Source organism: Melospiza melodia, chromosome Z, assembly GCF_035770615.1.
Source record: "Melospiza melodia melodia isolate bMelMel2 chromosome Z, bMelMel2.pri, whole genome shotgun sequence".
Classification (NCBI taxonomy): Eukaryota; Metazoa; Chordata; class Aves; order Passeriformes; family Passerellidae; genus Melospiza; species Melospiza melodia.
The window spans coordinates 43,323,186-43,393,875 of NC_086226.1; the positions used below are offsets into that span (position 1 = coordinate 43,323,186).

Below are 70,690 nucleotides of genomic sequence, written 5' to 3' on the forward strand. Positions count from 1 at the left end.
CAAAGATATACACGATGCAATAAAAAGCCTACAAAATGAACATTTTTCGTGCTTTCCAAGAATGGGTGATACATTTATGAAATGTTTATCTCCCACTTTATTCTTCAATGGGTTGCAATCTGTCTTGCAATTGCAAAGTGCTTCAAATCTTATCCTTCAGTGACATTGTGTTGATGTGAAAATGAGATGCACCAGAGACTGAAGACTTTTCACTTTGTAGGTTATAGAAGCAAATTATTGTTGTTAACACACAGGTGAGCTTCGTGACTATCTCTCCATGTACCTGGTTCAGTGACAGCTGTTGGCAAGGAAGATAAAAAGGAAATCTGTGTTTCAAGCAGACATGGGAGAAGTAAAAGAAAAGAAAAGGAAAAGATCTTCATAATCTGTGAGTTGTTTTTAAAAAATTATTGCATTAAAGAAGTTTTAGGACACAGACAGCTTCTTCAGAAATATTTAGGAATCCGGCAACACAGTTGCATGCGCAGCAACTTCTCCGTAGGGATATTCTGGTGGTATGCTCATACAGAAGGATCACAAGCAGAGTTGTATCAGGGTATGCTTATGGTGTATGAACCAAAGCAAGCAGCCCTGATGGACCAAAGGTGAATGCAGAGCTAAAAAAATCCTAGTAACAAGACTTCTAGTGTAGTCTGAGTTTTTTCCTGTAAGTGGGTTTTTTTCCTGTGCTTTAAATCTTAACCAAATGCTTTTTTGCACAACAATAGCAGTCTTAGCAAAAGTGTTTTGTTAAAATAAAAGGAGTACAGTCTGAAAACTAAACCCATTTCAGCTTTTGGAAGAAAAGAGGAAATCTAACAAAACTAAGAGGTCTGCTTTTCTTTCCTCCGAATTATTATTTGCTACATATCATAACACTCAGTTTTTATTTATTGATAACAGCTTTGAAGTAAGTTCATGTGTCAATCCACATGCTGTATCACATTCAATTAGTTTACATTGTGACTACCAACTGTAGTCTTTAATACATGTATGTGGGCTAACATAATTATCTCCAGTTATGGAGAAGTCTTAAAGAGGTCAATAAGAGTATCAAATGAATAAGCACTTCAGGAGTGTTTGCTCTGCTGAGTATTTCAAAGAAAATAATCCTCAAAATACAAGAAAATCCAAACCCAAAATAATGAAACAAACAACCCCAAACGCAGTTCCTCCCTCCCTCCCTCCTCCCTCCCTCCCTCCCTCCCTCCCACACTCAGGCTATAAGGAAGCCTTGGAGACAAAATTTAGCACCACTCACACTGGTATGGAACACACATTTCCCTACAGTATTTTGTCTCCACTGTCTAGAGGTGCAACACTAGGTAGCACTTCTTCATTCTGCTCTCAGAAAGGGCCTTTGTAAAGTGCCCACAGAACTTCAGCTGTAGCACAATCACTGGATACTTTGGGAAAAGTGTCAGAAACTAAAGGACAAAAAGTATACAGCAGCTGGACACTGATTGAAAAAAAAAAAAAAGATAAATTCATGCTCTTTTCAAATTAATCTTGAGATAGAGTATCAGGTTTCCAGAAGAAGTAGTTCTATTATTAGACCTAAGAAGGTAAGAAAAAATCACAATACAAGGAAGAATACGCAAAAATGCCTTTTCTTCATATTTTGTAGAGAGTCACTCATTTTATCACTTCACCTCTAAATATATTAAGTATTTTCATGTAAACATATTAAGTAATTTCAGTACTACAGTACATTAATCAGACATCAGAGTCCATGAGCATACTTAACTGGGCAAGATAACCAAGAAAGACCAGAACAAATGCTGGATTTATTTTCCCATTTAAGTAGAGGTAAAACTGCAGGTAAAACTGCTGTCAAGTGGCCATTTTGAGAAACCACCAAAAAACTTGCTGGATATTTTGTCCATTTCCACATGTCACAGATCTTCATTGTGACACCAAATTCAAACATAGTGCTCAAAGGCAAGTTCTTGTCCACCTCTGACTGAATAAGGCTCACAGTCCTGCTCTCCTAACTTGATGCATGTTAGAAGATAAAAACACATCCTCTTAATCAGATCACCAAATTTTAAAATAGCTTTTGATCGCATTGTTTTAGTAAAGGTAGTTGTGATGATTGCATACAGAGTACAGGAAAAGCATGTCTTTAAAAGACTGCAGGCAATGTAATTTACCAGAAATTATCTTGGCCCAGGATAAGTTTTAAAGGCCACTTTAAATTATAGTGAGATATTTATTGCCAGGAACACTGCTCTCTTTGATACAAATTTCTCCAAAACAACTCACACATAGTGGTTGGTCCAGAGGTTAGAGTCTGCAAATGCTAACTGTTCTTTAAAGTGGCAATTGGGTGTTACCTATCTCTCAAAAGTAAGGAATACATGGATAAAACAGTAGTAAATTTGGCTGTGCAACATACACATACTCATGAGAATACTCTGGTCATACTATAATAATGAAAGATAGGCAGTAGCATAAAACCTTTGGAATATCTCCTAGCATTCTAATATATTATAAACTGAGAAACTAAATGAAATACATGCCAGTGTATGCATGTTTATTTTGTCACAATACAATAACTTGCAAAACATTACATAATATTTGTAACTAGAATTATGTGCTCCACATGGTGGAACACAGGAGTTCTTTAGACACAGCCTGTACCTGCTCCCATTAGCCTTCTGCCAGATTGTTCCTGAACAATCTTTGTTGAACATGCAATGCAGAAAATAGACCAGGAAAGCACATAAGAGAGGGATTTATGCAAAACAATTACGTGTCCTTCAGTACTTTTGTCTCTGAATGAGAACTGTATTATTTTTACTTGGCTAAAACGCCACAGGTATGCTGCAGATCAGAAGGAAGACATTAATCTTATTTTTTCACAGGCAGTTCATATATATATGATTATTGTCCTAAAGCAACGAAGAAAGCCAGTAAATTTGTCTAGGCTTTGCCTCTGGTTTGATTTCCTCGGGATGAAGTGGGATATTATTACTGGTGCAGTTACCTCTGCATTGTCTCCTATTATACTGGATAGAGGCTGAATTTGTTTATTCTATTCTTATTTTGAACATATAGGAAAGTATCCCTGCTGTATTCCTTATTTGAAAGAGACTGTGAAACAGAATTTATTCCTCAATGAAGCAAAAAAGAAAAAAAAAAAAGGGCCTTAACTTCATATATGCTAATCAAAGGTCTAGTCTAATAATACAGACTGGTACTAGTGGAATCTTCTTGATCTTTAGAATTTACTTTGACCATGAACAACACAATACTGGCTTTTTTTTTCATGACCACTCCTTCCAGGACATTATGCACTGGACCCAGGAAGTTTTTACACTCAACAATGCTCATCTAACTGCATTGAGGCTGACACTGTATCTCTCTGAATCTCTGTATCAGGACCTTCATTTCGATAACAGCAGACTGAGAAAAGGTTAAAAAAAACCAACAGAAAAACAGGCAAATATTTCTTCAAGAAATGTTCCGAAAGCCACACCAACTCGTCCCTTAAAACTTGGGTAAATATTATGCCTTTTTACTGGATTTGCATGACACTTGATACTAATGATTTTGTACGTGCTTGTTTTTTCCTCCACTGTCAGTAATTGCACATTGACCTGACATGCAAAAGACATGCATTGGAAAATACATGATCTTGAAAGGTATTTTTATGGCATGAAAATCACAGTTTTAGTGCCTTTTCCTCATTGGTTGTGATTTTCTGTCAGCAGTTGGGAGAAACTGGCACAAGTAAGAACAGGTCAAGTACTTCAGTGGCTGCATGCTGGGACTTGGCTGGGGCAACTAAGTAAGTTCTGACCTCTTGGAAAGGTGTAAGGGCTGCTGACAATGGAACATGAGGTAGAATTAAGTGAAGGAAGACCTTACATCTCCTGCTGTCCTTGCGGAAGTACGGGTCTCTCACAGTTCCCTTTAATCAGAATTGCAAAGTACCTGTTGAAGGTACTTCATAGATATTTTTCTCCAGCTCCTTGGCTTTGCAGTCCTCAAGAAAGGACTCTTTGAAGAAGTATAGGATAGCTGTGACAATTAATTACTTCACAGAGGACTACACAGACTATCACATATGCTCAAAGACTTACTTAAGAATGATCCTAACTTAATCAGTATAGGTTTTCAAATATGCTTCTGCATTGTGTTCCCAATTAAGAGAAAGAAAAATGCTACATAATGACAGCATACAGGGTCTCATTAGCTTGTTGTGCCTGAAAAATTAACAAATTAAACTATCTAGAATAGATTGGAAGCTGCTACTATCCTGAAGACAAATAAAAACAATTTTGAAATAAAATTACAGGTTTTGTGCTATTAGGCTGACCCTGCAGGACAATACATTACTTTGGTGGCTTTCCATGCCCCTTTACTTTCCATGTGCTCAGTATGCAGAGGATATCTCTTTGATTAGGACCTCCATTCCCAAGGAAGAGCAAAGGACTTCACTTGCAATATATAATATGCATTGCATATTTTTGCTTTTATGTGGTTCAATGCAATATATAATATGTATTGCATATTTTTGCTTTTATATGGTTTTGCCCATTTCAGAAAACCCTGGAGGTATTGGAAGACCACTCATAGCACCTGCCATGCTTTGTCAAATGCTGATGTCCACTATCAAAGATTTCATTTTCTGAATATTAAGATAAAAGTGTCTCCAACCAAATAATCTCTAGATAGCTTCAGGAAATAGCACCAGGAATCACATGAAAGAACATAGGTGCTGAAGAACTACTTCCTATGTTGGTTTAAAGGTCATAAATTCTCATTATTGTACAATAAATGAAACAGTAATCTCTATGGAATAACATACTAACTTGTTCTTCCACTAAAAGTGGATTTACAGCAGTAATCTAAATTATTTCAGCAGCATTGATCTAGATATTGCTACCAGAGCAAAGACTGGATATAGAGTATGTAGGAGAGGGCCTTTTGAAAGGGCTTTTTTAAAAGCCTTTCACAAAAATCAAGCTGAATTGCAGCTCCATATTCACTACTGTGTAACCAGACAAACTAAAGACACAGCTCCATGATAGTGTGAAGGTATTTACTGGCAAGTGTGTTAGAATGAAAAAAAATTAATGGGAAAGAGAAGGGAGCATCTAATCACTCTAAGTGACCTTTGGATGATAAAGTTGGGGGGAAAGATACAAGCAAACAAAAACACAGTGGAGCACAATGGGCTAAACTTATCCCAAGTATAACTCCTGCCAGCTGGCCAGTATCTGGTTGTCAAAATATGTTTAATGGGGAAAGAATGAAAGAAACAAATGAAAGTATAAAATCTGTTCTAGAACATAGTACATTGGTTCTGTTTGGTTAAATCAGTATGCCTTCTATAATGCCATTCTTTGAGATCAATTACTCATTATTGCACTGACAGTATCAAGCTATGATCCTTGCCTTTTTTCTGACCCCTTTCATCACCCTTCTTTTTCCCCCATAATGTTCTATAAATAGCCCATGTGCTATTTTCTTGTGATCACTCTAAACAGGGATTTTAGGCATTTTTTTACCTATATCACCATGGAAACAAGATCTGTGTATACATCTATGATTAGTCTTTCTCTAGAGTAAAAGCCTTCATTATCCATGCAAGCTTAAAGCTAATTGTTCTGCATAAGATATGGGTGTCTTATTCCTACCTACTACTTCGGAAATTCATTTCATGTAGTTGCACATAACAAGCTGTAAAGAAGGTTTTATGAAGCCAATAATGCAGATATAATACTTGAGGAATTCCTTTTGGATTGGATATATTTATTTTTCCAAACATTTTGTTTGAGAGAAAACGAGATTGCTATCTGCTGTTTCCTTATTTTTTTGCAGGAAAGCAAAGGGTTGTTGACTTCCTCTCCCCTCCCTTCCTTCCTTCTTTCTGAAGGTACTGTACTCATCTGAAAAAAAAAAAGAGAACGAAATGATTGTTCCTGTTCTCCTTCTTAAGTCATTTGAAACATTGTCACTGCTAGTTTTCTAAGTTTACTGCAATCTCTGCATGGGGAGGGGTGGGTAGGGAGACAGCGGGAGAGAGAGACAGATATTACAAACATCAGAGCAGGTAGTGTTTAGGGCAAGACTCCTTCCACCTTCAACAACTGGTAAGTTAAGTAAAATGCTTTTATGGTTAACTCTTTAAAAGTTATATATATATATATATCTGTGTTAGTATTAAGAAAAGGCATTAATTAGATACACATTTAACAGATAAAATAATAATAACCATATGCATTAATAAGCAGTCTATTTACGCTAGCGATACCTATAGTATGGTTTTTAGATACTGGTGCTATTAACATATGGTTTAGTCTATGCAGATAGGAAAGTATTTTCCAAAGAGGCTGGTAATATTCATAATATAATCTCCTGTGGATTTTGCGTATATAAGTCCTGCTGCGAGAATCTTGTTACAGGCTTCACTAACTTTATCCCAACAGTTTCAGCAAGATTCACTGGGCCGTTGCTAAAATATAGAGAGGAGCTGTGTCATATGGGGATCAATGTATTTCATTTATCATCTGCCAGTACTGAAGTCTGCTCCAACACACCAACCTGTGCTATACTGAGAGAAGAATTACTGGGGCTGTTTTTGCTCCCTTCAAACTGCATTGTGTTTAGGACTACACATGTTTATCTCTACTTATCTGTGTATATGATCAGTCTAGGAACAATGACATTTCGGAGGTGGTAAGATGGTTCCTGGATCTCACTTGGAAAAAAACAAAACAAAAGTTCATGTTGTGCAGTACATAACAGCACTGAGGCAGAACACCAACATCAGTAATAGGGTGGACTCAATTGTATATCCGTTTGCAACTTTTTAGACATCAATTATGTTTTTCATATTGATCATAAATGTATCAGAATCATTAGAATTTCCATGTGAAATGAGTGACTGAATGCAAGAGTATGTTTCAAATAGTGTGTGAGAAAAATCCCCCCCTGAACACTTTCATATTAGCAGAATGCAGAGGTGGGGCAAGAAATAGGAGAGGTGTCCATTTCTTTGCAAAAGGACAATTTGCTCATCTTATGATTGTTTCTTCAAGCTGCTGCTCTCTGAAGTGCAGGGTCCTCTGAAGTGCAGAATGCCCAGAGCCCAGACAGGGAGGCTACAAACAGTGGGCAGATATTGCAGAGAGCTGTCAGGCAGCTCCAGCTGCCCTGCTCCAAATTCTGTTCCTGCCAGGGTACCTGGGCTGCGCTTCCACCCTGGGACAGCCTCCTGCTCCCAGCCCTCCCTGAAAAAACTAGTGGAAAGGACTTTCTGCCTCCCTCTATCTGGCGTCCTTCTCCAGGTTTTTCCATAAGGAGGAATGATCTACCAGCAATTCAGCCCAGTTTCTGGGTAAGTTGTAGATTTCTTTCGCTTTGGGAGCAGCCAAAGGGGGCTTTGCCAAAGGATATGGAAATAACTTCTTTCTTGAACTCCTTAGCTTAATGCTGCCACTCAGACTAGTTAGGTACGAGTTAATTGTTTATTTGGTTATACTTAAGTCACAAAAAATTTGTTATCTGCTAATAACAAATGTGTGCCAGGTCTTGACATGAAAACCATCTGCCACATCTTCCCCTTGAGATATCTGGGTTTATTTTTATGTGAATATATACTGGTTCAAATTAAAGGCATGATTTGGACAGCTATTTTGACATGTCAAACACCTGGAATCCCAGTTTTTACATCAAGTGAGGAGTCTTCCAAACACACACAGAAAATTACATAAGCTCTATGTTTGTGGCAGTATTTTGTTCAAACTGCAGGTTATTAGTCCGGATTGCAATCACTTTTAAATTTTTGGTCTGGTTGGTTCAAAAGTTAATTTTGCCATGTAAGTAAAAGTAAGCTGCACTCTTTAGGTCCAGGTTTTATTGCTAAAGATGATAAACATTTGTGTTTTCTTGATTTAGATCATATATACAATAAATCCTTTCTCTGAGACATCATTTGAAATACATAAATATGAACAAATTTGTTCAAATCATAGTAGGTGAACAAAAGGAGTACCTACTGTTTTAAAACCCAGTCCCAAATAATAAGCACAGAGAAACCTTTTTAAAGGGAATGCTTAGTAATTTGACAGTAAAAAACAGACTTGAATTTTGAATTTCATTCTTATATTTTACCTATTAGGTTTATTTTCCTCTTAAAAGTACATTTTTGCAATCCTTTGGAGTTTATTTATTTTCAGGTTGCATGATTTATTGCTAGAACCTCTGTCACATGATTTAGTACAACAGTCTAATATCTTTCCTAAGCTGTCAGAAAGGTGATTTTTTGGCTGACATGTTATTCCTACGTCACTGAGATATGTACAGCAGAGAAAGGTAGAGTCTCTGAGTCTGTATTGGGTACAGATTTGCTACTAGTTTATGGCACAAATTAAATATTTGTGTAATGAATTTTCGGTTATTCACCCCAATGTTTGTAAGAGATGGGACTGTTAATGGTTAATAAATCAACTCTTAAAATTATAAGCCAATAATAAAAAGAGACAATTTGTGTTTATTTTGCTTAAAAGTCTTACTGCTTCTACTCATAATAGCCATATTTATGTATGTAACATAAGTAAATGATAAGTCAGTGTATGTATATTTCCTCAGAGAATTATTTCAAGCTATTATTTCGATTTGATGTGTTCTCAATCATAATGAAATAAAATTCAGAAGATTATTGCTTTTGTTTGGAAATAGAAAAATAAACCTATACCAGTAACGGCCGAGAGGCTACAGAAACAATTTGTAGCCTGTGGAAATCCCAAGTTAACAGGTCAGGTTCAAAATGCATAGAAGCTAAGAGATGTCTTTCTGTAAATATCATTGGCTTTTTATATTTAATACCAGCTTCTTTAATGGTGTAAACTATTGAGACTTTTTGGATGCAGAATAGCAGCACTGAGTTACATTCCTAGTAAATTTTGACATGTCTAATGTACATTTTTGGCCAGGAGATAATTTGAAGCTTTGAATCTCAAGGAGGTTTTCTGTTTGTTTGTTTGTTTGTTTTGGTTTTTTGTTGTTTTGTTTTGTTTTTTAAATTGTTTTTCATTCTTAGAAAAAAACACACCAACAAGAGCCTTGTTTTAGGACTATCTGGGTGCCAAGGAGAAAGTGATGGTTTGAAAGACACGATGTGCATCTCACAGAGAAACGTAGTGTCATGTCTTTAAGGCGCTGTTCCTAGTAGTGCCAGAGGCCAGAGAGATACACAGGATTTAGAACATGATAAGCATGAGGCGATGAATCATGGAAGCAACTCAATTCAACCCCCATACACGGAGACAGAAGAGTATGGATTTCAGACAGAATTTATATTGTTTTCAATCTTTGAAATGCAAAGACTCAGTGGTGCAGAAAAGTTTCTGAGTGGACTGCTCCACTCTTCTGGACATGTTAGCAGAATTTCATCATAAGAAACAAAAGCAGTGAAGGCTGCATAAGGTAATGGGGATTTTCTGTGGCTGTGCTGAAAGGACACAAATCAATGGTGTGTAAGGCAACATCTTTTATTAGCTGATAAGAAATGATCCATGGTTTTTGAGCACCAATGCATGTTCTTTGTTACCAATGATCCAATCAAACAGCTCCTCAAACAGACCTTGTAAGTGCTGTGAGACTCCTACAGATTATTGTAAAGTTATTCATTTGCTTGATGGATTAATTTTATAACCCAGCAAATTTTTAAAAATAAACCACCTATTAAAACAAAATAGTTACTTTCTTCTTATGACCAGTAATTTTCCATGATCTAGCTTACGATCTCAGAAGATCACTAAAAAGAAAGGAATGTCATCTTGGAGAAGAAAGAATTATAGAGGCACAAATAATGCAAGCTTTTGAAAAGAAAGAAACAAATCCGGGGAAAAAAAAGAGATGGGCTTATTTTTGCTGAAAATTTGCCATTCTGAAATTGAGACTGCAGCTTTCCATTGCTGTAAAAACGCAGTGCCATTTTATAAATGACATTCAGATTTTTATCCAGTGAAGAGGCCTAAGTTACTCCTCAGCAATTATTTAAAACATGCATTGAGTTGCATGCTGGGTGTGTATTTTTTGTTTGTATCTACCTGACAGGGACCAATCCTTCTTGCTTGACTTCTTAAATAATAACGATCCAGTGAAAAATATTACTTAATGTTTGGTATAGATCCTTCCAGGTGTCAAAACGCTTTTGCTTGTTTCTGTAAAACTTTTTATACTTATTACTGTTCTCTTGATAAGTCAAACACAATATTTTCTTTCTCAACCAACAATTCTTAATGCACTGTAAAAGCTGTAATGTCACTGGTAGTAATTAAGCTAAGTAATCATGTAGTAAAAGAAAATATTTTTGTGCTCTGGATGTTATGAGAAGAAATTATGTGAATAATTGGGTTTTTTTTCTTTTTACTTTCATTTCTAATTTCCTGCTTTTGAAGTTAGAAAAAAACTGTTATTAATTATTTAAATGTAGGATGAAAATACCACCCTATTTTTAATTTCTCTTCCCTCTTCTACCATGAAAGCTAAAACCCTAACAGATTTTCCTTCTACTTTGTGGATATGCAGTAATTAATTTGATTAATTTGAAAGGAAAAGTCTTGAGTAAGAAGTGTATTTCCCAAAAACCTATTTTTCCCTTGTCAATTTTCAAAAAAGTAAATCTGGAAACACCCAGCTTTCACCTTCATACCACTAGAACCACTAGAATTCAGAGAACGCTGAAAAATACAGAGTTGATGATTGGTTTAATTACTAAAAGTGATAGGTTAAAATGAGTCTCCTACACTGATAACATCACATTTTGCTGAAACAGGTAAAACTGATTTAAAATTGAAAGCAAGGCTGTGAGAAGGAGCACACATTTTTAGCTGTTCTTTTTGGATGATGCTGTAGTAGAAGTGATGTTAATGCACAGCAAGACCCACACAGTCCTCTGTCTGTAGGTCTGATGAAGAATAGACATCACCTAATTTCCCTGCATGGAAGAATCTTGGTCTTTCCACAACAGAGGACCAGATGTGGTGATTCTGGGAGAGAACCATGTGGCTTTGCCCCTTCCTGTTCTGACAGCCCCTCTGATAAGGCAAAGGGTGTTGGCTGGGAAGGATAAGATGATTTCTAGTCATTCTTTAAATTTGTTTGCTGCTATTGCTGGTTGTGAAAGAGCCACTTATACTTCAGTCTTCCCTTTTTACGGTTGCAATGTAACTGTTAGACCCTCTTTGCAGTGATGAAAGACTTCCTGTTTCATGGTGGGCTCTGTGCTGGATATGCCACTTAAAACTTTTTAAATTGGAAAGAGTAAGAGGTAGACTTGCTCTTAACAACATGAAATACATGGGATCTAGAACAAATCAAAAGGTATCCCAGATGGATATGTTGGAATGTAGCGAGTATTTCAGGTTTAGTTGTTTCTCTGAGCTGCTTTCTAGAGCATATAGTGTTTCAGCTTTGGTCTTTCAGCTCCAGATAAAAATTATTTGAGAGCATTATTTGAAAAGGCAGCATATGTCCTACTTCCAGTTAGCATAATATTTTTCTACTAGTCTGCTTTTGCTGGAAAGTATTTAGAATACATGTGTAATGAAAACAATACCAGGAGGTGGAAAGGGAAGGAATGACCTGCTTTTAGAGCATTTGTCAGCTTCTAAGAACCAGCAGAAGTTGTTTGAGGCATCTGGTAGGCACAAGCCCACACTGGGTCAGTTCCTTAGTGCGGATTTCTGAAGCTGTGAAGACCATCCTGTATTTGTCCAAAACCATGCCCTGTGATAGGGATTCCAGAAAACTGTAGAAAACCTCCTGGAATAGCCACCTGGTAACAATTTGTTCATAGGTTCACCAGAAATTAAGCCCATCCATTTATAAATGAGAAGGAAAATATTTTTTTCTATAGAACTACTCAGCAAGGAATCACAGCAGTATGAATGCTATATCAAACAGTTTTCCTGCACAATGCTGCACTCACAATATGACGTCATCCAGATTTCTGGAAGAATTTTGTGTCTGTAGGCAACATTTTGTCAGGATGTCACAGAAAGAGTCACATATATCAGAGGAATGGTGCTCACCAACTCCTCTTTCCTCTGCCAGAAAAATGGAAGTACCAGTCTTTAATTTCAAACATATTAATTAATTTTTTCACATCCCACAGAAAATGAATCTCACTTAAACTTCAGACATGGGTAAGGAATGCAGTTGAATGACTATCGCTGGATTCTGCAGAAATCATTAGTGATCAGGACTCAGAGTTTACCCTAATGACTTGCTGCAAGAATTCTGACTAGTTTGTTTCCTGCTAAAAAACAATGAACAGGCTCCCACTGGAAGGCAATGAATCTGGTTAGGAGAGTGAGTTGTGACAGAATTCACTGGGTAATGTTCCCATGCTCCGACCAGAGCTTTACCTGCTATTTCTCCTAAAAGACTGCAATAATTCCTATTAATTTTTACATGTTTTCATATGTGATGTTTGTTTTTTCTGGGGAAAAGGTCCTGGATAGAATGACTCAGGATGGGGTTGTGGAGGTATGGGCAGGGATTGGTACAGACATTTTGATTAATACATAAGGTGATTTCTCACACACAAAGCTTCATTTTATGATGCTAGTCAGCCATTCTTAGTCATGCTGTAGAGTCACAGTGGTTCGATGGATTTTTGGTTTTCCTTTTTCTTGTGATGAAAATCTGAACTGAGTTAGTATCCAGAGCATCACTCATGGTGAAGGAAGGATTAGTACTAGAGTGGTTTGGGAAATGTTCAGAATTTAAGGTTTCAAACTATGCTTATTTTCTTTTTACTTTTTTTTTTTTTTTGGCAAAAAAGAATTGCTTATTTATTTGTGATTCTAGTCTCCGTTTCAGTATCTGCTGGTGATACTTGGCTAAGTCTGAGATGTCTTTCCCACTCAATATGCTACTTTATTGAATTCAGTAAAACTAGCACTTTAAATCTGTTTCAGTTTAAAATAATTAAACTCAAGAATTTTTCCCCATATTGACCAAAGGAATTTGTTTTCTAATTGATGAAAATTGTAGAAGCAAGATAGAATTTGTTTTGAATTTCAGATTTTCTGTAGTTTTGGCAACAAACTAGTGCTTGTTTTTAAAACTTTCTACAGTTAACAGAATCATTAAGAGCAAGACGCAGGATGTGTTTTGGGGATCAGTGAGGGAAAGAATTTCTGTTGTTCAGTCAAGGACAAGATTCAAGTTTGGCAACACAAGTGAAGGGGAAAGGCATAGAGGAAGGTATCTTAAACTACTTCTTGCAGGTACTTCATATCATCCGTCAAGAATGCCATTCTGTGCTGGAACTGAAGAAGTAAACACATTTCTCTTCAAAGTAAATAATTTTTTGAAAAAAGAACGCTCATTGAATGGAATTGTGAGATGTATGTGCAAGCAATAATTTTTCTGGACAATAAATACATATTCAGTGCAGTTTCAAAGCTTTAACAGAAGTTTTATGCTCTGACAGTTTGGAAAGCAGAGCTCCCTAATCACAATGCAGATATATCAAAAGAAGTTCCTTCCAATGGTGCAGCAATTTGCCTTAGGAGTCTTTTAAAATGCTTTCTTATTGATATGATTCCTATTTTTTTCTTGTTGGGTCTCAACAAAATACACACAGCGGTGTCCTAGGAACAGCACTGATATGTCTAATTCCTTTACTGTGTTTTCTGTTGTACTTAGGTTCAGAGGGAAATATCTAAGTCATTACTAAGCCAGCTTAATTACAAGTGAGTAGTAGAGGCTAATAAGGATTAATCAGTCTTTACAGCCAAGCAGCTTTTCCAGCAAGAAATCTGCTCAGTCTTCAGCTGAAATAAAATTTATTCATCTTTCCTAAATGAATAGGAAAGCATTATCTGATGATTACCTTCAATAACTGGACACTGATAAGTGTTTGGTAGCAGATATGTTTTTATAAATCACACACACACACACACACACACACACAAATATATACTCACTTCTGTCACTCTGTGGATGAAATCCTCTTCTTTCAGTTCTTGTATGGTAGAACATGTCTTACTGAAACACATGGTACCTACCACTTTAGCAACCTTCAGTTTCACTATGAGTTTTGAATTGTGTGAAACAAGGAATTGAGCACAAGATAAATACAAAAAAGCAATGGTTCTGCTGAGGACTAATTATACTCTTCCACGTTTTAAAAAACCTAACCTTTACTTAAAACTTAATCTGTTTCGGAAACTTTTTCCAAAATCTCTTCCATACAATCCTCTAATCCCTTGGCCCTTTTCCAATCATGTGTACACATTTTATCTGGTCCTTTCTTTTTTGAGGTACATGTGCCACTCATAAAGTGCCATTAACTGCTGATGAGGGAGCCAGCTGACTGGCTTGAAGAACCAAGCTGAAGGGGGCCCTTAGCTACCCTTTAAGACAACAAAGAGATGGGAGGAGAACAGACCATCTCTCTGGCCTCCATATAGGTGATAAGGACACTGGGATTACAGTAGGAAGGAAAGCTCAGTCTATTTCCTTTTTAAAGGTCATGAGTGCCAGTGAAAGGTTTGCCTTCAAAATAAAAGCTCAAATAGGACAGCATGAGGGTTATGGAAGGGCATGCTTTTTTGATCATTCTAATTTTGGATGTTCTTCATAGCTCTGTTATTTTTCTTAAAATAACAGCCCAAACCCTCTCTGTTCTGTTTATAGTGTTTAATGATTGTGCATTGTAGGTGGAAAGATTGTATCCAAAGTGTTTTTTAAGGACTCCACACTCTGTCAAACATTACTATTTTACTACAAAACCCTTCCTAATATTCATATTATTCATTTGTTCTTTTTGTTCACCCTGTCTCTTTTGATAGCTGTATGGAGAGAAAAACATCCTAAAGCTACATGGACATGATTTGGTGATTTTCCAGAGGAAAAAGTATTTAACACATAGGATTTCCACAATGCCAAAAATGCATCATTTTAATTTGCATTGGCAGATATGGGATAGACAGGAAACAGGGATGGAGCGATAGGACTTCTATAAACAGTGATTAAAGTGACTCCACATACTTTATAAAGGCAGGGACATATCCATGGTTACAGCCTACATCATGAAATCGCCTTACCCACTTAAGAAAAGGAAGAAATTTGTCTAATTGTCATCACCTCACAGCAGTCTAATCCCAAATCTTGTTCTCAGCTACACCCCAGATATTCCATAATTATTTCAGTGTAACACAGATGATGTCAGAGAGAGAATTAAGAAGGCTGCGTAGGATGAGAGTTGTTTAATTGAGTAATTAATTGAGCTGGCCAATCCATCATTAACTCCAATGCCTAGCGAGGGCAGGATCAAATTGCATTTCCACCCCGTCTTCTGGCACCAATTACACTTTGCACGTTTGAAACTCTTCTACTACTACATGTGCTGCAAATATCACCATTATGGCAAACCTGATCTTGTCAGCCCTGAGCTTTGAGCAGGGTCTGAAAACTCAGGATACCCATGCCCAAATACTCTCAGGAACCAAGTCCTGTAAGAATACTTACATGTAACTGAATACACACTGACAACAAAATTTAGGGAAAAATACAACAGCCACAAGACAGCAGACTGATTAATTTCCCTCCCAAGGTGTTTGGACCCACATCTCTAACCTCTTAGGGGAGTGCCCTGCCTAAAGCCTGTGTTGGTGTCTCTGGTCTCCTTCGGCTGGAGCTGGGCCTTTAGGCTAATAAAAGTGCAAGTGCCAAGGGGCAGAGAGCAGAGGGAAGGGAATCAGATGTGATTGTTAGGGGCTGCAGACTGCTACCCTCTGGAGTCTAGACTCCTCCCGGGTGTAACCTCAGGTTACAATCTGTTTGCAGGAAGTTTTTAAACATGCCTGAAGATCAGGCTGGAAAGTTGACATAATATGCCTTCCTGTTTCTTGTATTCTTCCCAAGACCAGTGTCCTGGGCTAGCTACACGGCTGCAATGCCTGGTTTTACATCGCCCTATGCCTCACCAGAAGCTGTTTCCCCTAAGCTAGGCTTAGCCAGTTTTTGCGGAGGAGGCGCGAAAGGCGAGCGGCCGGGCCGGAGCGCGCCGCGCTGAGGGCAGCCGGAGGGGCGGGCCTGCGCTGCGGGCCCGCGGCCAGGCCGCGAGCCGCTGCTCCCGCTGCCCTGCGCTCCAGGGCAGCTTCGAATTCCATGGCAGTACCAGCAAATCAGGCAGACGCAGGTGCTCAGCTGAGGACGTCAAATATCTTGGTCCGTTTACACACTTTAAGACCATATAATTTGCTGTGCCTTGCAGGCTCCCATCCTGTGTGGCTGTGGTTTGGGGTGACTTTGTGTAAACAGGTAATACTTCAGAGTCTGTTGACTTAACATTTATTTCATTATGCAGGTTGCTTCTGTGTTGCTGATCATGCAACATGTGTTTCATTATGCAGGTTGCCTCTGCGTTCTATTTTAGCAAACAGAATAGAGAAATAGAGAGGGAGTGAACAACAGGTGGAATACAGAAATGAGGAGGGAGGAGAAGGACTAAGAAAACTCATGAAGAGGAAGAAAAGAAAAAAAAAAAAAAAAAAGAAAGATAAGAAAAAGAAAAATAAAGCTCCAAACCAGCACTCTAGACTATACTCAAAAATTACTTTGTTAATGACCTGAAATGACTAGAGAGGTCCACAGGTCTAAGTAGTGCTAGAGGCATTGCCTGTAAGCCCCTGGGGTGGATGGTCTGTGGGTGACCCAGACATACTGCTCTATCACCCTCACCCACTCCCTTGTTAGGTGGCAGAAGGGTAGAGAAAATGGTAACAAAGGTGTCTCTAGAAGAAGGACAGAGCACACATAAAAGCAGCAAGAGGGATAGCAAACCATTTTGCTAAACTGACAACTAAGCACTCATACTGGAGAGAAGAAATAAATCTGGAGCTACCTCACTACAGCATCTGTCAACTTATTTTTGTTTTAAATTGAATCAATGCAATCATGGAACACAAATTATGCCATAAAACAGTACCCCAGCTTTGGCAGGCTGTGTGGTGGGACTGCTCCAGACTTTCAGCAGAGGAAATCGGAAGATCTTGTTTCATACTTTCAGTAATTATTAAAGTAAAAAATCTCTGTAAGTTATGAAAAAGTGAATGTGTATAATTTTGATATTGTTTTAAGGCATTTCCTTTATTATAATGAATACCAAAGTAACTAACTATACTTCCTTGAAAGTGCTCATAGTGTCTTGCTCACTGAAAATGAATGCAAACAATGAAATAAATGAATACAAGTTACACACAAATCCACGATGATTTCAAAGACAGTGCAGTCAAATGGGTATGTTCAACTTCTGCATTTCCCAGCTAATATACAAAAAATTATGCAAGTTAAAATATTAAAATTTGGGAGAAGCAAAGACAATGCAGGGAGACTTTCTACTGCACAGTTTCCTGTGAGAAGACCCATTTCTTTGTATTGGTGGCACCTCCCAGACAATATTAATGGAGCTATGCTGGATAGGAAGCCCTTAGACCAGAAGGCATATCTAAAATGACCTAACTTCAAACTAGAAGCTAGGATGATACCAAAATAGCAAATGAAGGAAAAAAAATTAATAAATAAGATGTCCTTGACAGTTCATTTCTTGTTGTATCTGTTTACTGTGTCATGTCAAGCTGTCAGATTTTTAATCAACTAACATCCTTTGATTTTCATTAAGCTTGTCTGCAGTGGCTGCCACCTGCTGACATATGTTCTGAAGACATAAGTATTTTTTTCATTTGTTTGAGGAATAGATGGGTTCCTATTTCAGAACACATAACAAATAATAAGACAAACTATGAGAAGTACTTTCTGATGCCCTTGGAAGTCTTCCCATAGGCCTTAGTGAAATTTGATTATGTCCCATGATGAATGACAGAGGTTATCACTTTTATTTTACAAAGCATTCACTGAGAAAAAAACCCTCACATTTGCTGATGGAAAGAAGAAGTTTTATCCTGAAGCCTACTACCAGCAGATGAAGGTAATTTCCCAGGGAGAAGTGAAAAGAGTAATAATCTTCTTAGTACTATCATACTAATGTAGGAAAAAAAGACCTGATGTGGTCCACTTCTCATTTTCAGTCATTCCAGATCATTTTCATGAACAATAGCTTACTTATTTCTAGTTCTATTAGTGGTGATAATCCAAAAAGGGAAGAGAAATATATATGGCAGTGTCTTTATCTTGATAGCACTCTCCATTTAAGCAGACATATCCCTTGTAAAAGGCATGGGACAAGAAACCTTATCTCCATAGATAATTAAGTTAATGGTCAAATCATGGACTTCATTTGACATCTCACTGCAATGCATGTGAGACTGAGAAAACAAGTGTTTGTAGAAGTGGTATTGAAAAGGATTTGACTAAACTCCATGACTATTATTCCCAGCTCAGATTTGTTTTTCTAAAAACTTCTACTATATTTGTGTCTCCTCATCAACATCTGTACTCATTGATTTTGGATACTTTCCACAAATCCATATTTTTTTTTACAAGGTAGTCAAAATTTCACCAGGTAGTCCAAATTTTTGTCTTCTCCCAGCTCCAAACTATGACAGAAAAAGTGCTCTTTTCAGTTAAAACATAAATAATCTTTTAAGTTAGCTTCAAATATTGTAGCTAGAAAATTGAAGGCTGATTTGTGTGTATTAATACATACTTAGTTCTGCATGCACATATTATGCACAGAGTTTATATACTCACATTGAATTTATTAGCATACACTCCATATGTGTTAATGGAGTCCATTTTTCAAAATGTTCTGCTTGAAATGTGGATATTTATGCCTGGAGAGCAGGGATAGAGACTACACCACGCACTGGCTTCTCTAAAGAATAGGTTGGTAGGTTTGATGCTGATTTTAGAGAAATTCTGATATGGGCATGAACATGTTTTATTACTTTCTGCCTAGAAGGATTCATGCTTTCATTGAAGGAAAATAGCAGGGAAAATTGTAAGGAGGGATCAGATATGTACCACCTGAAAATACTTGGTTACCAGTAATGGGCATTTTCACCTTAGTACAGGTGTTCTTGGCATTTTCCAAGTCTGACAAATAAGTTAAAGCTGTTTAGATTGAGTAGGGAGTGCTTCACTACTGAAATGAAATTACTTCAGAATAAAATAATAAAATAATAATAAAATCCCTCACTCAGATCATGAGCCAGATGCAAGTTTTGCATAAATAGCAGATGAGAGAAAACTGTGTAAATAATTTGCTGCTTAGTTCAACAGCTGTATAACTGAATAGTACATTTAAAACCAAAACATATTTGGAAGAGCAGGCTGAGAGCTCATTAAACCTATTAAGATAATGATAATTATCGCCATAATAACAGTTGACAAGAATCAGTGATTGAAAAAAACCCCAGCTGGTTGTTCAATAAAGCTGAAGCTCACCAACTGCTCAACTTCAGCTAAAGAAATATAATAGTGTTAAATCTGTCGGGAATCCTCACCACATCCAACAGAACGAGCTGTTAGTTTTAATTCTTTGCTTATAGACACCCATATTTCAGGCCTCAAAAGGAGAGCAGAATTGCACTCTTACAGGGCATGGTTTCTACAGTCCTACATGTTCAATTAACCATGGAATTTCTCTTCCAGAGAAGAGAAGTTGTTTGGCCAATTTGGCCCCCTTTTGACCTACTCCACTTTGTGTGTTTCATCTTATTCTGAAAGAGCGAACATAAGGGCAAATGTCCTAATAAAGTAACCCATTAACCTTTGTCATATCTTTCACTCATCTTAGCCTTATTTCTGGCTTTATGATTGTGTTGCCCAGGAGAACAATCAGAACTGTTGTAGTCAGGGTTTAAATTGGAGAAGCTTCATAACCTCACATTTTTATGGCAGGACAAGTTATTTGTCTATAGACAGAAAGTTCTTTTGTCCAGGAAGCAGAATTCTGATTTTACTGAATTCTTAGGAAAATTTGCTGTTGACTCCAGTACTGGATATTAACTGGAAACTGTAACAACGTATTTGCTTGTAGCGTGAATAGCATCATTTACGTACTTTCTCTAATCCTTTGTCTTAGAAATGAGTGGACATGAGAAAATAAATGGTGATTTATATTCTGCATTAACTCTCTTCCTTTTCATGGAAGTTAACAAGAATATTAGCTGCTGCATAGATTTCTATTTCAGAAATTCCTCAACAACTATTTCAACTCACTCTAACTTTTATTTTCTTGTTTTGAAAGGGCAGGAAGAGTTAATTTGTAGTTCTATTCTTCAAAATACTGTATTTCCATTTACATAAAGAAATAAAATTTGAGGATGCTTGCCTCTTCTACAGAAACTGACTTTAGGTCTGGAGACCTCAGTTTAGTGGGCTGTCTTAGGTGTAAGGACCAGTACACGATGGAAATCCCTGTCTCAGTGAGCTTCCAAACCAGCTTTTCAAACCTAGTAACTTGTCTATTATGGATAAAAGCTAGGATTTTCTATGACCATACAATGTTTGGAATCACACTACATAGCACTACATTTTAAATAATAAGTTCTACAGAAAGAAAGAAGTTCAAAGTTCTTATATAGGAAATGCAAAAGGTACCTAGGTGATATTTGAATATAAAAATATGTAAACAAAAATAAATATTAAAATAACGCAAAAAAATTTTAATTCAAACTCCTTGGTGTTGAGCATTAAAATGGCGTCTGCTACTCCAGGGCCAGGTAGAAAAAGAGTTCTGTGGACCTGTACTAAAACTTTAAAGTTCTCTGCTGAAGTTATTTAAAGAACAAAGGACTGTTCCCTAAGTATATTTTGCGTTGGGGTCAAAACTGTTGTCTCTTCTATGGTTTTGTCAGAACTCATGTTTTTGTGGAATTAAGTTCTGGACCTAGTTAAGATCATGCCTCCATTCAAATTAGCAAGGCTTCGTCCCCAGAATGAAAGAAGAAATAATTTATACATTATCATGGTGGTTTCGGGGGTAGAAAAAACAGCAAGGTGATCCATATATAGACTTCTACTTTCTTTTAAAGTACTCTTGTGTTGAATTATACACCATATCTCTGATTGTGCTGGTTGCTGACTAGAAACACTTTCCCTTGTAGGATTGGTCCTGTGATGCTTGTAGCTGTAGCCAGTGGAATGAGCCCATATGCTCAGTGAAAGCAGTCAAAGATTAGTAGTGCAAGGAAAATGTTTCTTTCTAGTAATTTCAAGGGGCTCTACAGCTCTATGTTCCAGAAAGAGTGAAACTTCATACAAAACTGTGTATGTGGAAGAGGGGATTAACTGGCAGCCAAGAAACAAGAAAGCAATTAGAAACAACTCACTGTCATTTCTGTGTACTTTTGGCAGCATTTCAATAATCCAACAAAAGCAGTAAATAACATAGCTGGGTCCTCAATTACTATGCACTATCTAAAGAATTTTGTACCTTTATTGCTGGGGAAAAATGAGACAAAGTTGGAAGATGTTTGAAGCACATACTTTATAGGGAAAGTTTTGATCTATAAGTGTTGTGTTCAAATTGTGCGAGTTTACTCTGCTAAAAAGGATTTTTAAAAGCCTTTTTTTTCTTTTGGAGAGAAGTTGAGGATTTTTCAATATTTGGGGGATTCCTTACCCCTTTCCCCTTCTTAATAAGCCAAACCTTTACACCCAAAGGGTTTTCAAGATCTAACTGTTCCTTATTTTGACTAGGGAGTTAGGGTGACAAGGAAACATTAGGATAAAAAGCCAGTAGAAATTCTATCTGATGAAACATGCGTACATATATTACATATATATGTATGCACACACGCAAACATCATAATCTGCAGTTTTGGGTACCACGTTATATGAAAGACATAAATGAAGATGGTGAAGGGCCTTGAGGGGATGCCATATGAAGAGCAGTTGAGGTCATTTGTCTTTTTCAGCCTGGAGAAAAGACTGAGGGAAGACCTCATTGCAGTCTACAACTTCCTCATGAGGGGAAGAGGCAGGGCAGGTAACAATCCCTTCACTCTGGTGACCAGTGAGAGGAATTGAGGAAATAGCCTGATGCAGAGTCAGGGGACATTTGGTTTGAATATCAAGAGTAGATGTTTCATACAGATGGTGGTTCAGCCCTGGAAGAGGCTCCCAAGGGAAATGGTCACAGCACCAAACCTGATAGGGAGTTCAAGAAGCATTTGGACTACTCAGGTGTATGGAGTAATGCTTGAGGGTGTCCTGTGCAGGGCTGGGAGTTGGACTTTGATGATCCTTGTGGGTCCCTTGCAAATCAGGATATTCCATGATTACTTGAATTGATATTGTGTATATATATGTGCACTATTTCCAGTCAGTGCACTAACAACTGAAAGTAATATTGTGGTATAATTATGAGTTACTTGTCCAAGTTGTAAGCAATTATTTTATCTTTTCCCTCTATCTAGTGTGGGTGTTGAGTTGTAAGTTTAGATATCCTTCAATTTTTCCTTTAGTTAGTCCTCCTTCTTTGTGAGTTTTTTGATCCTTTTTTCTAAACTTTCCGTCTTAGAGTTTTGTCACTGAGCCTTTAGTTTCACACTTTTATCTCAAATATAATTACTGAGTCTACAGTCTTAGAAGGAAACAGTCTGTTTGCCGAAAGGTTTTTAAGATGCCTTCTCTTGCCCATGGCTTAACTAGGTCACAGAGATGTGCTTTCATCTATCTTTGGAAGAAGGCTTATCCAGCATGGAGCTTCCTGAAATAGAAATAGGAGTGTATTTAGTGCTCCACTCACCTTCATGCTCTCCACCCAGCATTTCCAAGAATGATGTTATAAATAGAATCAGCATGTCACAGATGATAGAGGGAAAATGTGTCTAGTTTTCCAACCTAACCTTTGCCTGGTTGGTTAGATACTTGCACGCAAACACACACATTCATGTAAGCGCATCCCTCAGGAGGCCTGCAGAGAAAACTGGTGAGGCCAAAGCCTAGCTTGAACTTAATCCAGCTACTCCCACAAAAAATAGTCCAAAATGTTTCCATATATACATGCACATAAAATAGAGGGCCAAGGAGAGTTTTCATTCTTTCGTGGATGTGGGGTGAAACTTAGTGTCGAATGATGAAGAAAAGGCTGTGGTACTTTGTGCCTTCTTTGCTTCAATCTTACATAGGCAGACCAGTTGTTCTCAGGATGCTCAAGCATCTGAGCTGGAAAACAGAGACAAGGAACCAAATAAATGAATCCACCATACTCCAAGGGGAAATAGTCAGCAACCTGCCACAACAATTAGACCTGCAAAAGTCTGTGGGACTGATGGGATCCATCCAAGGGTACCAAGGGAGCTGGTGAAAGTGCTCACTGAGCTACTTTCCATAATTTACTAGCACTACTGGATGTCTGAGGAGGCCCCAGTTAACTGGAGGTGGGAAAATATGGCTCCCACCTACAAGAAGGGTTGGAAGGAGGGTTGTGGGTCAGCTCATCCTGAGTGCCATCACACAGACTGTATAGAACAGTTCAGCAGGGGATCAGGCTCAGCCAGCATGGGTTTGTGGAAGGCAAGTTCTACTCCCCCAACAGGAACTTGTTTTATGACTCACTTAGTGGAAGAGGGAAAAGCTATGTATTCTGTCCTCCTGGACTTTAGCAAAGCTTCTCGCACCATTTTCCCACAGCATTCTCCTGGAGAAACAGACAGCTCATGGCTTCATGAGTGCACTGTTTCCTATATAAAAAAATGCCAGGATGCCCTGGTCTGGAGAGTGGTAGTGAATAGTTACATCCAGTTGGCTGATGACACCAGTGATGTTGCCCAGGGGTCAGCACTGGGCCCAGCCCTCTTTAATATCTTTATTGATGAATGTGGGGTTCAAGCATACCCTTGCTAAGTTTGTGGATTACCCCAATCTGGGTGGGAGTGCTGACCTGCTGGAGGGCAGGAAGGCTCTGCAGAGGGATCTGGACAGGCTGGATCATGGGCCGAGCCCAGTGGTGTGAGGCTCAACAAGGCCCAGTGCTGGGCCCCGCCCTTGGGTCACAGCAACCCCAGGCAGTGCCACAGGCTGGGGCAGAGTGGCTGCAAAGCTGCCACAGGAAAAGGCCCTGGGGGTGCTGGTGACAGCAGCTGAGCGTGAGCCAGCAGTGCCCAGGGGGCCAAGAAGGGCAATGGCATCCTGGCCTGTGCCAGCAGTGGTGTGGCCAGCAGGAGCAGGGCAGGGATTGTTCCCTGTACTCAGCACTGGTGAGGCCACACCTTGAGTGCTGCGTCCAGTTTTGGGCCCCTCACTCCAAGAAAGACATTGAGGTGCTGGAGCATGTCCAGAGAAGGCCAATGGTGCTTGTGAAGGGTCTGTTTCACAAGTCCTGTAATGAGTGACTGAGGGAGCTGGGGCTGTTTCGCCTGGAGAAAAGGAGCTTCAGGGTAACATTATCCCTCTCTACAACTGCCTGAAAGAGGTTATAACCAGGTGGGTATTTGTCTCTTTTCCCAGGTAACAAGTGATAGGACAAGAGGAAATGGCCTCAAGTTGTTCCAGGGAAAGAACCTCTTCACAGAAAAAGTGGTCAAGATCTGAAACAGGTTGCCCACAGAAGTGATGGAGTCACCATCCTTGGAGGTATTTAAAAGACTTGTGGTGCTTAGGGACATGTTTTTGTGGTGGATATGGCAATTAATGTCTGGACTTGATGATCTTAAAGGTCTTTTCTAATGAAAGTTTTCTGATTCTCTGACACTAGAGGGACGAGGGAAAAAATAGTAGCCTTATTTAAGATTAACCAAAATTTATAACCAATGTTTTAGATGAACCACAAATTCAGATGAAGTTCCCCGTATGATCAGTGGAACATAAAATTTTGCCAGGAATAAGTTATTAATCTGCCTCATCACATTCTATCATCAGATATGCTCAGAGCATTTTTAGATGTCAGTTAATCTGCAGTCCCCAGGGTTTTGTTGACATCAGTTCTATATTTAGTTTTATAGTGGTGATTTTGCCCACCTGTTTACAAACAAACAAACAAACAAAAAACCATCTTAGATAAAACCTATTAAACTAAGTGTAATTTGGAGAGTTGTCAAATGTCTTTCCTCCCCCAGACCTGCCAGGCAAATATCTCTGTGATTAAAACAAAGAAAATAAATTAATCTCCGCCTTCTTATTACAATACAAAGTGCGAGCAGCCAGGAAACATGGCGCAAAACCTGATGGTACACAGTGTCCTTAGATCACTTGGCCATTGTTTTCTCTCACAGCAGCACATGTTAATGATACAAAGAAGCTTAACATTTTTTGGCTTTGGCTTTTCATGTCACAACCATAATAAATGTGCATATTATTGTTTGTATTGCTATATCCTTTATATGCACTGCCAATTTCTAGAGCCGTTCATGCACAGCCAAGGACAGAATTTTGCCCACAAACAGACTGACTGAATAAAGTTAGGCAGAAGCATTGCCATACTGGTTTCATCTGTGAAGTAGTGGGTCACAGTACAGGATGTTTAAGTTGTAAAAATGTTGTCTGGGTCAAATCTGCTGCAGGAAGACCAAAGCTTTTTTGCTTTTCACTTACCAATTTAATTCTGCTTTAAAAGGCCTTTATCCTATATGGACCTAAGAAATCCTTAGTTTTATTTATTTAAAAAAAACCAACAATCTTCAAAACAATAAAATGGTCAATAGATTGTTAAATCCAGAAGAACATGAAGAAATAAACAGATTTGGGGTTTCTTTTGCTTATTTTAAGGAATTTGGGCCACAGAGAAGAAAATTGAATATGATGAAGAACGAAGAAACAAGTTTTAATGTGGACAATACCCGAGCCTCTCCCTTCTCCCTCTGCCTGCAGCCACTCAGCCCCGTTACAAAGCCACACAGAGCAACACAATTTGATGAAGAATTCAGAACACACCTCTCACATTTCCGCTATGGTCCTCCTCCTCTTGAAAACATGGAAACATTCCAGGGGTCCTTGGAAGGAGGGTCTCGCAAACGTAAGAGCATGCCAACAAAAATGCCTCCTCCCATCACCCTTGAGGATTCCTCATCATCACCAGATCGACCTGAGGATCACGACATGGGCTCTTCCAGTCTCCCCTTGGTGTTCCAACAGCCAACTCAGCCCAAGTACAGTTCCCAGATGATTGACCTCTGCAACTTTGGTTTTCAGTTCTACAGAACTCTGGAGCATTTTGGAGCCAAGCCCATTAAGCAAGAACCAGTGAAGCCTAGCATGGCATGGCCCAGTAACCCAGCATTCATGCAGGCTCCTTACCCTTATTATCCTAAAGTCCATCCTGGCTTAGTGTTTCCTTTCATTGTACCACCAAACTTTCATTTCAGGAACCCTTTGCAAATGAAAAGACCTGCAGAACCACCCTTCAGGAGGGCTGAAGTAAGAGAAAGTGGTGAAAACAAACAGAAAGTGGAAAGAGTAGATGTCAACCTTCAGATAGATGACAGCTACTATGTTGATGTGGGGGGTGAGCAGAAACGCTGGCAATGTCCCATGTGTGAGAAGTCCTATACATCCAAGTACAATTTGGTCACCCATATCTTGGGTCACAGTGGCATTAAACCACATGCTTGCACCCGGTGTGGCAAGCTTTTCAAGCAGCTGAGCCACTTGCACACGCATATGTTGACACACCAGGGCACTCGGCCACATAAGTGCCAGGTGTGCCACAAGGCTTTCACTCAAACCAGTCACCTTAAGAGACACATGATGCAACACAGTGATATCAAACCTTACAACTGCAGGATCTGTGGCAGGGGTTTTGCCTACCCCAGTGAACTGAAAGCACATGAGTCTAAGCATGAGAGTGGACGAGAGAACATTTGTGTGGAGTGTGGTCTGGACTTTCCAACTCTGGCCCAGCTGAAGAGACACCTAACCACCCACCGTGGCCCTATACAGTACAATTGCACCGAGTGTGATAAGACCTTCCAGTACCCAAGTCAGCTGCAAAACCACATGATGAAGCACAAAGACATCCGCCCATACATCTGCACTGAATGCGGCATGGAGTTTGTGCAGCCCCACCACCTGAAGCAACACTCCCTGACTCACAAGGTAAGCCAGCTCTCACCTTGCATATGAAGGTAGTATAAGGATTACAGGCAATGAAAGCTACACAAGGGCAGGTAACTCCTCAGAAACATGGTCTCTTGCCAGCTGCAGAGGCTTACACAGAAACTCCAGCATTGCTGGCAGCTGTATCAGCCAGATGTCTTTGCCAGCCTTAAAAAAGTACAGGCAAACGCAACTTTGTTATAAGCAGGAATTCAATTAAACCCCCTGTATCACTTCCCCAAACCAGATTCATATCTCTCTGTTTCTTGGGGCTTTTTTCAGAATGACCTTCTGTAAAATTTTGCAAAGCTGTATAACTACCCCATAATCCCAAAATTTTAAAAGTTTTTTTTAAGTGAAAGCCAGTTGTGATACTTTATTCCCTTAATTAGGAAGTACGTGAGTTTGTAGTGGACTGTAGCAAAAAAAAAAAAAAAAAAAGTATGTTATTACTCATCAGATTTTGAAGAATCATTGTAATGAGATGACATTTAAAAAACAAAATAACCCTAAGAAAAATTCCCCTTTGCGCATATGTTATCCAGAATGCCAGTTAATACAAATGGACAAGCAGGATCATAATAACAGCCAATTAATATCAAGTAGCAGTTTTGCCTCTGCTGACAGTGGTGACAGCAGGGCCAGCTTAGGGTACGAGAAAGCTTTGGAACTCTTCCGAAAAGATTGCTTCCAAAAATAGGAAAAATGCAATTGTTCCATTCAAGAAACTCTGAAATTGACAATCCACTTTTACAAAAATAATAAGAGAAGTCAAATTATTTCACTTTAAAAAAAGGTTGCTTCCAGATTAGCATATTTTTCCTTTAACATTTGAATTTTGGCTTTTACATGAAAAACATTAGAAATACAGAAAGCTATGGCCCTTGAGTCTTATAGTCACATATTCTTTGAAAACTGCACAACTTCTACTTCCACATTTGCTTTTTCTTTTCTGCTTCATGCTTATAATTTCTGGAGATTCCCTGCTCTTCAGATTTACCATGCAAGATTCCACTAATGGAAGAGTTGGTATGTTTTTTAGTCACAGGGAATGAAATGCCCCTGAGCCCTTAGGGAGCTTTTGCTTCTTTGTCCACAGCCACAGGTGGATTCACCATGAAAATAATAGTACTTAGCTGACTAAATGCAGCTTCGTATCAAATGAGCAGACACTTGAAACTGGTAGTGATGTCCAGTTTTAGCTTTGTAATTAATGTGAAAACCACTGACAGTCATTTCACATCTTTTTAAAGAACGGCTGTGGAAGGAGTAATTGCTCTTAGCACCTCACTAGTAAATCCTTGTTACCTTCAGCACATAAAACTCTTCAGCTGTATAGTAGCAAATTCTTTGATTTTCATAGTATCTAAATCACTGAGAAGCTGACAGACCACATGGGTGTGAGTAAGAATATTGAATTATGTAGTCATAAATTGAGTAGATAGCATAAAAAGTGATAGAAATGTTCTATAAACCTCATATAAAATGAAATCATTCAATAGTGGTTACTGAAAATCCCACCAGGAATAAGCAGATATTTCTCTCTGCAATAAATGGGAGATGTATAATCAATACTTTACTTAAGCAGCAGAGCAGGAGAGGGAAGCTCTGATGCTGACTATGTTAGATTTATTTGAAAACAGACTTCATTACTTCATTAAGTTTGTGTTTTGTTTTACTTTTCTGCTTCTCAGAAGCTTGTAAGAATTTGTCAGGAGAAAATACCTTGAAAAATGTTAAAAGTGAAATAATTTATTATCAACTTTGCTAATGCAGAATGAATAATTCATAAATTGCTGTACTGACGATTAAATTACCTAGAAAATTTTACATCTACAGAATTTTTTTTTCAGGGTGTGAAAGAGCACAAATGTGGAATTTGTGGCCGGGAATTTACTCTGCTGGCCAACATGAAGCGACATGTCCTGATCCACACCAATATCAGAGCCTATCAATGCCATTTGTGCTTCAAGAGCTTTGTGCAAAAGCAGACTCTCAAGGCCCACATGATTGTTCACTCTGATGTCAAACCCTTTAAATGCAAGGTAAGTACATTTGGTGGTAGAGGTATTATCCTAAAGCATATTTCTCTGATATCGTCATCTTATCATGTGGTAGAATTAGAAAAACAAACCTGCTAACATATACTGCACTTGTATTCAAAAATTAACATAAACCAGCCTGATTTTCTTTCTTTACCCAGGTTCTGCTTATGTAGCACAAAATAATGGAGATAAATACCTGTGGTTTACTCCCTTTCCCATCACGATCATTCCTTCTCACATAAGTTTTGGGGTTTTTTTCCCTGTGATTGTTAAAGTGCCACAGACATTTGAGGACAAAAGCATATCTGACATTTGCTTAGTACAATCATCCAAACAGAAATTTAAGCGCTTAATAGCTTGAAACACTGACAAAAAGCAGGAATCAAATCATGCACCCTGCAGAAGATCATGAAAAAGCAGCAGCCAGAATTTCACACAGTGATGCTATGCAACAGTTCAAGAAAGGGGTTAGAAAAAGCCACAGCAAAATAAAACTACAGAAGGGATTTGAATGGGTAGAGTGTAATTACCAGACTGGAATTCAAGGCAGGATATTAGTATGCTAACCAAACAGCCTCTGAGACCACCTGGCCTTTCTACAGTCCTTTAAATTCCAGTTTGCCACTGCCCCCCAGCACTGGAGAATGGCATTCCATTTCCATCCTCTCTTCTCCTCCCTCCCCGTAAACCCTAAAGACTTTATTGATCCTGTTTACTTCTAATACATTTCTTATGAATTATTCATATCTACATTCTTGTTCAGTACTGGATGCTACATAAGTTCTTTTGCTGCCTCCAGTGTTCCAATGCCTATCTGGTTCATTACTGTTGTCGTACTTTGTGAAGTCAAAGGCTGGAGATTTCCCACTTTGATTTGTTCTAAGATGGCTGTAAATACAGAGTGGAGCATATTACCGAGGTTATGCATAAGAAACTAAAAACTGAAAGCAATTTCTAGAACTCTTTCATTCTACATCTCTATGGTATTGATATTTTCTTAAAAGGAATTTCTCATGAAGAAGCAGAAATGGATGAAAAATTTAACTGGAAATATTTCATTTTTTCATCATATTTCATTCATATGATCCTTATTTCATCTTGAAAAAATGTAGAATTTCAAAATGTCATAGGAATATATGATGTTCAGTGCTGGTTTTAGTAAGAAAATGTCGGAATGAATATTTCTGACTTCATAATTTTTCTTTCTTAACGTCAAAACATTTTACTTTGAAAAACTAGCAGCAAAGTCTTCCACCTTCAGTACTTTGTTCTAATTTATGTCTTATGAAAGTAGTATGTTGTGTAGTAGTGCTTACATTACTCTATATTGATAAAAGAATTTCTTTTACTGAAATTCTATGGCTGTAACAAGTCAGGTCTGCTGGAGGTTTTCATTCTTTGAGAACATCTGCAAACATGCCTTGTTGTTCCCATTTGGTTGAAGTCGTTCTCTGACTCCTCAAACTTCAGAAAAGAATCTCAAATTTTTAATCAGATTTTGTGGGTGCAGTATATGGATCCACATGTCTTTTTGGGTATGTGCAGATTAGCTGGAAGGTTGTGTTCAGCTCAGTGTTTAATAATGACAGACTATTGAAACTTGGAGAGGGCAATAAAAAAAAATGGGAAATAGAGTATCACCAGTATGTTTTTCAGACAGGAACAAAATCTCTACAGGAACACCTGTTTTTCTTATTTTTTTACTTTTCTGTCCCACCCAGTGTTCCAATGAGGAAAGAAACAAGTAAGCATAGTGAATCTGTTTCTCATATGTCTGAAGGGGTATGAATCAGCATCAGTGCCTCTGACAGTGAAGATTGCAACAATAAGCAGACACAGAATCAGGAATTGTTTTTTTGCATTAGGAACATTACCTAACACTACCTCTCTGATAGAGCCCCTGAAGACTCTTGAAGGCAAATATTTCTGGCTGGTACTTGGAGGGTTAAGGCAATGACCAGATAGCAGCCTTTTGGCACCGAGCTCCTCCTCAGCAGAAGGAAGGATATAGCTGTATGAACAGCCTGCTTAACAATGGCTCACATGTCCCGGGGGAACCGCCTGCAAATAGATTTCATCTTGCTTTCTCTTGTACTTTTCAAAGCTTCCTGTTTTCTCACGGTCCTTTTGGACAGTTTACAGTCATTCTCCCTCTCCTTCTTTCTTTGAGGAAAGGAACACCCTTCTTATAAAGAAAAAAAAAGAAGAAGAAGAAGAATGCAAGGGAAAGAGAGCACAGCAGTAGCCTTTATACTTCACCGCATGCAATGGTTTTCTTTACCTTTTTCTCACAGCAAAAGAAAACATGAGCTTTCCTATGTGTCTAATCACAGCTAAGCACATACCATCAGAAGTGAGGGAGTAGCAAATAGTTGTCCCTTCTGTTTCCTCACCCAGCTGCAGCCTGGATCTCTGTTTGATTTTCTGCTGAAGAGTGAACTTGTCTGTAGTATTTAAAGGCCTGAGCCCATTTTGCCTTGTTTATTTCTGTTTAAGAGGGAAAAAAAAAACCCCACTGAAGACTTATGAAGGTATTCCAACAACTGGTGCAACAGTACTAATTTGGATTTGTATAGAAAGGTTCCATGAAATTTACTGTTGCTTTTAGTGCTGAAGTAATCAATTTTTCAGACTTCCAATAAAGGATGCAATGGATCTTTCTTCAGCTCAGACAAATATCTGTAACAGATGTTTCGAACACCACTTTTTTCCCTATCTAAAAATGTGGTTTTTAATCAGAGAGAGAGAAGTACTTTGAGAAGGAGCAAAACTGGTGGCAAATCTAGAAGGATGATACTTCACATGCTGGCTTAAGAGGAAAAAAATCTAGGCTGGAACTAATGTAGACTATTCTAGCAAACTATACTGAAGTCCATTTCACCAGCCAGTGCAACTAAGTCTGTTCAGCAGACTTGCAGCTGAGTTGTTCTCTTCAAGATTTTAATTTTATTTTGTTCTAAACATCTTGTTGAAGAATATTTTGTTAGACAGCCTAACAGAAAGTCCACAAGTAAACCATGTTGTTCCTGATATCCCAAGTTCTCTTGCATAAACTTTTCACCTCCCTGAGTGCTATAGTGCATTGGGTTCTGCTGGAGCTCCTCCCATGCAACTGTCTCAGGATCATCTCTCACACTCTGCTCACAGGGCTGTAATGTCAGAGAGAAAGAAAATCTTGTACAGGCTTCTAATTTGATCTGCAGATTCAAGGTCTTCATTGAGCATTAGCTATGTACTCCAGCTAGATTTGAATTGCAGTCTCCTAGCATACAAGTGAGAAACCTATTTCCTTTTACATCTGGATCATAGATATTCATCTGAAAGATGTCTCGTGCCTTTTTGAAATGACCAGTAAAGCAGAGATTATGCCATAGAGACCCATCATTCCAAAAACCAATTTTCCTATCTGCATTTCTTTAATTTTCCTGCCACACGTCTGCACTCTAGTACCATTTCCTTATGTCCCCACAGGAGATTTCAGGACAAGAACACATTACATATTTTGAAGATGTGCCTGACTCTGGGAAATGGAAAACCCATCAACTTTATTCAGACACAGAACTTTTATGCCATAAAGAAATAACCTTTACCAAGTCCCTGTCTTTTCAGTAAGAGGAAAGAGAAACAAATATTGCCTTGACAGAAAACAACTAAATGGTCCTTCTAAATAAATTTTAATACTCAAGACCTTATAAAGATAAGTGTCTGCATGCAGTACTGAAGCCACTCATCCACCCAACATGATTTTCCTTGGTTACCAGTTCAGACAGAGAAGATGTAGATATCAGAAAGCAGGTTCTGGTGATAACGTATGTCAGCCACAATACAAGCAGATAACCAGAAGCCTTCAGCAAAGAGGTGTAAGAGAGATATTATTGTTGACATTCTTGCAACAAGAGTAATATTGACAAGTTATAGGTTGTTCCAGCAGCTGTCAAGATACAATCAGCTGCTGGTTACTCCTTGCTAATTTTCTGTGCTCATTAGTAGTCTCAGTAGATGAGAGTCTGATTCCTCCCAGCACTTTCTGAGGTATTTTGTGGTTCTATAATTTCTCTGAGTGTACATAAAATAAAGTATTAACTTTATTTGAACATGAAGAAGACAGTATTCTTTCCTCAGTGGTTGGATGACCCTTGGAAGCAGCCATCTTACTTTTAAAAATAAATTACTCACTTTCAGTGGCTATTCCTTTTTTCCACCAATGGTCACGTCTAACACTTTGTGATAAATTTATTTGCTAGAGTTTTCATTTTAGTAAAATCACAGACAGAAAAACACGAATGGTACATATGCAGCTGAAGTGAATAACGTTTTGCAAAACAAATGAATGTTTTCAGAATCTGTCTTTTTACAGCTCTGATTCAGCTCTAGTTTTTATTTTAAAACAGTAGACCTGCTAATTTTTGTATTTATGAACTGATTCAATTTTTCCTCAAGAGAAGTCTTAAAAGACAAAGCATACAGTACTACTTTTCCAAGGATCCTTTTGCTATTTACATTTCATCCAGATATTCTAAGTGATGACTTTCTGAATTTACATCTACAAGTTCTGTATCAGTTCTTCTGTAATACCAAATAAGTAAAAATTGAATCCAGATTATATAAAAAATCTGGTGGAGTCTTAGTAATTTCTATTAATTAATTGTCTGCCAGATGGTTACCCTGCTAGATGAAGGTTTCAGTTACTCAGTAATGGTGACTCTGGATCATATAGTAATAAGAATAATTTTTAAAAAATTAAAATCCAATGATAAAACAAGTCAGGAAAAAAAAAAAAAAAGTAGAAAGCAAGCACAGAAGTTTGCAGAGGATGGAAATAGCCACTTGAATGTGAATAAAATTATAAATCCTGGTAAGGAAAGACCAGAAGATAAGTAAGACTGGGTGGCTGTAATAGTGATGTCAAACTCTCATGTCTTAAGAGTACATAAGAGTCCAGAGTACAAAAGGACCCATCTAAATAAACAACAATGAATTAAACCCACTGGTATTGTTCCATCAAAGGAAAAATTTCACGATCAATGGCTTAAGCTGGCAGGAACATGCTTCAGGGAAAGCTGAGTCATTCTTTCAGCCTCATGACTGTTTAAATTGCAGCTTACTCACCAGAGATGCCAAAACACAAGAGTTGATAAACAAATGATGAAGGAATCAGGGGAAATAAAGAGTGAGCAAGAAACACAGAAAAACAAGGAATTGCTTTTTCTAGCTTTAAGCAAAATGTGCAGCCATTTAATTTCCATTTAAAAATAAGTAATATTCTGTTACTCTGTTTCACAGAAACCCTTAATTGGTTTTATTCCTGCCTGACATTGTTGATTAAAGACTAGATGTATAAACTACAAATGGAATGGTTCACCAGGGCAGAAACTTTTGCTTTGAATCTCATTCAAGTTATGAGCCTTCCAGATTACTCCCTTAAGTCTTTCCCCTCCTTACAACAACATTGACTGCTTTTGGGGAATCCTGCACTATGTGTGCTGGTCACCAATATAAAAAAATATCAGCAGTTCTGAGTGCCTTGGATACCACATGTTTTTGCCTGTAGGATTTTGATGGAACTTTGAAAAACTTATTGCAGCCAAAAACTGCCAGAATTTAAGTTGAGAAGTGTAGGTCCTCTTTCCTTTAAAAATGTTGTCCTTGAAAATACTGCTTCAAACTAATAATTTTCATTTTTACCATTTTTACAGCTGTGTGGAAAGGAGTTTAACAGAATGCACAATTTAATGGGACACATGCACTTGCACTCAGATAGTAAGCCATTTAAGTGCCTCTACTGTCCCAGCAAATTCACCTTGAAGGGGAACCTAACCAGGCACATGAAAGTCAAACATGGAGTCATGGAAAGAGGATTTCACTCTCAAGGTAATAATTTTCAGCAAGATTATTCTCTGTGAGATCTGAATATGCATATCAGTAAACACAAATGGGCTTTGTATGACAGATCCACAAACTTGTGCCATAGATCCAATGTTATTGCAAGAGGAGAATCCCATAAGCCTGTGAAGTTGTTATTAGCTATATTACTATAGCATTACATGGCAGCATTACATGTCCCAAATAAATCATAAATTAATCCTAATTTGACAGAAAAAGAAAATCTGAAACACTTATGGTCCTTTCTGACAGGTTAGTGGATTCCAGTCTGGAGCGGGAATGGAATCTTCAATGGCTCTACATCCAGGAGCCATGGTCATTCTGTACTGTATTGGCATAGCTGGTGCCACATGAATACCATAGGCTCAAGATCCCATTTACAAGGAAGGACATGAATAGGAGGGAATATTCCTCAAAGTATAAGTCTCACAGTATAAGGATTTTTGACTACTGAGGGCATCCTGTGAAACATTTCCTGTCTGCCACTTACCACATACACTTCCTGAAGTCATCCTCATGTGTGTAAACTGATCAATGCTATCTAAAGAAGTGGGGGAATTAGGGAGAATTTTTTGAGGGCTTGGGCATCCAAGGTCCCTTTTTTAAGTATATGAATAATTCTTTAGTGGGCAAAATTTCTTGGCATTTCTCATATATTCAAACTTTAGGGCAGCTTAGCACATGTGCAAAACACTTACTCTAATGACATTTGGTGTAAATTTTTTGAAGATTCTAATGGCTAATGAAATAAGTATTTTTTTCTTTAAATCTCCCACAGCATCATGCTAGTTAGAGAATTGCTCGTAATTGGAGATTGCCTAAGATCTTTTCGTTGTACAGAGATTCTGCGGCCCTTGAGGCTTATCAATTATGAGAAAATTTGTGAGGTCTGATGCCTGTTTATGAATCCTTTTAACAAATACACCTTGTTGCAAAATAAAATCTGCTGTTTAGTGATACTGCATAGATTCTTCATAAACTTGATTCATTTACTGAGGGGAAAGTAAAAAACAAAGGAAACAAAAGCAGGTAAAATTGTGACTTTCATAGGTATTGGTCGAAGTCCTCACTTTGTCACTAGTCTTTAATGAAGCTGACCTATGCCTATAATATCTGATTTTTTAAAATATATCCTGATGATGTTTGGAGTATTTTTGAGTCCACAGATGCCTCTTGGATAATCTGTATTTTCAGTAAGAGGGAAGACACTGACAAATAATAAGCCAAACCAGATCTAGGATTAGATGCATATTCATATACACTGCTCAAAATCATCATTTGTTTATAATGATTCCCTCAAGCTGAAGCACTGTCTAGTGCATAGAGCTTTTCAGTTCATTGTTTCTCAGTGGATGAAAGGGGGAAAATTAAGGACAGTCATAGGCTGCTGAGACTGTTGTCTTTTCATTTGTAAAGTATTAACTTTGAACCACAGTGTCCATAGAACAAATACATTACCATGTTTTTAGTCTCTTCTGCTCCTCTGAAACATAAGATACAAAACCTGGGACTTGGATTATGGACTGTGGTGCTTTAGATTCAAGTTTTATTTTAGAAAAATAATAGGAAGGAGGAAGTGAGTACGTTGAGATAAAATTCAGTTTACAAAAGGCCAGACCATTTCACTTTTCTTCCCAGCTGCATCATCCAGAGTCTGGCTGTATAACAGAATGTTTTGTGTGTCCTAACCTGGCTGTGAGGCGTAAACAATAGCACTCCTTTTTGCAGCATCTCGAAGGAGATGCCTTGAGATGTAAATAGTGAAACACTTGGAGATAGCTGGATGGATGACAAAGTTAAAAAATTAAATACAAAGACACCTCAGATTTTGGTTTTTAGCCATGTATCAAGTAGTAAAATTTCGTATATATAATTTTTTCCTTCTCTCCTCCCCTCAAACCACTACAAGGTTTTGGAAGAGGAAGGATTGCTCTGTCCCAGACAAATGTCTTGAGAAGCTTGGAACAGGAAGAGCCATTTGATCTGTCCCAGAAAAGCCAAGGGAAGGGTATCTCATTTCATTCTGATGGTGAGAGTGCCAAGGGAAGCTCATGTCAGGAAGAAGAGGAAGACAACTGCTATGAGGTGGACCGATACAGCCCTGCCACATACCATCATGATGACAACAAGCTGTACATGGCTCAAGATCTCTCTGGCAAACCTGAGTGCATGATGAAGGACTTCAGAGAGTCCTACTGCAATGAGAAGAAAGAGGTGTTAAGTGAGGGAGGACTGGGGAAGAGAATAGGAAATTCAGACAAAGAGGAGAGATGTGGAGAGGGAGAGCTTGCAAACAGCAAAGAACATCTCAGCTTTAGATCCTTTGAAAAGGCCAGACTTGGTCACTCTCTCTCTGATTACTTGTATTTCAAGCACAAGAACAAGAGTTTGAAAGAATTGCTGGAAAAAAAAATGGAAAAACAAACAATGCTTCTAGGCATTTAAAATGGACATTTTTAAAACAGCTGGAAAATGGTAACCAGGAATATTTTAACATGAATTGTAAGCTATTAAAGCCTGGAAGTCTGTAGTAGTATTTAGAAATAAATAAGCCAAATTATTAAAAATAATTTAGGGTAAACCACATACATTAAAAGAATAAAACAGCTTGAGGTCACCAAGAAATGCAATAGATATTGAAAAATAACACTTTAATATTTATCCGTTTAATGTATAACAGACAATGGGTTGGGTACAGAAGTTTACTTTCTATTATATGGGGATAGATACTTACATGCAATTTTCTACTTAGCAGAAAGCAATATATTTTAGCATCTGATTTCTTATCTGACTAAATATATATGAAAACTTCTAACCATATGCCTCAAAAATATCTGAAAATACAAAGTATTTCGCATTATAAGCCAGAGTACTATTAAACATGGCATGCATGAAAGTGCTGTCGACATTCAGAACTAACACAGTCCAAATATTTGATTTACTGAAGTGACTCTTAGTGCAACTACTTACAATGAGAAATGTTAAACAAAATAATAAGAAGAACTAATGTCTAGGGAGGCAGTAAAGGACAGTTCTCTAAGGCTTTAAAAGGAATTTATTACAAAAGTTCTCTGGCACAAGGAATATTCGTGCTTTGCTGTGTTTCAGCCAGTATGGGAGTGTTCAGAAATTCTGAAGTGAAATAGCATAGATTGTGTTGACATTCTGTTCTACTGCCTGCTTGGACCAACACGTGTACTGGGGGGCATCAGCATGCCGTATTCACAATCTTGCCATAGTTACATATAACACAGTATGAGTAATTCAAAATGAAAAAGTTATGCAGCTTCACCATTTATCTCTTCAGTTTATCATTGCTAGTAAGGATAATTTTGGAATACACAGATCTGGTCATTTTTTGTTTCAGGGGGTAAAAACCACCCTTACAGAACAAGCAGTACCTCACAGAGGAAAACTTTCCTCTTATTAAGGTCAGAAAACTTCTCTTATTAAACACTTCTTGAGCAGTAAGTGGCAGGCCTTTCAGACAAATTTCACTCATGCTGTTTTTATGGAGTCAAACTCAGCTTTTCATCCTCTGATTCCCCTACAGTTATAAGCTTATAACCAACATGGGGAAAGCCTATTCATTAAACTTTTCATTAATGACATGAATACTTTGAACAGCATATTAGTTCCTACATCTTCAAGAAAGATGACAAGCAGCCCTGAATTGTCCTATTGCTTACGTGGAAATAAAAATTCAATTAATCATAAAATTTGTCCTATGTCCTTTGGACATCCCAGCTCAAAAGGTTAAAATCCATATATATGGTACATCTCTTCCAAATATTACTGCCTTCTTCACTTACCTGCTGAGTTCTTGATTTGAGATGCATTGCAATCATGCTCTCTGTATAGCAAGTTATAATTAAATATAGTCATCTACTTTTATGGCTTGCTAAGACCAGTCATGTAGCTGCAGCTCTCTGCCCCTATAAGAAAACACACACCTCTCAAATTAATGATCCTCATGCCTACCACTTAAGCAGCATTCACAGGGCAAGGTCCTTATTTTTCATATAACTGGGTTTGTGTAGTCCAAGGCTACAGGCAGTGTTTTCCTTTTTCAAGGCTCAAACATGGCATAACATATGCAGAAATTCATGCAGAAAAACCTATTGATAAAAGAAAGAGTAACATCCAGGTGACTTTCCTAAATTAAATCTATGTCTGATGTGCATATTTTTAAAAATAAAAATGTTATGCCAAATTGAACTGGAAGGTAGGTCACTTTAGAATTTAAAAAGTCTTTGAGGTGTATTTTAGAGGTCTATGGTCATGTTTCTTCAGGGATTAACTGTTCTATCATAAACATTCCTCTTCCTTGCTTTAGCTGTAAGATGATGCCTATTGAAAAAGGAGCTATCTTTCTTTCAAGGAAGACATTGTGGACAAGCAAAAAAGTTAGGAAATTTTTAGGATAATGAGTGAAACTGTACTATGTACACAGCCCTTCCATTGCAAACTCTTGTCTATTAATTGGAGAGTGCTATGGGACAGCTAGACAATTCTTATCAAGAAAGAAACAAAGTATTACATACCAATTGCAGTCCAGACAAATGGAGCAAAAGAGACATTTTCAGCAGAGTTCAGCTCCCAGCCACTAAGATCATAGGATGCGTTCTATCTGGGCTTCAGCAAAGGCTTTGATACATTATCCATGGCATTCTCCTGGAAAAGCTGACAGCTCGTGGCTTGGGCGGATGAAGTCTTCGCTTGGATTAAAACATGGCTGTATAGCCAGGCCCAGAGAGTGGTGGTTAATGGAGTTAACTGCAGTTGGCAGACAGTCACCAGTGGTGTTGCCCAGGGGTCGGCACTGGGCCCAGCCCTGTTTAATATCTTTATTAGCCATCTGGATGAGGGGATGGAGAGCCCCCTCAGTCACTTAACAGATAACCCCAAGCTGGGTGGGTTTCTGATCTGCTGGAGGGCAGGAAGGCTCTGCAGAGGGATCTGGACAGGCTGGATCATGGGCCGAGCCCAGTGGTGTGAGGCTCAACAAGGCCCAGTGCTGGGCCCTGCCCTTGGGTCACAGCAACCCCAGGCAGTGCCACAGGCTGGGGCAGAGTGGCTGCAAAGCTGCCACAGGAAAAGGCCCTGGGGGTGCTGGTGACAGCAGCTGAGCGTGAGCCAGCAGTGCCCAGGGGGCCAAGAAGGCCAATGGCATCCTGGCCTGTGCCAGCAGTGGTGTGGCCAGCAGGAGCAGGGCAGGGATTGACCCCCTGTACTCAGTGCTGGTGAGGCCACACCTCAAATCCTGTGTCCAATTTTGGGCCTTTCACTCCAAGAAAGACATTGAGGTGCTGGAGCATGTCCAGAGAAGGGCTACAAGTCAGATATCCCTGCAGGTGTTCAAAAAATGATCAGATGTAGGACTTAGTCTAGTTGACCAGGTGGTGATTGTTTAAACATTGGAGTTCATGATATTAAGAGGTCTTTTCTTACCTAAATGCTTCTGTGATTGTGTGATTCTGCAACTGCAAAAACTATGTTTATTGGAAGCATGCAGTCCAGAGTTTCCTTACTGACCTTGTAAGAGAATGTGCCAGATGTGTCCTTAGGAAAGGAAATCACTGCAGACAGTTGTGCATTGTCTAAATGGTTACTCCAAACTCCTTCAACCACACTCCCCACTTCAATTTACCCACTTCTACAGGTGCAGTTATCACTGGAGCCGAAGTACTGGACAACTACATACAGCTGGGAAATAGTCCCAAAATGGCAATACTATTTGCAAGTAATTCATAATGCGAACTCTTTTAAATCACATTTTACTAGAAAGCAGAGTATTTCTTCACAACGGGACTTTGAGATTCTGCCCAGACACAAAGCCATACTAAGTTAATTCTCAAACAAGCAAGTCTAATTCATGTCAGAATAGTAAAAACCTAATTTAAAACTGTAAATTATGAATAAGAGAAATTACAAACAAAATTATTACTGAAGTAAGAAGACAGTGCCAAGTGACCCAAGCAAAGTGGTTAGAAGATGACAGTCCTCCCTACTGTAGAACATAATGTAGATGGGTCTGTGGCATTTGTTACAAAGAGGCCTCAAGGGACAAATTAAAAGTGAAATAACAGCCTTCATTGTGAAGCACCTTGCTTTTCAAACATAAGTTATTTTCACACTATTTACATTGGCACTGCTTTGGGAACAGACAGTAACAGCCTTTGCTTTTTAATAGCTTTGAAAATGCTTTATAGAAATTTGCTCTCATAATGAAGCTATTTCCCATTTATAATTTTCAAGGGATTAGCTTCCTTATTTTGCCTTGTGTAGAGGCTCAGAAGTCCAGTAGAGACATTGTCTGTGTCCTGGACATTGGGGGATACATTTTCTTCTTTTTCTCATTCCTAATGTGAGTTTATCTCGTCTTCTAGCTCTGTTGTGGGAAAAAAAAAAAAAAAAAAAGGCTTTATCTTACTACTGTTCACTGTTATTTGGGTTTTCATTTTATGGGAACATATGAAGCTAAAGCCCAGTCTCCACCACCTCCATATAAAAACACATTTATACCATTTGCCTGCATTGTATAGGCAGCCTTGTTTCATCCTTTCCGAGAGCATTACAGCAAATAAGAGTGGCTACAAACTTGCACAGCTGAAATGTTTCCAGAAGTCAGGCTGAGGAAAAGATATATTTGCCCTACCATAAAGAGTCTGGGCAAGTGAAGGCATGTTAAGTTAGGGGCTTTTCTGATGTTAAGGGTAGCAGGGAGAGTTCTGCAAGACGCTTTGGAGCACAGAGTAGGTGGAGGAAAACTCAAAATCTGAGCTAGTATCGTTTAAGGGTGAAGATAGAGATCATATTTAAAGGAAAAGCAAAGTTGTACGTGACCTCGCAGCAAAGTGTTTTCAGCCTCTGGCCACAAGGACTCAGCCATCTCCTTGTGAAACTGAGTTTTCCTGGCTGCCAGACAGCCTTCAATTTGTGACAGCAAAGACAGGTGCTCTGTGTTCAGAAGGTCAAAGGGTAAAATACATTGTGATTAATGTAATAATTAAAGTTTATTCTGTGCTGTTTCCTGTAAAACAAGTTAGTGGAAAGACCAAGTAATGCTACTGCACCCACCTTTTTACAACTCTGTGTTTGTCTACTTCCTATTCTTTGATTTCTCTCTTCATATGGTGCTGCTCGACTCTTCTGTTTTGAGTGTACAGTTAAGAAGTAATATAAGTACCATATTTATTATTCCTAGAAGTTTTAATAATTATTAACAGTTTTGAAAATGTCATGTCTGCTTAGCTGAACAAGATGTAACAGAGCTAACATGTTGTACTCCTAACAGATTTTGCAAATAATGTGTTGCATATTTATTTCATGTAGAACATTGAGTTCCTGTTTAAAGCCACAGCTTGTGAAGTGAAAAAACTATATGTGAATCTTTAGTTTCTGGCTTTCTATCTCAATAGTAAAAGCATGTATGATGTATTGTATTAATTTAAGCAAATAAATATGTACTGGAGAAGCTGCTGTACTTTGTATTGAAATGGATATGGATTTCTTGGCATTTTAGGTACTTTATATGGCAAATGCATGGGTTTGGTCTGACAAGGTCATTCTTCTCTGAGCACCCCTGAGGAGTGGTTCTTGTTAAAGGAAGGCTAAATCCATGATGAAGGACTAGTTAGAAGACAAGAGCAGAAGAGCTGCCAGGTCCTTTAAGGCAGAGAGATAATTTTTTCATTACAGACTACATGAAAGACATAAAAATGCTCTGGAGTGATTATGTAATTTGTCAACTTGGCTTTAGACAAGCTAAAAGAGAAAGATCTTTTTCTTCGAGATTTTTCGAAGAACCGCATCATTTAAAAAGAGAGGAAAAAACAACCAGATGTATTGTAAGATTGAAGTTTAAAAAACAGAAATACCATTATATTAAGGAATAAGCAGAAGATTGAAATAAGAGATTTAATGTTGCTTTTTCTAAAGGAAAGGGTCACTTTTAAATACTAACTAACCTCTTGAATTTGTTTGTTCAAATGAGACCCTGATTGAATTGGCATCATCAGACTTCACAGAGAGAATTTCAAACTTTTTGAGCATAGGGAAAGCAACAGGAATGTTTGCTATAAGATAAATAATAACAAAGATACTCTGTTTCTAATTCTCAGAGATATATGCCTTAAAAAGTGGAAGAGGGCTTATGCGAATACCAGAAATACATGCTGGAAGCTAAAATAGAACCCCAGAACTAAGCCTTTGGTTTTTCCCCCATTTTCTTTTGTTTTTCCTGATGCTTTGATGGTAGGTAACAACTACTATTAGATTATAGACTACCTCTACATGAAGAGGATGAAGATATGTTGGACAGTGAGCTAGTTCATTCCCATGTGAGTCAGTATAAGTGAATCTCAAAGTTTCTCCTTTGAAACTCAGTTAGAAAAATAAAGTTTGGAAAAAATATATGTTTGAATTTTTCACAAACTTCCTCTTCAACTTAGCTCAAAACTGAGCCATGTTCACTTAAGTTTTAAATAACACTTTCAAACCATCAGAAATTCATTAGAAGAGAAAGAGAGCCTCAAATGCTCCTGGGGGGCATTTTTGTGAAAATCGTGACATCTTGAAAGGCCCAGAGTATCTAAAGGTATGGAGACAGCCAAATTATTACACAACCTCTTACCAAATTTGTCTCATTAATACTCTCTTAGGTTCCTGTAGTGTGATACAGTTTAATGTATTTGCCCACAGATTTCCCTAAAGTGAAAATCTGATCTAAAAAACACATGCAGGATGTCAGTAATTGCAGCATTTGCAAATGATGAAACACACTGCTAATGCTACTTCTATATATGACAATGTGTGATATGATGGGGTATGCTATATGATGAATCATAAAGCATGGATTTTCCTAATGATTGCCAGTAATGAAAGTACAGCTGAACAGAGAACAGATACATTATGAAGAAGTCTTCTGGTGTCCTGTCATTTTGATTATGCTCTCTGAAAATATACTTTACATCTATCCCATTACAGAAATGATTTAATTTGGATGAGGCCAGACTTTCCCTTTACTGAATTATTTCCTGTACTGACGTATTTATTGTAGTGGGAACATTTTATTCAAAAGACCTCTATCAATTTACACTAGTAGAGAATGTTAGCTTGCGTTTTTGGAGTTGGGATTCTCTGGTTATACTGCACTTTTTTCAGTACTTAAATACTCTTACACTTCTGAATGGAAAATCACTGAGGAATAAATTATTCAAGACACTAAATTATTATTCAAGATGCTAAAAAATTCAAGACTAATTAACCAACTAAAAATGGGTTGCCGTAAAACTGACAATGATGGGGTTGTGGAAAACTAGAAAGATATTTCTACCTTGTGGAGGACTATTATGAAGTTAACGGAGATAGGAACTGTCTAATAATGCCAGAGAAGGTGTCGCATAAATGTCTCTTAAAGAAATACAGTTATACAAGATAACTGGCAGATATAAACCCAGAAGAATATATATTGATACAGAGGGATATGTTGCAAGGGAATTCTGCAAATTGCTTTATTCTTTACAGAATTTCTACTACAAATTATACAACTTTTCTAGAAACAGTAAGTCATGATTTCAATCAATTGTTTCGTGATTTGATACTGATACATCATCAGTAATCATGATTTTTAAATCTATTGGTTTCAAAGGCCAAGATGATTTTTCAAAATCAGGTTATAAAGCTAGCCAGCAACAGAAGTCTAATGACAACTGACATCTGTGGCATAGTCTTGCTGTGAAGAAAGTTACACTAAAATTGAAACAGTGCTGTGCCTAGTACAATCTGTCCTGGAGGCCTGTGAGAGCAGCACCAAGATCAGACTGGTCCAAAATTATATAGGTATGATAAACATACATGCAGACACTGCCTGGAAGCTTGATCTTACTTTGCTGGAAAGCATTAAAAGCCATTCCCTAGTGAGAGTTTTTCTGAATGCTACTGCATAGCAGTAGCAGCTAATCCTTCTGAATGGATTGTATGAGGCAGAGTTCACATGAACAGTCAAGACTATACACCAGCTAAAGTAATTCCACTGAAATGTTTCCCACAGAAATGTCTGGGGTTGCTCACGACCAGAGTGGCTCACACATGTTTGTTACCAGTGCTCTGTGGGAGGAACCACCCCCAGCCAGCTGGCAGAATGGATCATGAGGGAGTGCTCTGCAAATGTCACCTATTACGCTGCTACTTCATTTTAAATATATTGTCCCCAGGTTAAGCAAACCCGCCTAATTTCACTCTGAAGGGGATGAGGCATGATTTCATGCTAGTGCTGCCTGTCCCACCCACTCTTTTGTAACATGCAGCTGTAAGGCAGATATATTTTAAATATTTCACTACCCATTTCACTAATGAACATGTGATGAAGACATGCGCTAGCATTCCTGATTTCAGCAGTGTCATTAGTGGTCTTCCTACCTGACTTGCAGGATCCAATCCCTGTACAGCATGAAACTATGCCACTACTCATTCCTGTTGAATACTTACAGGTTTATTTAGGGCTTTTATCTAGGGCTTTAATTGTGCATTTTTACGCTTTCATGTAGAGCCTGATTTTGTGTAGATCCCATTATGCATATAGAGGAGAGTGAAAGATTAATTGCCAGTTTTTGACAGATAGCAGCAAAATAGCAAAATTCTTACTTTTCTGCTCTTTTTTAAAATTAAAATAAAATAAAATTATTCTCTTTTTATTTTACTTGTTCTCATTTATTTCTTAGGATCCTAGTGCTTAGACCACCAATCGCCTTTCTACAAAGCACTCTAAGAGGTCAGGATGATCTCTGAGAACATTGCTGCAGAGCCATTTCTATCCTTTTCTTATTAAATACTTGAAAGAGAAAGGAGCAGCCCAGTGTGAGGATGAGTAGACAGAATGACTGGCACAGTCATTCTGTCATTTCCTTGCCATTTCCTTGCCATTTCCAAGAGACTGTGAGTATAGTACGACAGTCCTTGCTACTAAGCAAAATGAAGACTTAATCCAATTTTAGATTAAATTTAATAAATTTAACAAATTTTTGATTAATTTTTAAGTATGTTTCAGGGTTTGCACTTTTCAGATTACAGAGTGAGTATGAGAGTAAGAGCACACAGTTAGAACTTACAGATTTGCATGGAGTGGTCAAAAATCTTAATCTTGCTTTTATTTTTAGAGCTCATGAATTAACAATCCAGTCAGATAGATTATAATTATAATGCATCAATTTCCATAGGTAAAATTTTGCAAAGAGAAATGAAAACAAAAATCCCTTTGGATTGTCAGCAACCATAAAATTCTGCAATCAGATTATTAAGAGCGGTCTCATCCTGTTCCTATCATCCCAAAGCAACGGCTTTATAAAGCAGCACAGCCAGCAAATCTACACTTGCTTTTGTGTATATGTGGGTTTGTTGTACAGTTAAAGACCTGTTTGCCAAAATTTATCTGCCACTCTCTGTGCAAGTGCCCAGGGGGAAAGGACCTGGAAGTACTGGTCAACAGCCAGCTGAACATGAGCCAGCAGTGTGCCCTGGGGGCCAAGAAGGCCAAAGGCATCCTGGCCTGTGTCAGGAACAGTGTGGCCAGCAGGAGCAGGGAGGTCATTCTCCCCTGTACTCAGCACTGGTGAGGCCACACCTCGAGTGCCGTGTCCAGCTCTGGGCCCTCAGTTTGGGAAGGACCTTGAGACGCTTGAGCGCATCCAGAGGAGGCAACGAGGCTGGAGAGGGGCTGGGAACACAAACCCTGTGAGGAACGGCTGAGGGAGCTGGGGGTGTTTAGCCTGGAGAAAAGGAGACTCAGAGGTGCCCTTATCACTCTCTGCAACTCCCTGAAAGGTGGCTGCAGTCAGGGGGGGTTGGTCTCTTTCTCCAGGGAACAACTGACAGAACCAGAGGTCACAGTCTCAAGCTGCACCAAGGGAAATATAGGTTGGATATTAGGGAAAAGTTTTTACAGAGAGGGTGATAAAGTTCTGGTATGGCCTGCCCGGGGAGGCGGTGGAGTCACCGTCCCTGGATGTGTTTAAGAAAGGACTGGATGTCCTTTCTTAAACTGGATGTCCATGGCACTCAGTGCCATGGTTTAGTTGAGGTGTTAGAGCTGGCTTGGACTCGATAATCTTGAAGGTCTCTTCCAAACTAGTAGTTTTGGGGTTCTGTGACTCTCTTTCCTGCAGCTCAAGCACCTCAATTACAGTGTTGTCTTAAGGAGAGGAGCAATTGCTTGTACATCAGAAAATTTCCCTATCTTGATTTTTTGTTTTCAACTATCTTCAGCTTTTCACTGTAAAATCTTGTCCCAAATATCCATGAGTTATACCAAATAGAGTTAGGGGAGCAGAGAAAGACAGCATAATCATTTTGGAGGTCTACTTGATTAATAAAATAGATAGTCTTACCAATATTAAATGCTTTCCAAACTCTATAGTAAACATTCCTAAAATTTCTTTTGTTTTAGAGCTGCTTTAAGTTGTTAACATGAAGACAAGGTCTAGTTACCCAGCAAGTAGAAGTAGAAAGGTGTCCTACACTGTTCAAACCTGAAAGCCCTCCAAAACCATTTAATTAAATATGTAGTTTTTCAAGACTTAGTCAGCATTTTATGTTTGTTATATTGTACTTTCTCAGTTCTGACTCTCCTGCCACTTTCTGATTCAGTTCCACAGGAGGATGCCTGGAGGCAAGGCTGTCATCAGAACCATATCTCCCTCACCCTGCAGCCCTATCCTCTCCAGCCAAGGACTCTCCTACATTTTGCAAGCTGGTTATGGAGCAAAATATTTTCATCATGGTCTTGTGGGATATAAGCCTCTGAGTCAGGATTCTGGGAGAGATGTGAGGCTTTTCCCCACTGTGACAGAGGGTCACAAGCTTCAGACTCTCTGCTCCCAGGGAGAAAGTGGTCTGGGTTGCCCTGTGGCACACAGCAAATTTGGGGTCAGCCTTGCTCTAGGGAAGAAAAAAAAGGATTGAAAAAGTGTACAAAAGAGAACTACATCTGTATGCCATGACTACCATGAGTCAGCACTTATAATTTCTCCCATAAAACTCAGTCTGAGTGGATGCAAGTGGTATAGTCTTGATTTGACTCACTCTGTACAGTGGCTGGAATTATTTTCACAAAGGTGCCCTTCAGGAGAGCATGAATACACTCAGGAGCAGTCAGTTAGGCTGAAAACCAACCCCATATCTCAGTCAGAGGAGAAGAATGCAGTCATACCTGAGACACAACTGTGTACTTCACCTCTTCTAGCTCCTCCCTTCACTTAGCTCTACCTCCATTTTCCCAGGTCCTTCACAACTGCAGGCTACAAGCCATTCTCATAACACCTTCAGCAGCCATTTGACAAGGATGCCCTTGTGCTCCTTTTCACATTTTATTGTTATGGGTTTCCAGCATCTGTAAAGCAAACACACCCTCAGCTCCAAGCTCAGGGGAAACAGCCCTTCTTCCCTTCATCCCTCCAGAATCCCCCTCTCCACTGCGCTGCTCCCTCAGTAAGGTGACTCACTGATCTCCCTCACTGAGTGTGGGAGCTCTCTTGATTTCCATGCTGATGAAGACATTTGAACCAATTTCTTGCCCATCTCCTCACGACTTTATTTCTGCTAGCCTTTTTGTGTTTGACTTTACAACCTGAAGAGTGTCCATTTTGGGCATACATTTAGTTGTTATGGAGCCCTCCTTTGTGAGAAGGGGGATAGCATCACTTGCTTCAAGTGCCATCAGCTGTCTTTTAGCAATCTTTTTTCTCCTTCTGCTCTATCTTCCTTTTATTTATTCTTCCCTCTAGGCAGCTGCTACTGGCACATCCTCTTGACAAGTGGGAAGCTGTAGGCGGTTATGTTAGCCAGACTGTAAGACCAAATATAGAGCAAAACTGCATGCTGTTCCAAAGCCTGTTAAGGTTCACTGTGTGAGAAAGTAAGAGTAGCTTGATATTTGTGGTGGATGGGATTGCAATCTCCATGTCTAAATGGAAATTTTGATTCTTTTGTCTTCAGCCATTTTATTAATATTGCTTTTTGAGGGATAAATTTTAAAACCATGCTCTATGGGAAAGTTGAATTGATTTTCATAACTGATGAGCTTTACCACAAGCCAAGGGTAACACATGTAAGAGTAAAGAGGACTTCAAAGAGACAGTTCAGCATGCTTGAACAGCATCTCACGTCTTCCTCCTGTCTTTAATGGGCAGCAGATTGGGCCTGATAGCCAGAGCAGTCACCTCATCCAGTGGCAATGATGATACCAACTGACTTGTTTGTCCTGAGGCAAGTCACACTGGCAGGACTTACAAGACAACATAGCCCACCCCACAGCTCAGATGGAAAACAGCTTTAGCGCTCAGCTGAGGCTGCTGTCTGCAGCTTACTTTTTCAGCCCATTACTTCCCATGAGGAAGGGATGTACCTAAAACAGGTGCCAGTAGACCTTTCAACTTCAAATGCCTGACCAGCTGCCAGTTGTGTATTTACAATAGAAGATAAAATAAGGTTTCTGACAGCCAAACTTCCTTTGCTCTCTCTTCCTTCTCCCATGGCTGAGCAGACTCTGAGCCGAAAATGCTGCTGTGCTGGTGTCTGACTAGACAGCATTACCCTGGTAAAATGTAAACCTGACCCAGTTTGACTTGGCTGTTCAATTTTTAATGGCACACAGCCAACTAGCTACCAGTTGGGCTATTCATGCTGCAATAGGAAGCAATCTTCCTGACATGCAAACTTCCTTCTTCTTCTGCCTGAGCAGCAGTGCAGTCAAAGATGCTGAGCTAGATAAAGAACAATTTGACCCTATAAAATATGGGTCCTGACCCAAGGCTTTACTTCAGCTTTTTTGTGCTAACCAGCAGAAAAAAACTATTGTTTTCCCATGGAAAACTGGAAAAGACAAAAATGAGTTCTTGCAATAAAGAATCACTGTTATAGCTACTACAGAAGCACTTACTCCATATTCAGGTGTAAATTTTTGACCTGCAAATCCCTGGGAAAAATTGGACCATGAAAGGTCATAATCAAAACAGGAATTCAAGATGCCACTGCATAGTTTGATTACACTAATCTTGTTGGCTAGGGATACTAACCTAGTAGGAAGGGTTTCAATGACCTGTCCATTAAGTTGGTAATATGAGATCACTTTCTTTCTGTTCTTTTCTGTCCTCATGGAAACTTCTAATCCTATTAAAGGAAAGTCTACAACGGGTTGCACAAATGCGTTTCACTAGTTTTGTCACTTGAGCTGATATACAGTATTCTTCCTAGAGGACAGCATGTTAGAAGGAGTATCTGCTCTATCTAAGAATCTCATTACATCAATATAAGCCATATGCTTGAATAAGGGTCTCCTTAGGTCCTTATCTGAAGGGAAAGGAGAAGCTTGAAACAGCAGCAGGAAAGAAGTGGGGAGCCTTTAGTGTAGTCTCCAACTGAAACAGAAAAGACCTGTTACAGCCTATACACTTACACTTACATTTTTTACTGTTCAGTTGAGCAACTGGAAATTAAAGTCACTGATATGAAAGACTTTAAGGAAATTAGAATAATTTGAAGTTTGTAATATCCTGCTATAGGCTCTGTAGTGTACTCTCTATTTGCCTAAGCCAGAGAGATAAGAAGTACACAACAGGAATGAAGCAGCAGTATTCATAGAAGAATATAACACTTTTGGCAGAAGAACTTTCCCTCCAAGCTACTTCATCATTGTGACCATGGCATTTTTGAGTCAAGACCCCATGACAATCCTCTACCTCTTGCCGATCATTTTCCACCAGTTTCCCAGAAAACTGAGAGGTGAATTAAGGCAGGGGACACTCACACAAAGTTGTACAGTAGGCTGTGGGTCCACACTGGCTTAAAACAGTCCAGGCCAGCACCTAGGGAGCCTCCTCAGAAATGAAGACAATGTTAGCCTGTTGCGTCAGGCAATTTGCAGATAACACCAAGCTGGGTGGGAGTGTTGACTCACTTAGTGGAAGAGGGAAAAGCTATGTATTCTGTCCTCCTGGACTTTAGCAAATCTTCTCGCACCATTTTCCCACAGCATTCTCCTGGAGAAACAGACAGCTCATGGCTTCATGAGTGCACTGTTTCCTATATAAAAAAATGCCAGGATGCCCTGGTCTGGAGAGTGGTAGTGAATAGTTACATCCAGTTGGCTGATGACACCAGTGATGTTGCCCAGGGGTCAGCACTGGGCCCAGCCCTCTTTAATATCTTTATTGATGAATGTGGGGTTCAAGCATACCCTTGCTAAGTTTGTGGATTACCCCAATCTGGGTGGGAGTGCTGACCTGCTGGAGGGCAGGAAGGCTCTGCAGAGGGATCTGGACAGGCTGGAGCATGGGCCGAGCCCAGTGGTGTGAGGCTCAACAAGGCCCAGTGCTGGGCCCCGCCCTTACACACAGCAACCCCAGGCAGTGCCACAGGCTGGGGCAGAGTGGCTGCAAAGCTGCCACAGGAAAAGGCCCTGGGGGTGCTGGTGACAGCAGCTGAGCGTGAGCCAGCAGTGCCCAGGGGGCCAAGAAGGGCAATGGCATCCTGGCCTGTGCCAGCAATGGTGTGGCCAGCAGGAGCAGGGCAGGGATTGACCCCCTGTACTCAGCACTGGTGAGGCCACACCTTGAGTGCTGCGTCCAGTTTTGGGCCCCTCATGACAGGGAAAGTGTTGAGATGACAGAGTGTGTTCAGAGAAGAGCAACAAAGCTGTTAAAAGGTCTGGAGCACGCATCCTGTAAAGAGTGACTGAGGGAGTTGGGGCTGCTTAGATTGGAGAAGAGGAATCTCTGGAGAACATTATTACTCTTTACAACTACCTGAAAGGAGATTGTAGCCAGATGGGGATCCGCTTCTTCTTCCAAATAATAGAATAAGCGAGGAGGTACTCAGGTTTCTCCAGGGAAGATTGAGATTGGATATTATGAAAAATTTCTTCACAGAAAGGGTTGTCAAGTATGGACTAGTCTGCACAGTAAGTGGTTGAGTCACTAGCCCTGGAGGTGTTTAAAAGATATGTAGGTATAGTACTGAGGGACATATTTTAGTGGTGGACTTGGCAGTGTTATGCCTCAGTGATCTTAAACGTCCTTCCCAATATAGATTCTCTGATTCTATGCCTTTCTGGAGGTGTGCTTGACATCACCAGGAAGAGAAAGATACAGTGACGTGTTCTGCTATTTATGCACAGTATGCATGGAGGAAAAAAACAAGTTTCATGTAGATCGTTGAATTGCCTATATTTCTCTGCCTAGGATAAATACTCGCTTGTAACTGTGTGAAAAAGCTGAGGAGGCGAGTTTCATAAAGCAGTGGATTTTATAAAAGCAGGAGCTTTGAATCAAATATCAAGTAGCCTGAGGTATATATATCCACTTTCAGCCAAGAGTCTTTACATAAAACATGTTAAATCTGGAAAGCTTGCAATTTGGGGTGTGTGTTACTCTCTGTTTACAAAGAAAGTACACAAAATTCTCTCTCTTTGAATACAGTAGGGACAAGCAACAGGAGGCAGTTTCTTTGTTCAGAAAATCAAATCTGTTTTAAGCCAGCATTCTGTCCAAAATTAGAACTTTCTCTCCCAGTCTGGATCTTTTCCAGGATCATCCATGCTGCTGGTACTTCCTTGGCTGGTTCTGGCTCTTTTTTGACTGCATTTTTGTTAGATTCAAGTAACACTCACACATATGCACCCATATGATCTGGTCTCAACTAGTCATCTGTGTTTGCAGAATGTCCCAAAGAAAGTTTTTTCACTGATACAGACCAGGCTTTCCTTAGAAATTTGCTGGTCTGTGACTCAGATAGCAGTTTCTACTGTTTCCTCTCTTGCTAAACAAAAAGTGTCTGAAAATTTTCTTAGTATTCTTCTTTTCTTTGTCTTCTTCTTTTATATGACAGTCTACTAGCTAGCTATACTGAGGTTAGAGAACTACCAATATGTCAAATTATGAACCCTGATAGTTACCAACATGTTTTAGCATAGAAGTGTTTTATTTGTTAAAAGAAAACAAATTTATATACACAGGAGTTCAGCTGGCAGGTGGGCTATTGAGAAGATGAATATGAACTATATGCAAGTACGTATGTAAAGAGGAGCATTATTACAGATTTAGATAATTAAGGGCTACAGTAGTGTGGATAGGACTTGATAAAGTTCCCTTTAAATATTAATTAAACTAGATACAAATTTTACTTTTAAAAACAGTACACAACAAGGTAAAATGCCTCTTACCTTAGGTACTTTAAAATTAATTTTGTTTCGTATATTTGAGTGTCATCTTTTACATCTAAACCTTCCTGACTCCTTCTGTGAAATGAAATGTCTGCTCAGAGTAACATTAATATATACTGTCGTGCTTGAAGCAGTATGAAATAAGCATTCAGCATTGTTCTAAAAAATTGCTCCAGCTGATGATGCACAAACCAGAAGGTATAACAATACGGCCCCTGTGCCAAAATTGCTCTTAGCAGCAATGGCTTTTAGCCGAGAGTCAAAAACACTCCAATTTAGTAAATTCTTGGCTGCTTGTAAATGCAGCATATCTCTAGGAATATGCCCAGTCTAGGAATCAAATAGGAGAGTTTGTTAATTCATCACTGGGAAAGGGGCATGAATAAACTGGTGTGTTGGTCCTAAAGCCAGCTGAAATAGTGCAACTGAAGAGTAATTGGAAACATTGCCTCAGAAATATGCTTTCTGAGCTCAAGCTTTTCTAGAATTCCCTTTCAGCAAATGGATGGCAGTAATTGTCTTAGCCTCCAAATCTACTCTACCTGTTCCTGTGATTCATGCTGTGATTCAAAAGACACACGCATCACTTTCTCTGCTGGTTGTGTAAGGACACTCTTCCTATTGAACTTACCTGGATAAAATTTTGTAGCAAATACACCAACTTATTGTCCACAAAACGTTTCAGTATAATGCAAATCTAACGTTTCAGTATAATGCAAATCTCACATTACACTATAAATAATGAGCTACTGATGTTTCTGGTGCCCAGAAACATCTAAAAGGACAGCTTACATTATTTTTTTTCAGAAGAGATTCCAAAATGCGGTCTGAAGCTTTTCTGAATCAAGAACCTTTCTGACTGCAGAAATTTTCACTGAAACCGCTACAGATTTCCAGGAGAGAAACAGGTTGATTTGATGCAACTTTTTTGGATAGAAACTACTCAGAAAGCAATTTTCAATTGTAGCTACTAATGACCTTATAAAAACTTCAACTGTTCTCTAAAACTTGAAAGCTGTGATGGTTACATGTACAGTACTGTGCTCCTTTGACTTTTCCCCTTCCTTTAAAATGTAAACCCATGACAGATCCTTCTATTTGTTTATCTTTCACAGCACAGAGCCATGCACATTTCTCGTCCTATACAAATGATTAATAATGTCATGACTTTTTAGCCACTGACTATGAAGAAAGACTGCTTCTTACCCTCTGCTTCATAATTTGGAGTCTCCCACCCCCATCCATGACACACAGGCCTGTCATTCTCTTTCACTGTCATTTCCTTCTATTTTATCTAAGTGTTTCAGGGTTTTCCCCAGGAAATTCTTTTCTATTCATTTTTAGTGCTTTTAAGGCAGCAAACAAGATGAAAGCTTAAGGAAAAAAAAGTTGTCTTTCTTGACATTGTAAATATAGCTGATGTTTCCCTTTTTGTAACTATGTGGGATGCAATCTGAGAACTATTAAGGTAAACAGCAAAAAGACTTAGTTTTACAGCACCATGGAGTATGTTTGTAAATCACTAAACAGCAACACAAAATCAGGGAAACAGAATAAGGGATTTCAGTGGATATATAAAACCTAATTGCTCCTTTCCAAAGCAAGTAATATTAAACAATTAATTGTTTGTTGGTTAGTAATAATACCTTTAAATCTAGGAATATTACCTCATTGCCTTTTTATGGTATGAATCAGGAGTAATACTGAGTTTTTCTTAACTGAGAGACTGTTAATAAAAGTCCAGTAAAAGAGATAAGAGTAGTGTCCTTTTCTCTAGCTACCTTTGTGCAATAAGCAGATGGTAAAATGTCTCTCCACAGGTTTTACTGGCACCAACAGCCTTGTGCAGACAATTTACTGAACACTGTCTTCCAAAATCCCCATCTGATAAAGAAACATCATGGTGAAAAATAAGATAATCCTGTAGTAATCAGTAATTTCTTCACTTGCATCTTCTTAAAGTCTGGTAATTAATCTAACAAGTGGGGAAAATTGAGGTATAGGAATTCCCCTTGTAACCATGGAAACTACCAGTTGTCTGACTGACAAAGGAGAATAGATTTGTTGTGTTAATAACTTCAGCATCTGAAGAGAACACAGTATTTATGGAGTTGGAGAATCACAGGAGAAGTGAGGTTGGAAGGGACCTCTGGAGTCATCTAGTCCAACATCTTGTTCAAAATGGATCCAACTAGATCAGGAGGCTGAAGATGTCAGTTGAGTTTCTGAATGTCTCCCAGGGATGAAAATTCCACCGTCTCTCGGGGGAATCTGTTCCAACGCAGTGGAAATTCTCCAATGAAAATATTTTCTTACTCCTGTGTTTTGATTTGTTCTTGTTCCCTCCAGTCCTGTCCCTGTGCACTTCCATGAAGAGTTTGGCTTTGGCACTATCAAAGATAACTTCCAGCCACTCATCCCATTCTCTGTAGTGCTGCACCAGGGCTTTGGACTTGTCCTTGTTAAATTCTCTGAGGCTCCTGACACCTTGTTTCTACAGGCTCTTGAGAGTTTCAGCTTCCTCTCAGCATGCCCTCGGGCATATCTGCCATCCCCTGGCTTGGCATGGCTGGCTGGCTTGCTGCAGCTGAACTTCTGATGACCCGGGTCATTAACAGAGACATTAACCAGAATGGGTTTCATGTCGGCTCCCTGAGGAGATACAGTGAGTAACCAGACTGCGCTCCCTGTACTCATGGTCACATAATCCTTGAGTCCTGCAATCAGGCCAGTTTTCCATGTACTTGACCACCTGCATATCCAATCCCTGGCTCACCAGCTTGGTTACTAGGACACTACGGGAGATCACATCAAAAGCTTTGCAAAGTGCAAAGCTATCTCATTATAGGAGTCAGTAGGTTTGGGAGCAGGGATGTTTGAGCTGCTAAAGATTCATTTTGATTTCTTGATTTTTTTTTTGCCTGTTTCTTTTAATTTCTTTTCTAATTTTTATCCTGCTATTTATATGCAGTTAAAACTTGTGGTTTCAGTTGTCCACTTAACACAGTACTGTCTGAAATTTCATGTGAAGAGGGTAAACAGAAGAACAGAGGCCCATGAAAGGAGACCTGCACAACTACTTCTGCTAGTTGGCACAACATGCATATGAAACATATTTTTCAGTCAGAACACTATTTTTCTTTACTGGCCAGGTTCCCTGGCTGCCTGAAGCCTCTGAGAAGGGCACGATGTGTTCTCCTCTTCTGAAAAAAAAAAAGCCTTTTTGCACTTGCAAAGCCAAGACCTGTGATAGAAGATGCTGTTTGATCATTGCTGATAGGCAGCAGTTTGCAAAGACTCTATACAAAAACGAAGTCTTTAATTTCAGCCAAAATATAGTAAACATTAACCACAATGAAAACCTTTACTGATTTCTAGGAATTCCATTATTTGGCCAAAACAAGGGTTAATTTTTCTTCACGGAAGACAGAATGTACTTGGGCAAAACATTAATTTAAAAATTTAGTTTTCTGCTGAAGATCAGTTTAGCCAGAAAATATTTTCAATCTGTTGGCTGAGGCTAGATGTGGTGAATCCCTAGAACCTAGTTGAAAATGAAGTCATGTGCTTTAAAAGTAAAGATAGAATTGATGACCCTTATGTAGCCTTTTCATAATGCCACAAGGCACTCCTAATAAAATGTCTGCTTGCAAACCATTGTTGAAACTTTTGTTGTAGTTATTCAAATAAATATTTCAAGTATATGTTTGAATACTCAACATTATTATTATTATTATTATTATTATTATTATTATTAATAATAATAATAATAATAATAATAATAATAACCTATAGTAATATAATTATAACACTTCATAATATATATTTATGAAAGTATTCTATTACTATATATTCATTATATACATTTGCAACATTATTACTATATATTTATAGTATAATAATAGACTAATATTTAATGATATTATATTATATAAAATAATATGTAGTAATAATAATAGTTATTGTGATTGTTGTTGTTGTTGTACAACACATCAAACTGTGTGGATGGTCCATTTATTTCCTTACAAATCCCTGTAATGAAGCAGACCAACACATATTTACCAAAGTTAACATTGTGTGATGCCTCCAACGTCCATGTGACCTCGTGAATGACTGATGTGCTCTAACAAATCTCCATTGCACTCTTTCTCAGGATGTTGTACTTATCTCCTTGAACTTTGCAGCAAAAGTGTTCTAGCTCCTGTGTCATGCTCGCATGACATCAGCTCTTTCAAATCCCTCATTACACACACCTAAGTAGTTTCCCATTTGAATTTGTGTAAGCATTTTGTGCTACTCAGCTAAAAATTACTCAATTTTGCACCTGTCCCTTCCTCCGCTTAAATAACGTGCACATATTTCTCCTTCCTGCTATTGTTCTCCCACATAGGAAAAGTAAGAAGATCCACAGTGGGCACCTGGTAAAGGAAATTACATTAATGTATATTGCAAAACTGCATTAATAATAAATGACTTAGCATGGAGGAGTCAACGTGTCTTGGTGCCTCTTAATTGGAAAAGGATGACTATTTATATTGCACAGCAGCTTATTCTCAGGGAAACCACATTCCCTCCAATCACATACCACAGAGAAATACTTTAAAGAGTACAAGTTCCAAAAACTTTGTTTTTAAAGTATTAGTAGAAAGGGATTGGAATAGTTAAGCTTTTCCATTGTGGAGTCTGAAGCATCTCTAGTTGCCTCTGTAGCATATGTGAGGGAGAAAATCAGTACCTCTGTGGACAAACTGCAGAGTCCATATGACACCAGCATTCATAGTTGTGCATCCTAAATATGCTGGGAAAATAACATTTTCATACTATTATATAAGACCTTGGAGAGAGCATTAAGAACATAATTCCCTCGGTGATTAAACTTTTGTAACTAAGATGATATATGAAGGTCTATTTTTAGTTCTGCTGCAGAGACAAGGTGCAAGAACAGGGAACACTGACTTTCTCATTATTTATTTAGCGAAGACTAGTTTCAGTTTTGTTCACTGGAATATGTTTGTACAGCATATGAGCATTTTTCAGATATTTCAGAAGTTTTCCAAGGTAAAATGTTACTCACATAATGTTTGACTCCTGGCTGCTGAGAACCATGGACACCAAATTTGGGGCACCAGTACAAAGCAGTATAACATGCATTCAGAATAGAAAACCCCATCATGTTTACTATATATTATGGTATTTAATTTTTTTTTTATTTAGCATTTTGGTAATGCATGTACTGTGAGTCAAGAGAAGTAAATATATTTAACCACAAAATTCTTCTGATTGTTCTTTTTTGTGTAGAGGTGGATGGATGAAGGTCACAATAACCTCTGGGGCATCTTTAAAAACATAACTTCTAGCATTATTCTATATTTCCATTACTGTTTGAAGCTATTCAAAAAATGCAATCACTTCGCTAGAATAACAGTTTATTAAGTTCTTTAGAGTAAACATCTCATTCTCTAAATGAGATAATATTTTTAATTTATCAGCGTCACAGTAAGACAATTTTTGATTTTGTGATCAAAAGCTTTTACACAAGAATGTGTTTCCTCAATGTTTGGTCTTCTGATAGCTGAAACTAAGGTCATAGCCCCATGGAGTTGCAAAAGTAGTAATGAGGTTTAAGCAAACCATCTTCTAAATACTTACAAGTTTTGTAGCTACTATCAGCAAATGTAGTACATAATTCATGCAATACAAATCAAAAGTCATATTTACCTGCAAAGAATTCAAGACAGCAATATTTTTGTACAGGTGTTGAACAGAGAGAAGAATCATTGGAAATATCTCTTGTGGGTTGACACTGGTGCTAGGCACCCACCAAAGCCACTCACCCACTCACTTCCCTCTGCAAACTGCCCAGAGGAGAGAAAATTTAATTTAGGCTTCATGGGCTGAGATAAGAGCTGGGAAAGATTCCCCACCAAATGCCATCACAGGCAAAACAGGCTCAACTTAGACATATGAAGAGAATTCATTACTAAACAAAATTAGAGCAGGACAATGAGAAGTAAAATAAACCCTTAAAAACACCTTCCCCTCACGCCCTCCCTCCTTCCCAGCTCTGCCTTCTCCCGCAGTGGCACAGGGAGACAGGGAATGGGGCTATGGGCAGTCCATGACCCGTGGCTTCTCCCACTGCTCAGGGAGAGGAGTCCTTGCCCTGCTGCACTGTGGGCTCCCCTCCCATGCAGACAGATCTCCATGAACTTCTGCAGAGTGAGCCCATCCCACAGGCCACAGTCCTCCCCAGACTGCTGTGGGGTGGCCACTCTCCCACGGGTGCATCCTCCAAGGGCAGGCTGCTCCAGCCTGGGAGCAGGGCCCCTCTCTCCATGGGTGTCCCACGGGGTCACAGCTCCTCCAGGCATCCACCTGCTCCAGCACGGGCTCCTCCATGGGCTGCAGATGGATCTCTGCATTCCCCATGGATCTCCATGGGCTGCAGGGGCAGGGCTGTCTCACCATGGGCTGCAGATGGATCTCTGCATTCCCCATGGATCTCCATGGGCTGCAGGGGCAGGGCTGTCTCACCATGGGCTGCAGATGGATCTCTGCATTCCCCATGGATCTCCATGGGCTGCAGGGGCAGGGCTGTCTCACCATGGGCTGCAGATGGATCTCTGCATTCCCCATGGATCTCCATGGGCTGCAGGGGCAGGGCTGTCTCACCATGGGCTGCAGATGGATCTCTGCATTCCCCATGGATCTCCATGGGCTGCAGGGGCAGGGCTGTCTCACCATGGGCTGCAGGGGAATCTCAGCATTGGGAACATCTCCAGCCCCTCCTTCTTCACTGACCTCGGTGTCCACAGGGTTGTTCTTCTCACATCTTCTCACTCTGCTCTTCTCTGGCCACAATTACAACTGCACAATAATTTTTGTTTTGATTTATTCCTTAATCTGTTATAACAGAGGAATTACCAGCATTTCTAATTGGTCCAGGCTTGGCCAGCAGCATGACCATCTTTGTAACAACCAGGGATTGGCTCTGCCAGACATGGTGGAAGCTTCTGGCAACTTCTCACAGAAGCCGCCTCTGTGGCCCACCTGCTACCAAAACCCACGCCATTCAAACCCAATGCATACATACAGAAAGCAATTGGATTTAGGTAAACCATGCTTACAGGGTCAATGACAAACTTGCAGTTGTGCTTTTAACACTTCAGAAATATGAACTACATTCCTCCCTATATACAAAGTATGTTAAGAATTAATTTCATTTATATGTCATGCAATAGACACAGTAAATTTTAAGGAACTATTGCCCAGATGAAACATTGTTTCCTAGTTGTTTGGGGCTTGTTTGTTTGGGTTTTTGTTCTGGGTTTTTATATGTCTGTTTGTTTGTTTGTTCGTTGGTTGGTTCTTTTTTGTTTGATCTGGTTTTTGGGGGTATTTTTTGATTGGTTTTTAGTTTTTATTTTTGGGGGGGTTGTTTTGTTTTGTTTTTTTCACTGTATGAATAGATTTTGTTCTGTAGACTATCCAGTATAACTAGCACTTGCTCTCAGCTGAAAATAGTTTCTCTTGTGTAGATACAGTGTGCCGTAACTGGTCATTCTGTGTATGATGTACAGGATTTTGAGATACAGCTCTTTTTTCAGTGCCTGAAAAGCTCTTGCTTTGTCGTCCCTTCATTGTCTTGCCTTCTGCGGTTGCTGATTCAGCATGATGATGATATCTGTATTGCCAGGCCTGATTCCAGATGTAAATGCTTTGTATCACTGTGAGCTGATCTCCCATTATTTCATTTACCTTATTTCAAATATGCACACGCAATTACCTGGTCCCATGAAACAGCAAAATATTGTTCCGTGGATTTGCCCAGTTTCTGTCCACGCTGCTGAAATTTATAGCCTCAAACCACAGTGTAAAGTTTATGCAGACAAAAAGATGTTCTATGCCAGAGGAGCAGTGTCACATTCATCATTAAGGAGAGGAAGTGCATGAAGCACCAGCTGGCTTCATTGGAGCATGCAAGCAGAACATTTTTTTCCCTCAGAAAGCCCTTTGGCCTTACTACTTTTCAAACATGTGAATCCAGCAGTACATTTAATTGCAGTCTTGCCTTAGCTTTGCAGAAAAAGGCATAGATGGGTCCAGATGTAGCAAGACACCTTTACCACTGTTTTGCTGTAAGAATGGTGAATTGAAGAGAATCAATTTAGTCCGTATGTGTAAAGGAGCAAGAAACAATAAAGAATGGCTGCAGCTACAAGCAGCAGCAGCTGTAGTTGTGAAATGCATGAAGAAAGATCCCTCTATAGTGAACTCTGTTTCTTCTCTTACCTGGCAGAGCAGGAGGCGTGTCCTGAGCAAAAATACTGCTCCATAGAAAGAGGCAAATCTGTGTGCACAGATAAAGATCAATACAGGCAGATCTGCCTCCTTGAAGGCCAGGCCATACCAAAATAACCTTGCCAATGATGAGGCATGAATCTTAAAATATAAATGCAGCATTTATTGACTCATGCGATGAGGAAAATAAGTTAGATTAGACCAGGTCAAAATTTGGTTTGTGCAATAAATTGCAAATCTGCTGTGGATTTTTCTATTCTGGACTGAATTTGTCTCTATTACCCAAAAAGGCAGTTTTAAGAAATGTCTGATATTCTCAGTTTTATACTTTCATTTGTTCCCTTAAGGTCATTTAGAGGAACAGGAAGCATTTTCACGTATTAAATTTCTGCTTATTGTTTAAACAATAGCATTTGCTGAGCTGGCCTTTTAAACACATTTACAAGGTTTAAAGACTTGGTACTTAGTGTTGGAACCCAGTGAAAAATTCTCTTATGGAAGTAATCAGAACTGAAATGAAGCAAATCGGCACACAGTAATTTACACCAGTCGGTCTGACTTTTATATTTTCTTGAGTTTCTGTGGAAGTCCAGGTGCTTCATGTATCTGAATGAAGTAATCCAAGATACTGTAAAACAAAAACAGTTCTACTTCAAAATAATCTATGTTTTATGGAAGTTTTCAGATTAATTATCAAGATTTCAGCATCTTTGGATTTACAAGGCATGTAGGAAAAAATACAGGATCACATTATTTCCCATCATCCTTACCACATATATTCTGGCAAAGAAGGGCTTGTGAAGTAAATCACCCTGGTTAAGTACACTTAGAGTGACTTGACTGTGACTTGACTGCCAAGAGCTGTTAATTAATTTCACAGGAGGAAGTCACCAAGATACCATACAGCTGCCAGCCAAAACTGCCAACAACAATTTTAAGGAAGGCATCCAGTCTGAGGTGCCTCATTTCTGGGACACCTTACCTTGTTCAGTTTTCTGAGCTGCCAGGCAGCATGGAAAGTCCATGTGAAACAGTATCTGAAATTCTGTCCCGAAATTTCCAGGGATGATCTTTCTAGAACGAAGGCAAATATCAACATTTTGGCTGTAAGTACATATTTATCCATAAAATACATGGAATAATCCGTTCATATGAATGTTACTTCTTAGACTCTTGGTGTTTCTGGCTAGAAGCTAAGGAATCAGGATGAGTAAATTATCTCAGGTATTCCATAGAACAGATTTCAGTTCTCAATGAATTTTTGATTATGGTCACAGCCATAAATCTTATAAGCCATAAAATCATTTTAAGATTACGCCTCTACTTGCACTCAGAATCGGAGAGAGATGGCAGTCTCTCATGCTATCCACAGGAAATTTTCTAAGGTATTGCATAGTATACCTGGTTTAGCTATTCAGCATTACAATAATTTTCAATTTGTTTCCATTTAAATAAATAAATAATATTTATTTATTTATTTATTTATTTATTTATTTATTTATTTATTTATTTATTTATTTACTGGAAGCATACTGGGCTATTTAATAAGGTATCATGGATGTTGAAAGTAATGGGAAAGATTCTTTGCTTAAATAGAGACCATATGATTTGTTATTACCCTTTGTAATCTCTTTTATTTGCCCTGATTCACACCAGGAATTGTGACTGCGGCCAGGATAGGAAAGTAGCTCTGATGAAGTAAACACGCAGTGATGTTCTTTTCTTCTGCCATGGAGAAGCAGGTCTTGTATCCTCTCCTCAGCACCCTGTTTTTATGGGTCTCCTTTCTGAGTGTGTAAGAATAGCAATATTAAGAAATGAAACAGAAGAACAGAACAGTATGATTCTAACTTGCTGCTCCCAGGCTGCCTGCATAAATGTCTAGACTAATTACAGGAGCAGTCTTGCTCAAAACATACGCTAATGGCCTGATTCACTATTTATAGAAATGACCTTGAATATTTGAAAGACAAACACCACATGTGTAAATTATTCCCTGCAGCTAACAGGAAGACTTTCAGCTTTTAAGCATGTAGGTGAACAAAGCATTACAGTGACATGCATGATAATTGGCAAATTGAACACAGTTTTAGACCTCTTGTTAAATTATAGGGCAGGAATAGGACCAAGCACAGCACAATGGAGGAACAAAATCACACCTGGCTTTATATGTGAGCATGAGAGAAAAGAGACACACTGACATGTCACCTTGGGACTGGAGCAAACATATGACTGCTCAGATTGGGAGAGAAAGCAGCTTGTTGTTTGGACATCAAAACCTGAGTGAAGGAGAAGAGACAGCACAGCAAGACTAATATTACTTATAAGCCTTGTAACATACTCTCACACAGGAATAATCAGAGCCATACTGGGATATTGCTTCTTATTGCTGCTATTTCGGCAGTGTGAAATGTCTTTTCTTGATCTGGACATTTCAAGACATGTCATCAGGATCTGGAAAAAGCAGATCAGACCAATATCACACTCCAACCTCTAGGACTTAAAGGAAAAAATTGTGGCTATGTAAGTATTCCATTAGATGACTGACGTGGGAAGTATTGACTTGGTTCAGGAAGTTGAACATATACTCTGACCCAAAGGAAAAGATATTTTAAAAAAATAGCATACATATAAAAAGAACATGAATGAAGTATATGGGACTTCAAATTGTGTACTGTTTTTTGTAGAGATTCACCTGTAGCAGAAGGTGATTGATCATATTTACCCAGTAGATAAGAAATAGTCTGGGGACAGAAAAGAATGGAGCAGTGGTAAGTTACTTAAAATCACCTGTCAGTGCAAGAAGAGCTCTTTGCTCTGCTCTCTGGAGATCACAGGATACTTTTAGGCACCCCAACTTAGGGACAAAACAGTAAAAATTAGTTATTTTTGCAAGCCCTAATTTGGAGTGGTTCTGAGGCCATACTTAAACACTCACAGTCATTTTAGGAGTAGGCAAGAACAGGAGCTACCTGTAATCATGTGCAAAGCAAGCGAGTTAACCAAAAATACATGTTTCTTAAAAGGAATAAAAAGTGAAAGAACAAGGTTGATTTCACTGGTAAAAAGGGCAGCTACATGCACATGGCTACAATTGCACAGGCAAGGCTTTTAATTTCCTTTCTCCGGTGATGTTTCATGCTATTCTCTGCTGATTTGTAATGGGGGGTGAGACAAGGTGACATCCAGAAATCCCTCCCACAGTAAATTACAGTTCAGTGATTAGTTTATATAAAAAAAAATTAATCAACCCAAAATAGAGGTTTCAATAAGTTAGTTACAAAGACATATAAAAAAAAGAAAAATCTAAAACTGTCTTTGGTAATGTGAATATTACAAAGCACCACACTTTTCCCATCACTTTTTTCAAGGTAGGAAACTACTTTTTCTGGAAATGCACAGAATAAAGATACATGACAGCTCAAAGGAGAAATGCCTTGCAGTCTGACCCACTGAGACCATGCAAAGGCACATGTGGTGTAAACTCTCAGGTCTGAAATTTGACATGCTGATGTTTTCATATGTGTGGCTGTTCATAAAGAGCTGCATTAGGGTAACAGATGCTACAGGTTCTTTCCTAAATTCAAGCACATGCTTTTCTTAGCATTTTGTGAGAAGTGTTTCAAAGCTTTTATTTGCTAATGCTTACAAATATTAAACCCTTCCAAAGGGTAGTAAAAGTGCAGCAGAGCAAATTTTGTGGTCTGAATTTCCCCTGAAAGTACCTAACCACTATGGCAATTCTGTAGATGCATCATCCTTTCTCCATCACAGTTCTCTTTTTCTGTCATTCTGATATGAGAACTGATAAAGCTTCAAACATAAAGAAGAAGTTCTCAACAATGTCTCTGCCTTTTATTTCTCCTTTTTATTCCTCCCTTCCCTTTACCCCTCCCCAAGTGATGGTATTGTAGAGAAGGAGGATGAGAAGTTTCCCAAACTATTTTGCTCATGTTTAAGCATAAATGTAGGACTTTTTTAATTATGGAAAGTGAATTTGTGAACTAATTCTCTTTTCCGTTCTAACAAGTTATGTTGGACTCTCTGTCTCCAGTTCTGCAGCACATGGTGGTTGAAAAGACTGCAGGACCACTCTTTCTAACAGTTAAGTCAGCAATAAAAAAAAAGCAAAACATTATTAAAATCTTGCCATCTAGAGCAAGATTCATTTACTGTCATAAAGCTGAAAGAAGTGTTAGAGCACTTGTAAGAACTTATGGATGGAATAATTGCAAGGCAATTGTTATTTGTTGTGCTGGTTTGGGTTGAGGTAGAATTAATTCTCATCTCAGTGGCTGCTATAGGACTGTGTTTTGGATTTGTGCTGAGCACAGAGTTGGTAATACAGAGATGTTTTTGTCATTGCTGAGCAGGGCTTGCCCAGAGCCAAGGCCTTTTCTGCTTTTGGTGCAGCCACACTGGGAGGGACTGGGGGTGCTTGGCAGGCTGGGAGGAGACAGAGCCAGGACAGGTGACCCAAACTGACCAAAGGGATATTCCAGACCATGTGGCACCAAGCTCAGAGAATAAAGTGGGGACAAGAAGGAGGAGTGGGGGCACCTCTGGAGGGATAGCATTTGCTTCCCCAGTAACCATTTTGCATCATGGGGCCCTGCTCTCCCAGAGAACTGCCATGGGATTGCATGCTCATGGGAAGCAGTGAGTGGATTCCTTGGTTTGCCTTGCTTGTGTGCACAGCCTTTGCTTTCCCTATTAAACTGCCTTTTCCTCAGCCCATGAGTTCTCCAGCTTTCACTCTTCTAATTATCTCCCCAATCTCTCTGGTAAGGGAGTGAGTGAGCAGTGAGCTGCTGACTGGGGTTAAGCCATGGGAATTCTCACTCAGCTGTTTCAAGCATTACTATTAAGTTATCTTTTCCAATATTCTTTTCTAAAATTTTCCATCAAGATTGGTGCTGCCAAGTCTCCTGATGCAAGATATGTCCAGTTCTTAAAGTAAATGTGAAAATTTCCTTGCCTGAATTGCCTAGCAGCCACATGACTGGTGATTTTATATTTCATTTTGATGTTGCAGTTTCTGCTGGATATGGGGAATGCCTTAATCTCTCTTCAAGCAGCTCACAGGTCAGTGGGAGTGAGACTCCACAAACTTCTCTCAACCGCATAGAAATTGAAAACAAGGACTAGCTTGCAATCTAGGAAACTGGACACAAAAAGTTCAACTTACACTCTATTGAGAATACAAACCTTGAAAAAAACACCTTCGTATAAACTAAGATAGGAATTTCTTTTCTGGGCCAGGTGCTGAAGTGGATACAGGGGCTGCTGCTGCAAGTATACATCCCAGTATGCTGGAATGAATGTGATGGAATTAGCCAGACTAGCTATCATCATGACTATTTGTAGAGCACATGGTTGTCATATGATTTGGGAATTTGCACTGCTATATTCTGGTAGAAATGGGGAAACAGAGAGGCTAGGTTTGAGTCCAGAACTTCCATTGTGACTTATAACCCTGACATCTCAAGTCAGCATTGAGATGGGGGGCCAGGATAGGTAATCACTAGTCTCAGTATCAAAGAGACTAAAAAGAGAATCTTTTTTGTATAATTGTATATAAGACAGCTACATCATGGTGTTTGGGGAATAAGAAATCTTCATTTGTTTCTCACAAGACAGGATAGTCAGTAGGTCATCCAGGTGTATAATAGAACAATTCAGTTTGAAATGGACCTCCAATACCCAGCTCAGAGCAGGTCTAATCAGCTCAAGTTTCTTAGGGTCGTGTCCAGGTTCCAGGTGACTCTTGAAGGCCTCCAAGAATAGAGATTTTACATCCTCTTTCGTAAACTCTTTCAGTATTTGATCTCCTTCATGGTAACTTTTTTTCCAGTACCTGACCAGAATGTCCTGTTTCAACTTGTAGCCATTGTGTCCAATTTCTGAGAACAGTCTCACTCCACCATCTCTTTGTCATCTGATCAGGGTGCTGTAGACAGAAGAAAAGGTTTTCTCTAAGCCTTCTCTTCTTAAGGCTGAGCAAACCAATTTGCCTCAGCATCTTTTCCTCTGCCAAGTGGTGGCAAAAAGGCAGAGTGTCTCAGTCTTCTCCCTGTCATTTGTCACTAGTTCCCGGTCCCACTGACCAGTAGGGCCACAATCTCCTCAAACCTTCTTTTGCTGCCAATATCCTCAGAAAAGACCTTTCTTGCCATCCTTCACATTCTTTGCTAATTTTAAGTGCAACTAAGCTTTGGTTTTCCTGACTTAATTTCTGAATGGACAGGCAATGTCTTTGCATTCCTCCTCAGTAACCTATCCTACTTCCATCTTCTGTGTGCATCTTTTTTTTGCGTTTAAGCTCAGTCAGGATCTCTGTATTCTTTCTGGCCCTTAGCCAGCTTGCTTGACTTTATACACATTGAGACAGATCATTCCAGTGCTCTGAGAATGTTGCCTCTGAAGATCAATCATATCACCCCAGACATTTTCCTTCCAGAACAGTTTCCTACAGGAACTTGGAGGTAAGTCACTGAACATGCCAAAACCTACTCTTCTGAAGTTTTGGATCTACATTACTCTCAGGATCTTAAACTTCACACTCTTCACTCCACAAGAATCATTGTCACTGCAGCAAACAATGCTGCCCTTTACACGATCCAGCAATTGTTGTACATTTATGAGTCACAGGTTCAAGACAGCATCTTCCCTTACCCGTTCCTCTGTCACATGGACTAAGATACCTCAGTACATTTCAGAAATCTCCTAGACTAATTTTGTCCAGCTATGCTGTCCTTCCAACAGGGTGACAAAGATCCAGAGAGGAACCAGAGAGGTCTGTAACTGAGACTTTCTCCAGCTGCTTAAAGAGTGCTTCAATGTGTGCAGGTTTGCAGCAGACAACCATTGAAGCATCCCTGTGCTTGTCTGTCCTCTGATCCTTACCCAAAAGCTCACTATTCACTCATCACCTGTCCCAAGGCAACATCCACATACCTGCTTTAAACAGAGCTCAACCTCTCCTCTTTACCATGCTTACCCACCTGGTCTTTTCTGCATCCCTTCACTGCAGCACTATAGTCATGAGAGCTATCCTACCACATTACCATAACCCTAACAAGGTCTTAGATCTACAGCTGTGTATACACAATCCTCCTGCTTATTCCTTATGCTCGTAGATTAGTGTACAAGCATTCCAGATGGGTCCCAAGTTGCGCTGCTTTTATAGGGAAGTGAGAGAGGCTTCCCTGTCATGCTGTTTGCCACGTTCAGCTGCCCTTTCTCTAGTGCCCTCAGTTCTCTCCATGTTAAGGTAACCCTTCCTGGCATACCTCATGTAAAGCCACCCTCACTAGGTTAGGAAGCTGGTTTGCAAAGACCCCCTTTGTCAAGCACACCCCAAGCAGTTCTCTCTGTGACTGTGGTCACAGAAGCCAAACGCCTGTCTGTGAAACCAGCCATGCTTTGACACACTGTTACGCTTAGTCCACTTAGACTTTTCCCTCTCCTGGTCAGGATCTGAGAGACATTATCTGTTCCACCTGCCCTTTACCCTCCTCTCAAGTGTAGCCACACCTAATGCACTCCAGGTTGCTCTCAGGTGCCCACATGGAAGACTAGCAAAGGGTAAAAATCCAAAGGATAAACAAGCCTGAGCGGCACCTCCACACATTCCAGACTAGCTGCTGCATTACTGCCTCCATCTCCATCGGAAGGAGTCTCCTTTAATTAACAGAGGGCTTCTACCCTTCATGCAGACACAAGGTTCAGGCCCACCTGACTTTGATCCCATACACCTGATCTCTGTGCATGGTTCCTAACCCAATTTCCCTCTTGTATCAGTGCTCCTGCATTTATTTTGAGTTCCTGCTTGGCACAAGAACTTCAAAGCTGACTTTATTTGATGGTACACAAGGGCTTACAGTTAGAGCATCTGTACTTGAAAAAACTTGGACCAGTATCTCTGCTTGGAGAGTCAGTAAGTCAGACTATCTCAGTTTTTACTGCACATGCTGCTGGAATTATTAGGAGATCCAGACAACTGCATAAAGACTCAACAAAAGTCCCTGAAGGACCACAGCCAGCCATCTTCAATAGCACAAGCTAAGACAGGTAAGAAAATAGCACTATACTTCACATTACAAAACATTGGACCAGTAGTATGAGTAGCAGTTTTAAGCCTCCCTAGTTCATCTTGTTGCTTAAATTTATCATTCACACGAAAATGAAATTACTTAAAAAGCAGTCTGCAAGTAGGCCACCAGGCATTTGCTGAGTTCAAAGTGCTGTAAATAAGCAGCAGGTTAAAAGAAACAGAAGATGAAGGTGTTGAATGACATCTTCTTTTAAAAACTTATTCTAAGGAGAATGTGACAGTAGAAGGTCAGGCAAGGAGCCACAACAGATGTAATTTAAAAACAAACAAACAAGCCTTTATTTCATAATCAAAAATTTCTAGAAGGATGGAAATCTGAAGCAACCTTAAAAAAAAGCCCAAAAGAAAAACAAAGTTGTGCATCTTTAGACCTCTGCATGGTAGGTCTGCCTGCTTTCTGTACTGCTGCAAACTTCAAACAAATCTTTGCTTCATGTTATTTAAACTTGTTTAGAAGGTTCATTAAATATGCCAATGCTCTTCTTGAGGCCTGAAAACATTCCTGAGCTCTCCTGCAATGACTAACCCTTTCACCTCCTTTTTTACTGTGTTGAACAAGAAAATTAACTTGAGAGAAGCACAAAAGAGGTGAACCTTTCTCACCAAGACTCAAGAAGTTTGTGGAAAGAAATAGGAAAAACAACAAACAGGGAGAAATGCAGAAGCATCTACAGCAGAGGAATGTCAGTCCTTTGAAGACTGCATGCAATCCAGATCCTGTTTGAATATAAAAATGAATGCTTTTAAAATTCAGTTAAAAAAGGGGTCCAACATTCTCTTAAAGGTATACCAATGTAAGAACTTACAATTGTCACTGGTGGACAAGAAACAACATTAACAGGTCTTTGATTAGGATTTCCACAGAATACTGTACACACTGTACTGTGATCATTGACAAAGATCACATTTCAATAAATGCTGTAAATTTCAAAGTAAGTGCTTATAAATCTCTAGGTTTGCACTCATCGCCAACCATTACTAACAATTCGAGGCAGTTTTCTGTTGTCTGAGTTTTCCATTTTAAGATGGCACACGCTAAATATAGGGCAAACAATTTATTCTGCTCTGGCCTTACATAAGTGGCACTGCAGGCCATCCCTGGAAATAAGGTTGGCAGGAGAGCACGGTCAAGAAACGCCACCTGCTGTCTCC

General features: G+C 39.1%; 1 protein-coding gene across 3 annotated transcripts; it reads left to right on the forward strand.

Annotated features, from left to right (window-relative positions):
- Positions 1-5,992: 5,992 nt before the first annotated feature.
- On the forward strand, positions 5,993-42,384 carry ZNF366 (zinc finger protein 366). Of its 3 annotated transcripts, XM_063181328.1 has the most exons (7): positions 5,993-6,104; positions 7,193-7,351; positions 24,397-24,522; positions 25,654-26,979; positions 28,833-29,024; positions 34,721-34,895; positions 36,817-42,384. In XM_063181328.1, exons 3-7 carry the CDS (start codon positions 24,502-24,504, stop codon positions 37,350-37,352), a joined length of 2,250 nt encoding a protein of 749 aa, XP_063037398.1. In that variant the 5' UTR covers positions 5,993-6,104; positions 7,193-7,351; positions 24,397-24,501; the 3' UTR covers positions 37,353-42,384. The 3 variants fall into 3 exon arrangements, with proteins under 3 accessions (XP_063037398.1, XP_063037399.1, XP_063037400.1); XM_063181329.1 differs by lacking the exon at positions 7,193-7,351 and having other exon boundaries at positions 6,013-6,104; XM_063181330.1 differs by lacking the exons at positions 5,993-6,104; positions 7,193-7,351 and adding an exon at positions 17,911-17,965.
- Positions 42,385-70,690: the final 28,306 nt, after the last annotated feature.

What these genes read in the sequence shown, in the direction of transcription:
- ZNF366 (XM_063181328.1), top strand. Translation starts at nt 24,502, where the DNA reads ATGGAGTCACCATCCTTGGAG. An exon ending in TGGAGTCACCATCCTTGGAG is followed by an intron (nt 24,523 to 25,653) that starts GTATTTAAAAGA and finishes GCTTATTTTAAG; the next exon opens with GAATTTGGGCCACAGAGAAG. An exon ending in AACACTCCCTGACTCACAAG is followed by an intron (nt 26,980 to 28,832) that starts GTAAGCCAGCTC and finishes TTTTTTTTTCAG; the next exon opens with GGTGTGAAAGAGCACAAATG.